At 34.9% G+C, this 72,089-nt stretch overlaps 5 protein-coding genes across 6 annotated transcripts in view; 2 read left to right on the top strand and 3 right to left on the bottom strand.

Annotated features, from left to right (window-relative positions):
* Positions 1 to 24,443: 24,443 nt before the first annotated feature.
* Positions 24,444 to 31,702, bottom strand: LOC145562495 (putative prolyl 4-hydroxylase 10). The gene is made up of 8 exons (XM_081622795.1): positions 31,254 to 31,702; positions 30,906 to 30,993; positions 30,233 to 30,330; positions 29,961 to 30,058; positions 25,773 to 25,902; positions 25,430 to 25,617; positions 25,243 to 25,339; positions 24,444 to 24,761 (listed from the first exon to the last, which is right to left on the bottom strand). The coding sequence occupies exons 1-7, from the start codon at positions 31,454 to 31,456 to the stop codon at positions 25,266 to 25,268; spliced, it is 879 nt and encodes a 292-aa protein (XP_081478921.1). The 5' UTR covers positions 31,457 to 31,702; the 3' UTR covers positions 24,444 to 24,761; positions 25,243 to 25,265.
* Positions 31,703 to 33,609: 1,907 nt separating this feature from the next.
* Positions 33,610 to 38,585, bottom strand: LOC145562496 (signal recognition particle 14 kDa protein-like). Its single transcript, XM_081622797.1, has 4 exons — positions 38,426 to 38,585; positions 38,171 to 38,264; positions 37,982 to 38,091; positions 33,610 to 33,958 (listed from the first exon to the last, which is right to left on the bottom strand). The coding sequence occupies exons 1-4, from the start codon at positions 38,495 to 38,497 to the stop codon at positions 33,800 to 33,802; spliced, it is 435 nt and encodes a 144-aa protein (XP_081478923.1). The 5' UTR covers positions 38,498 to 38,585; the 3' UTR covers positions 33,610 to 33,799.
* Positions 38,586 to 53,687: 15,102 nt separating this feature from the next.
* Positions 53,688 to 54,068, bottom strand: LOC145565308 (uncharacterized protein At4g08330, chloroplastic-like). Its single transcript, XM_081625355.1, has one exon. The coding sequence runs from the start codon at positions 54,066 to 54,068 to the stop codon at positions 53,688 to 53,690; it is 381 nt and encodes a 126-aa protein (XP_081481481.1).
* A 284-nt stretch (positions 54,069 to 54,352) lies between these two features.
* On the top strand, positions 54,353 to 60,027 carry LOC145565307 (uncharacterized). The gene is made up of 3 exons (XM_081625354.1): positions 54,353 to 55,633; positions 55,971 to 59,714; positions 59,839 to 60,027. The coding sequence occupies exons 1-3, from the start codon at positions 54,353 to 54,355 to the stop codon at positions 60,025 to 60,027; spliced, it is 5,214 nt and encodes a 1,737-aa protein (XP_081481480.1).
* Positions 60,028 to 69,199: 9,172 nt separating this feature from the next.
* The window catches only part of LOC145562494 (DNA-directed RNA polymerase II subunit RPB1-like), a 9,370-nt gene continuing 6,480 nt past the window's right edge, over positions 69,200 to 72,089 (top strand). For both annotated transcript variants that reach the window (XM_081622794.1, XM_081622793.1), the window contains exons 1-5: positions 69,200 to 69,510; positions 69,624 to 69,887; positions 71,343 to 71,642; positions 71,730 to 71,888; positions 72,017 to 72,089. The exon at positions 72,017 to 72,089 is cut by the window's right edge and continues 89 nt beyond it. In XM_081622794.1, the coding sequence (XP_081478920.1) occupies positions 69,427 to 69,510; positions 69,624 to 69,887; positions 71,343 to 71,642; positions 71,730 to 71,888; positions 72,017 to 72,089 (880 nt within the window). In that variant the 5' untranslated portion in view covers positions 69,200 to 69,426. The remainder of the gene's footprint in view (positions 69,511 to 69,623; positions 69,888 to 71,342; positions 71,643 to 71,729; positions 71,889 to 72,016) is intronic.

Below are 72,089 nucleotides of genomic sequence, written 5' to 3'. Positions count from 1 at the left end.
GACATTCAGGATTTAACATTACTCTGAAGAGCAAAATGATTTACTCCTAAGGCAGCAACTTGATTTCCTACCGGAACTCCGAGAAAAGGCTGCAATCAAATCGGCAGCCTACAAAGACAGGATTTCCAGAGCATATAACAAGAGAGTGAGCCATCGCCCGCTGAATACAAGAGATTTAGTCCTCCAAAGAACAGCAGCAACAGGAAAGGGGAATGTTGATGGAAAGTTATCGGCAAACTGGGAGGGTCCATACCGAATCAAAGAAATGGCTATGTAAGGGTCCTACTACTTAGAAACAATGGACGGAAAACCATTGAAAAATGTATGGAACTCAGTAGTCTTGAAAAAGTATTATGTTTAGTATGATGTAACATGTAACACTCTTGAATTATCTTGGTCGGATAGAACTGATAAAAAATACAAGGTACGACTTCTGGTATATAAGTTGATTGGGCATCCTCTATTTAACAATCCATCATTAAATGGGATGGACAGCTTAAAACCGTTTCCAAGAAGTTAATGCTCTTACAACCTGATTAGTTGTATTCATTAACTCATGAGATTGCTGGTTTTAAATATAATAACAGCAAAATCATGTACTGGTATATGCCGATTTGAGGCGTAGCCATGACAATGATCGCCGAGAAGGGTACTTGGCTTACCGTAAATATACGGCGGAGTGAGTGACCAATGTTATTCTCTGAAACAACAACAATAATGCATCACATTGTTTTAAAAATATGTAAATACAAACAAAGATTGATAGTGTACATACTAGCAAAGCAGATATATACACTGCGGGGGCAGGAAGTAGTATACCCACTACTCAAATTGGATAACATCAAATAAAAAATTGACAAAGATTAAGTTAATATCGTAGTTGTGCAAAGACAGAAAATGGACGATAAGTTATTTTCAAAAGGTCGCATATCTGCAAATTAAAGAGACCGCTACAGAATAATTTTGTTTATAATGTTTGTTTCGATGTGTGAAATTTTCGTAGCAGCTTATTAGTAAGAACAACGCTTTGTTAAAAAGATATGTGTGCATAAAGTAAGCTTGCAAATGGACACTCAAGGTAGCAAGGAAATAAGATAGTTTTTGTAGAAAAGAGAATGTTAAAACTGATAATCGACAGGCATCACCACAAAAAAGGGCATATGCCGATAAAACAGCATTGTCAAAAAATCATAAGTCTTGCAAAAACAGAAAGTCTAGGTTATAAATTAAAGCAGATAAGGCCCTATCACATAGGAGCCACATGAGGATGTCGGTGATGATTGCCCGCCCCTTCAAGCTACCGGAGTTCTCTCCTCTTCCGGCACTAGAGAATTCAGAATGCTGGGGTCCACAGCGATGTCAGTCTCGGCTGGCACAGTGTTGAGGATGTCTTCATCCGTAAATTGATGTTGCTCAAAGTCGGAAATTTTTGCATGAGCTTTATTGATAAAAGCGGCCTCGACCTTAGCCCAGTCAGATTTGGTCCAGCTGGCAGCATGAGCCAGGCATCTCTGAGCAGTAGTCCAGCCGCCATCAAATCGATCCTGCAACCTCTCAATGAACGCAGAAAAATTCAGGTACCGGTTGACAGCTCTCTGACGAACATCAGGCTTATCGGCCTCCATCTCCTAAACCTTAGTTTCCAAAGTGTCGATTGTGTTTTTGGCACCGGAGAGCTCTTTTTGCAGCACAGGAAGTCGGTCAGCAACCTTAATCTTTTCAGACAACTGAGTTTTGAGGAGCTTAACTTCTTATTCGTGGCTCTTAAATTTGTTGGCCTTGTCCTTCAAAGCCTTTAACTCCTCATCATCCTTAGCCTTTGTTACCTTGATGTCGTTAAGGGCCTGTTCGGCATTCTTCAGATCCGATTGAATAGATTCCCGGTTTGTAGAAGCCAGATGATGTTGTTCTTGGTAATACCGGTACATTTCAATAAGCTCAGTCCCAGAAGCAACGACCTTCTCACTAAAAGAAAATAAATAAGTTAAAAAAAAAACCCTTAAAACTGAAACTGATAAATCGTAGGTTGTAAAGCGAAGTTTAAGCAAGTACCTTCATAAGGTCGTGCATGTGCTATGCAGCAACAGGGCCGATAAGGCCAGTGGGTCTGTCAACAGGGGTGGCCAAATTTCGCAAAAGCCGATACCCCAGGTTTCCACCTCGAAGCACGTCCATCTCAGGCTACCACCGATCTTGAGAACGACCCTCTGGGGCAGCAACCCTCCTAACAACCTCATCTAGAATTTTCCCTTCTGGCCGCTCTATCCATTGGTTAGCCTGATAAGTAATACTAGGAATGCTAACATCAAAACTAACTGGACCAACATTCTGAGGCTCAGGAGGGATCTCGGCTGCGACCTGAGTTTGAGGTGGGGATTCGGTGATGTCCTCCACTTTAGCGCCAGCTGGGACAACTTTCTTTGTTGTCACGACATTAGAGTCGTCTTTTAAAGGCTCATTATATTGGGGGGGAGATGGAGGTTTTTGCTGCTCTGTACTCGGTTTGGGCCGTTTTGATGGCTGCTCATCTTCCCTTCTAGAGCTAAAGGCGGCTGTCCCACCACCCCGTTGATTAGCAAGAGATACCAGCCACCTGTTCCTTCTAACATTCTCATCCGCCATATCTTCAGCTCTTCTTTTTGGATTGCGAGTAGGGGCCAGCTACAAAATGTCACCAAGGTGTCGTAATTGGGTTTGGGTGACTGTGGACAACGTCTGATAACTCTCTTGCCGTCAGAGGGAAGTCCCAAGGCCCTGTTATCTAGTTTATCAACACATGTATTTGGCGATAACATGTCCATGAGTAAAAAATAATAATAATAAAAATAAATGATGATATACAGCAGTAATAATAGTAATAAAAAAAATGATAAGTAAATAAAGTATGTATATATGCATGTTAAGGAATGACGATAAGTCTGAGACATAGTTGTAATATATGAAGGCAAGTTAAAATAAAATATGAGGCAAGTACCATAGTTGTCAATCCAGCATTGACCGACATATAATAATGGAGCATTGCCGAGAATATACTTCACATTCGATAGCCAAACTTTAGGAACAACTTGCGTTTTGCCACCCCTTATATCAATTTTCTCAGTATTAAAATAATCAAAAGCTTTACGTTCTTTCTCACCAAGCTCCCTATCGGCAATATGTCCAAAGCAGGGGTGGGGTCAAAAGAATGTTCTCCTGATAGGGAAGTCATCAGGGACGCGCATAAAAAAGAACTTGTCTTGCCAACCCTTGCAGCTTGTGAGCTTTGGGTTGACGGTATATTTGTGTGATACCGTATACAGTGACCACCATCCCTTGGATTTCCTATCACGCTTAAGGGATAGCAGTATTCGAAATAAATTCAGGGTTAGTGGAAAATTTTTATATAGCATAACCCATACCAAAGCGACAACAGCTCGGATTGTAGGAGGAGTAAGTTGAGCAAGGCAGACATTCCAACCCCTTAGAATTTTGGCGATGAAGGGATGAAGAAGAATGCCGAAATCAAAATGCTTGGCATAGATAGCAACATGACCATCCAGACAGTCAAGGACGGTAGAAGATGAAGGAGGAAGCTCATACCCATCCGGCAATCTGTAAAACCTTTTGGCATGCCGGCAGTAATCTTTCTCCTCTACCAGTGACAGCCAACTATCACTAACTTTGGCTTCGGCAACCTTGCTGCTGGCAGGAATGTTGAGGGGATGGCGATAATCGGCATCATCCGTCTCAGAGTTATACTCTTCATCAAGGCTTTCCTCATGGGTAACCTATGCCATGAGGTTAATAATTTCGTCCCTCTCTTCAGGATCGGCGTTCTCCTCCTGATTAACCTCTTCATCCCCTTCGTCATCATCGTTCAGCACAGACCTGACGGCAGATTAACGCACGGGGGATTTAGAGCCTTTCTCAGACTTAGAGCTGTCAGAACTCACTACCTGCGCCTGCCCGAGTCTCCTTCTAGGCTCAGCTCTATCGGCAGCAGCCTGAGGCTGATAACTTTTTTGCTTAACCCTAGGCATTGTACAAGTGTTGACTCGAATATTACCAACGTTTGAACCGTACTGGTTAATAACAGGCCTGTCAGCAAAACTGCGTAAATGATATCGAACGCTAACTGGCTCAATATTGAGAACTTATGTAAAACCATAGGGCTATATGCTTAGACTCAATTAAGGACTAAATACGGTCTTTGTCATTAATAAACTGATTAATTTGACCCGGCGTGAAGACTCAGGCAGAAAACTGGACCGTCGCACAAATGATGGGACTGTCGCGATACGCTAGCCTTGCCGCAGCGCGACATTGCTGTCGCGTCGGACAATAGCGTGTCGCGCCACAGGACAAACTTCGGCATCATTGTTGAAACGACAGTCTGGGTCTGTTTCCAGTGTTCTATCTTAGAGAGAAAATCCTATAGACGTACTAAGTCCTTTAGTCATTAAAAACTCATACTAATCGGTTATTTAGACTTTAAAAACTCATACTAATCGGTTAATTAATTAAGCAAAGTCCTTTAGTCATTAATTAGTTTATTTAGACTTAAACACAAGTCAAACAAACGGTTAGAGTAAACATGCACAATCAATAGATGCACAAGTGGTCAAGTAAGCACAATATGATGCAATGATTTTGTAACCTAACCATGGCTCTAATTCTCTAAAGTTCAAGGATAAGGGTTAGTCAAAGAGGGTCCATGGTTATGAGCCCGGATGCACCACGCGGAAGCCTTACCTTTGGAAGGGTTGGCGCGTGTGGATGGGACCCCGCAAGTTAAACTTGCTTCCACGGTTTGGTGAATTCACAAACTCGAATGTACCCTTCGTTGCCATGAGCGTTCGATTGGGTAGATGGAACATGAATTCCCAGAGGGTTATGGCCATATGTAGAACACATATGGGTTCAGAAAATTGAGAAAAACTCAATAAGGAAGTAGAATCGAGCAAACAGTACTAGAACTGGTCGAAACAAGAAGGTAGATTTCTGGCTCGGTATTGGAAGAACTTAGCGCGAGACAACAGAGTCTGTCGCGAGACGATGACTCTGTCGCCACGCGACATTGCTGTCGCACAGCGATAGAGCCATCGCACTGCGACAGGCTCTGTTTTCTCAGCGCCAGTTCCTACATGCCTCAGCAGCTTTCTGTTCTTTGAATTTTCCAGTTTTTCACAGCGTTATTTCAATCCTAGTTGTGAAAGATATTTCCCGAATTTCCTATGTGTAAAAATCCTATGAAGGTACAAATCCAACCTAAAAGAGATTGAACTTGCCCTAAAAATAGGCCTCTACTTTATTCTTCTCATATTCATGTGCGCCTTCTGACTAACATACAATCAATATATTAATCATAAACCTGTTTAATCTATGTTGGTTGAATATTAATGCACAAACAAAACTATTATTGGCGATCACTTAAATTATAATCACATTAGCCTAAATAAGATTATTAATTGTCTTATTAAGCGTCATTACAAATACAAATTCCCTTTAACCTGCAAGAGAGGGCGTGATCAAGCAATGACAATAATATATCAAGCAACAATAACAAAAACAATTCATCATCATAATAATAATCCAATCTCCAATCTCATCAAAGCATAATAATAATAGCAAGATCCTAGGCATGATACTAACAAGATTAATAAAAAATCCTAGCATGTCACTAAGCAATAAAGATCAAGTCTTTATCCCTAACATGATACTAACATGGTAGAAGAAATAGGAAGCAACCTAAACATGATACTAGAAAGCAATAAATAACATCCTAACATGATACTAGGAATTAATATAATATAAACATGCTTTCTAAAGAAATATAGTAATAAAACAACTTACTTTGTTGCCTCGTATCTCTTTCTATCAAAACAATACACACGTTAGTAACTTCAATGAAATATTAAATCAAACAATTAATTTAAATAATTGAAATAGGGATTTAGGACCAAACCCTCAGAAATTATTAACCTTTCACGTCTAGGGCGAAGGCAACTTCGAGCTTGGCTAGGAGTGTCTAAGTCTCGTGAATGCGGTATTTTTATTTGTAAAGGGAAGGCTTAGAAAGAGGGAGAAAGAAAAGCTTCTAGCTTGAGAGAGAAGAGAAAGAAGATTGATGATGATTGTTGATGATTGAACTTGTTGATAATTTAAAACGGGGAAATACGACCCTATTTATAGAGAAAATAGCCCGAAAACGATCACAAAAAGACCGAATCCCATTAGGAGTAAAACCTCCTCTATCACAGAATGACAGAGTCCAGCACGATGAGACAGACCTGTCGCTGTGCGACAGGCTTGTCGTTCAGCGTCAGCTTTGTCGTTCCGCGCTGATTCACACGTTTTCTCAAAAACTTGTACGGAATCCTTAATCTAATTAAATTCGACTAACAATGTCCGTACTTATCTTTAAAAATCATATTTAATCTTTTGAAAAACACTTGTTTTAATCCAAATGGAATTCTTAATTTTCATAAAAGATATAATTATTATTCCTCATCTCATTAGAACTCTAAACAACCTTCTAGATTATTCTAGAAGATTAAAATCAATCCTAATAATTTTAGAAATATTAATTAATGGGCCTTCCACTAGACCATTGGGCCATAAAACCATTTCAGGCCTAATTAATATTTTGGCCATAACTTCTTCATTATTCATTGGAATTGGGCTTATAATATGTCGTTGGAAAGCTCTTTTCGAGTCCAATCCAACTACACCATTATTGGACCCTTATTATGGACCAAACTAAATTTTACTGGATATTTTCATAAATAAAGTACATTTTCGAAAATAGAAAGAAAAGTTATTTTTACTAAAACAACCATATCACAAGACTTTTCACACTTTCACTTCATTCGATAATCAAATAACGTGAAAGGTACTCATCACTGGGTTTGGTTTTGGGGAGACACAATTAGGTGTCTACAAAAAGCAAAGTAAAAATTAACCAGGATTTAAGGGGGTTATAAAGTGACGTTTGATATGACCACCCCGTCATTAATCCAACGGCAGGGGTAATTTTGCGATTTCAAAATTTGAGCGTTAGATTGATGACACGTGTTAAAGTGCTTTTTAGGTTTCCCGCTCACTTATTTAAACGATTGACATTCCAGTTTGCAACCGGCAAACAACATAAAATAAATATATGCATTCTTTTTACTTTAAATAGACCTTGTTTGCAATCGGCAAATAAGGTCACTTTGGGGGGAAAATGGAGTTTTTCACTCCCTCTTGTGTCATAAGTAGACCTTGTTTGCAATCGGCAAACAAGGTCACTTTGGGGGGAAAACGGAGTTTTTCGCTCCCACTTCTGTCATAAGTAGACCTTGTTTGCAATTGGCAAACAAGGTCACTTTGGGGGGAAAACGGAGTTTTTCGCTCCCACTTCTGTCATAAGTAGACCTAGTTTGCAATCGGCAAATAAGGTCACCTTGAAGGGAAAATGGAGTTTTTCACTCCCTCTTGTGTCATAAGTAGACCTTGTTTGCAATCGGCAAACAAGGTCACTTGGGGGGAAAACGGAATTTTTTGCTCCCACTTCTGTCATAAATAGACCTTGTTTATAATCGGCAAACAAGGTCACTTTGGGGGGAAAACGGAGTTTTTCGCTCATTTCATTAAATATACCTTAGAACAACAATTCTAAGATCTCATAATGACACTTCAACAAACCCAGGTGTGCACATCCTAAATCAAAAACAAAAGCGCTAGACAAAGTGCAAGAAACGTATAACTCAAACTTGCTCGTCCAATACATCAAACAATCGCAGACTTTTCACAAAAGTAGAGAACATTAGCTACTCTAACGTCCTCACTTGGGGGGCTAGTTGTATGGTGTAGACACCCATTTGTGTCTCCCCAAAACCAAACCCAGTGATGAATACCTTTTGCGTCGAATCATAATCAAATGAAGTGAAAGTGTGGAAAGTCTAATGTTGTATAAAAACCTTTCTTTCTGTTTTCGAAAACCTGCTTTATTTTATGAAAATAGTCAATCCAGTTTAGTTTGGTCCTAAAAAAGGGTCCAATAACTGTGTAGTTGGATGGGGCTCGAGAAGAGCTTTCCAACGATATATTATAGGCCCAATTCTGATGAATAATGAGGAAGTTATGGCCAAAATACTAAATTGGGCCCGGTTTGGTTCTTATATGCGGCCCAATGATCTAGAGGAGGGCCTATTATTAATTATCATTCCTAAAGCAATTAGGATTGCTTATAGTCTTCTAGAATCTTCTAGAAGGTTCTTTTAAATCCTAATAGGATTAGGATTGATAATTATGTTTTATGAGTTTTATTTGGAATAAAAGAAGTGTTTTATATGAAAATACGATTTTACCCCTAACACGGATTTTACGTCTCGAATTTATCAAGAAGTGGATTCCGCGTTGAAAACCTCCTGCAACGCCAAACGACAAGTTCGTCGCCTGGCACTGCAGTGCAGCGCCTAGCGACGATTTCGTCGCCTGGCGACAGAGAGGTGTTTTATTCCTTTTCGAACTCTGATTCGTTTCTATCGATTCCGGACTATTTTCTTAAAAATAGGGTCACTATACCTCCGTTTTTCAATAACCAGAATTCTCTAATTCTTCTCTGTCTCTAAGCTAAAGCTTATTCTCTCTCTCCCTCTTTCTAGCCTAGCCTTTTACAAACACAATTCCTCATACATTAGCACTAGACACACCTAGCCAAGTTCGAGGTTGCCTTCGCCCTAGACGTGAAAGGTTGATAAATTTTGAGGGTTTGGTCCCAAATCCAGTCTAAACTTTTTAACTCTTTCTTTTTATTTAATTTAACACTTTGATTTATTATTTTATTGATGTTTACTAACGCGTGTATTTTGTTATTAGAAAGAGGCATGAGACATCAAAGTATGTAGTCTTATTGCTCTATTCTTGTAGAAAGCATGTTTATTATTTATTAATTCCTAGCATCATGTTAGGATGTTATTATTGCTTTCTAGTATCATGTTAGAGCTAAAGCTTTGATCTTCATTGTTTAGTGACATGCTAGGATTTGTTATTAATCTTGTTAGTATCATGCCTAGGATTTTGCTATTATTATGCTTTAGTGTTGATATGATTATTATTATGATTATGATTATGATTATGATTATGGTGATTGTTATGATTATCGTTATTATTATTGTTGCTTGATATATATTGTCATTGTTATTGCTTGATCACGCCCTCTCTTGCAGGATTAAAGGGAATTTGTACTTGTAATCACGCTTAATAAGATAATTAATAATCTTGTTTAGGCTAATATGATTATAATTCAAGTGATCGCCAATAATAGTTCCTTGTGCATTAATATTCAACCAACATAGATTAAACAGGTTTAGGGTTAACCTATTGATTGCATGTTAGTCAGAAAGGGCGCACATGAATACGAGAAGAATAAAGTAGAGGCCTATTTTTAGGGCAAGTTCAATCTCTTTTAGGTTGGATTTGTACCTTCATCCCCGAACTTCCAGTCATGGTTCCAGACCTATTGGAGTTAACGATCTCCTGGATCGTTAAGGGGTGTAACCTTCACCCTATGAACGGTTTACAAGTTCCTAAAACTTGTTGGCGACTCTTTTGCTCTAGCTTCCTTCCCTTAGGACGCCACCATGCTTAAGTGTATGATCACAGTGGGGCTCAAGTGTGGGATGCTTGAAATATACCCTACATATGGGAAGATAACGATATCTAGTACAGTGCCAATAACTACTCTTTTACCGTCTAAACGGGTTTGGATTTATTATGATAAAAACCATATCGGCGATGTCACATAACGACATGAATATCGGCACCTCTTAAAACTGAGCACATGACGTTGATTAATCGACACTTGGCATATAGTGGTTTGCATGGCATGCAACCACCTAGCAGTTGAAGTCATTATAAATATGTAGGATTATCCAAATTAAAAGGTAGCATTTATTACTCTCTCTCTCTCTCTCTCTCTCTCTCTCTATTTCTCTCTCTTTATATCGTCTTCTCTTTTCTCTCAAACACTTTCTAATTTTATCATCGGAATGGTTATCCCCGGATTCACCCCGGGGTTAGCTAATCCTCTCTTCCTGTGTAAGTGCTTAGCCAGACGATAGGGTCTTCACGGATCTCGGATACGGGCAATCGGATCGGATCTGAACAGGAACAACTATTTTGAGATATCCATGTTACATCCGAATGTATTTATTTATTGTACTTGTATTTTCTTACATTCTTCTCATCGGTAAAACCCTTGGGTTAAGGTATAGCGCATAGCTCTTATATGCAAACATTGCATATAGGATGGCAAAGTAGTAATAAAGTTGAAGTTGTAGTGGGAATATAAAGTACCATTTAATAGGTAAATAGTATCATTAAATGTTGTAGTGGTATAAATATTATACTAATAGTACAAAGAAGTATGTAAATGGTACATCAAAATATTATACTATTGTGAGATATAATAGTACTACTAAGACATAAATGGTACAATATACATGTATAATAGTACAAAAAATGTACCACTAAAACCATAAAAAGTACCATTCTGAATACACTTTTCCACTTTTACCCTCCTATATACAACAAATGCATATAGCGACTATGCGACTAGATACACTCCAAATCCTTGAAAGATAATAAAATACGGAGTACAAGGGAGTGAAATATTACTCTGTGGATGTAAATTTGTAGTGATATAGTATATTCCTCTATTTCAATCTGTTATAATTATTTTATTTTAAAAAAAAAAAAATTCCTCTTCATATTTATTTGGATGATTGTGCTGGATGCACGCACTGACTCATGATCTGTGGTATGATGGACAAAGTGATGGCCAAGGATAATGAACAAACTAGCCTAGCAAATTAAACTTTTCACTAAATTGTGTTTTATTGATCTGACTGTCACTTATTTTAACTTATCTTATCTTATCTTATTTGAAATTATCTGAACTTATTAGACCATATCAAAACTTATTTTAGTTGTAATTTGTATTTTGTATTTTGATAACCCTTATTAAAAACTTATTTTTCCTAAAATGCACTTATCTGAATTTATTATTAAGAATGACAACAGATCAGATTTGGGTCGAATAGAGCTTCACCCGCTTACTCCACCCGATCCATCTGCCACCCGCAAAACCCATCACCTACATTCGATCCATCCGTCATCCGCGGGTAAAGTAGGTGGATCGGATGCTTAACGAGTGATGATATAATTTCATATTTTATGTATAGATCAAAATTATTGATACTAATATAGTATTTTATGGGTGATGATTACATATTTTTCAACTACTAATACATCAAAATTATCAATAATTATATACATATATATATATATATCGGGTGATAAATGGATGACGGATGGAATGGAGCCCCACCCGAATCCGACTCGATCCGTCACCCACTTCATTCGCCACTCGCCCTTCATCCATTTATTGTGGATTTTGGTCCATTTATTTATATCGTGTGGATCTGGTTTTCGGATATCCATTTATAATTGTCATCCCTACTTATTACACATGAAATAAGTGAAAATAAGATGAACCGAATAGGCCCTAAGACCTTATTAAGTTTCTTTCCAACTTAATTATATATATAAAAAAATTTGTATTTCCTACAAATGCAATTTGATTAATTTTAGATACATCTATAATATGAAAAAAAAAAAATAGCTAGTGTAATATAAAGTAAAATGAGGGACTAAGAGTCAATAATGTTACGTAAGTGAGAGTGAGGGATAGCTCAAGTGGTTAGAGCTCCCCTTCCGATTCCAATAGATCTTGGGATTGATTCTCATCACCCGCCCTTGTGGCTATCTAAAAACTTAAAAAAATGTTACGTAAAGAATAATTAATTAAGTTTAGATAAGAATCATATATATGTAGTTTAGTTTTAAGGTCTTTATATTTTGAATCATTTATAAGATATATTCAGTAAAATAAAAAGCTCAATTTCTAATACTCATTTGCATTGTCTAGAATCATAAAAAGCTCAATTTCTAATGCTCATTTGTCTAAACCATAAATAGCTCAATTTCTAATACTCATTTGTCTGGAATCTACGTAGTTGACAAACAATTTCATCAACAATTTTAAATTGTAGGCGCATATGGGGCATATCTCTCATCAAGATTATTATCCACATAGTTTTTAGGTTTTATTGGGCAAAGTTTACAAAATTAATTAATTTGACTTTTTTTGTTCAAGTTGGTCCATTGTGGAAGTAGGGAACATTATTGTGCTGGATAGGTTTTCATTTTAACTAAAAACTTAACAAATTGATAATACTAAAACTTCTTTGAAAAACGTACTCCCTCCGTGTATTAGTAAATATATTTTGATTGGCATAAATTTTTAGGCAATATAATTGACTTAAATAAAACAGATTTTTCACCAAATGTCCTTGAATTATTTTTTTTATTCACCATATACCTATAAACTTTTCCAAATTCACTATATACACTTGAGTTTTATAAAAATGTCATGACATGCCCCTAATGACTAATGACAGTTAATTTCGTTTGTCATTAGGGTTAATTATGCCATGTGGCAGCATGTTATTGGTTATTGTTTAAATTAATTAATTAACTATTAAAAAAAAATCCCTTTAAATAAATAAAACACCACCTGCCACCAGCGAGCCACCTTAGCCTAACCACCTCCCACAACCGTCACCCAGCCAGCTTTCCCACCGCCGGCACCTAGACCCCCTCCTCACTGCACCGGCGCCGCCCATCCCCTTAGACATGCGCCAGAGCCCGCCCAAAACCACCATACCCAGTCCCTCCTCTTCAACCATAAAACCCTTCTCCGATTTTCCACCTTAGGCAAACATTAGGAAACCACCCCAAAACCCATTCGCTGGCAGCCCAAGTCCCCTCCCCGACGTCACCGCCGCCTATTTTAGTAAAAAATCAGCAGCCCGAAACCCTTGAACCCCAAAATCAAAACCCTAAAAATCAAAATCTAGGGTTTCCATCTTGGGTTTTTTTTGGGGGGGGGGGGGGGGTTGAGGTGGTTCAAGGGATGGAGGTGGCAGGGAAAGTGGCGGCTTGGGTTCGCCGGTGTGGGGATGGGAGTTTGGGCGCCGACAGTGGGGAAGGGAGGGGTTTTCGAAGGAGAGAGGAGGGCGCGATTTTAGGTTTGGGGAATGGGTGGTTCAAGGGTTCTGGCTAATGGGGTGTCGGATTGGCGGTGGTGTCGGCACAGGTGTTCAAGCGGAATTCGCACCAGCAAGAATAGGGTGACGGCCGAGGCTGGGCTGGTGGTTGGTGGGGTTTTTATTTGTTTTATTTTTTGATAATTAATTAAATATTTATTTTAAAATTAAAATAATATAAATTGCAGCCAATCATAGGCTGTCACGTGGCAAATTAAGCCTAAATGTCTAATGGAGTTAACGCCCATTAATCATTTGGGTATTTTGCAACATTTTTTGTAAACTAGGGGGCATATGGTGAATTTAAAAAATTTCATGGGTATATGGCGAATAAAAAAAATAACTCAGGGCCATTTGGTGAAAAATCCGTAAATAAGATAAGAGGTAAGAGGGGTAGTTTGAGTAATTAAAAATTGTAAAAGAAAGATATTGGGGTTAATAGTTTATTGAAAAGTAATGGATGTGAGAGGAAAGAAATAATAAAAAAGTAGTAGTGGGTTTGGGTGGGGACTATGAGAGGAGAGAGATGTTATATTTAAGTGTAGTTTTTTGCCAAAAAAGAAATTGTAACACTTATTAAAACACGACTGCATTTAGTAAGTGTAACACTTATTAAAACATGGAGAGAGTATCCAAAAACTTTTGTGTATATCCGCTTTACAATAATATTAATATATATTAAACAACATACATCATGGTAACTTTTAATCAATTTAGGGTAACTTTTAGTATTAATTAGGGTAACTTTAAACCTCATACGATTATAATGTAAATAGACAACAAGATAAGATTTATAAGGGTAATGTAATTACTTTCAATCACTGAGATTTGATAATATTATTAATAAAGCATATCTAACTTTTATTTGTAGTGGGGTAACTTATGTATATATATCTATATTGAGATAACTTTTATTCATTTTATGTGTAACTTTTGATAATTTTAAGCCAATTTTACGACGAATGTACAATACTTATAGTACATCCGATTTTTTTTTTTTAGTATATGTAACCTATCTAATACTTCCTCCGTTTTTTAATAGTTCAACACTTCTCTAAAATGAAAATGTCACAATACTTGCAACACATTGTAATTGGAAAGTTATTTGGGGAAAACTTGTATTATTTCTCTTATTTAAAGCAAATGGCCCACTAAATTATACTCTTAATAACCTCACACCCCATTTCAAAGTGTATTATAACATGTGAACCCCACTTTTTTTAAATACCGTGAAAAAATGTGTTGTGCAACTACTCTCTCCATCCCTTATTGATAGTCCCTTATTGCTAATTTTAAGTCCCAAAATGATAGTCTTATTTGCTTTTTTCAAGTACCATTAATATTAATTTTTTATCAAAATTCCCTCCAATTTGCAACAATATTTGTGCAAATTTAACTTTTTCATATAAATTTTTCTTTTCAATGTACTTCTATTACTTTCTCTCTCTACTTTTTTGCATACCCAATATAAATTTACCTTTCTAATGTACTTTTACTATTTTTATATTATGTTTATTAATTCCCGTAAAAATTGCCTATAAGGGACTATCAATAAGGGACGGAGGGAGTATTAAAAAACAAAGGAATTACAAATTATTATTCACTTACAAAAATTATAAATACTTAAATTATAATCACAAACTATTGGGTCAGTCAACCCTGACCAAATAGTTCGTGCGGCGTAGGAGATGACAATGACGATAAAGACAACGGTGATAGCAATGGTGAATCTCCTTCTCTCCCTGTAGGTGACGATGATGATATCAATGGCGAAGGGGAGAAGCGAGATCATTCATGGCGAAAGAGAGAGAAAGTTTAATTCTCGAATTTTTCGAAAAATGCCCAAAAAATCGAATTGGGGCTTTCTTACGTGAAGTATAATTGTTGAAATTGTTTGTCCCATATGATTGTATGTTGAATTGTGAGCATTTTGATTACAAATGCATGTATTTTGGTTGAAAAATGAGCAAGTTTGTTATACCCATGACCTTTAGTACAAGCTCTTCAATGGAGGTTCCGTCATTATTATACATATCATCAAATAAATTATACATATCCTCAAACAAGTTATACATATCCTCCATCAAATAATTTATATCCTCCAATCATTTATACATACATATCATCTACTAGCTGGAAGATATTCTCTATTGGATGGATGATATCCTCTATGGCTATATGATATCATTTATGATTGTATCTTTGATATCTTTTATTGACTGGATGATATTCTCTATTGGTTGGATGATATCCTCTACTAGCTGGATGATATCCTCTATTGGCTATATGATATCATGGCTGGATGATATCCTCTTTTGGCTATATGATATCATTTATGATTATGTCTATGATATCTTTTATTGGCTGAATGATATCCTCTATTGGCTACATGATATCATGGCTGGATGATATTCTCTATTAGTTATATAATATTTATCCCGTCATGATATCATCCAGCCAATATAAGATATCAAAAATCCGCTGGACTGACGAAACATTTCGTCAATTCGGACCGACGTAATAGCTTCTCTATTATAATTATAAGAATTTGTAAATTACAAATCTAGTTGATAATACAACGTAATATATAAATTTTAATTTGTTTTGAGGAACTTGCTTAGACACAACTCTAACAATGCCATAAAGTATCAAAATGGGACTTATTTCAATAGGGGCTTTGAGGGGGTATGCATGCACTCTTCCTTTCTACTATTAAGGTCTTGATTGAAATGGACCTTGAAAGGATAATCTATTAATGTAGGAATTCAGACTACTACTTTGTGAGGTGTGTTAGCCTCGCCATTTTATTTATTTATTTATTTTATTTTTTTTCTCTATAGAAACATTTTACATATGGCACACATATAGTGTTAAAGTAGGCTTTTAAACAAAATATGAAAGTGTTTCACATTGAAAAAAGAAAATAAAGTTAAGCTCTTTATAAGGTTAAGGGACTACTCCTTCTATTGCCATATAATTTTGGGATGAAATCTTCCTAGACTTATGAATTAGACTCTCTCTCTTAGTTGTTTTTTTTTTTAAAAAAAAAAAAAATAGACATTACAGTGCTATTAGCATATAAATATACCCATTCGATTGCTTAATCCATTGAACAAAGATGGAATTGATCTTAAGATTCCCTAGTGGATCCGACAAGATCATAAAAATTCCTAGAGTCGAACAACAAAAGATCACGTTTGATAGTCTGCATGCATGAATGTTATACTTTTGGTTTTAAAGCTAGCCTCCATATTATCATTTTTTTATAATTAGCATGTTGAGATATTTCCAACTTAAAATAATTCAATCTTTCGAAGGTTGGTAAACTAACAAGTTGACCCTACTTACAACCAATTAAAGATAAGATATACAACCGTAAATTATGTGCTTAAACTAACTGTAATAGAATATATATACACTTTGCAAAGGAGCAAGAGAAGAGTCTAGAAGGTGGTATCGGACAATTATACCCCTAATTACTCTCCTCATCAATTCGCATAAGAAATTAAAGTTTAATTAAGATCATAATTAGCAATTAACTAACTCATAAAATTGTTTGGAATATGGCTTTGAATCAATCTTTCACTATAAGTGACCTAGCATGGGAATTTCATACGTTGCTCCTTAAACTAGCTTAATTTACGTGTCAAAGTGATCTAGCATGGAAATCTCATACGTTAATTTTCCGCTTGATCAACAAACATCCTCTCATACATTGATATAGTGGACGTGTTAATGAATCACGTTAATTTTGTGTGTTTTTTCAATTAGTTGATCTTTTTTCTTTTTTTTTAAAAAAAAAAAAATTTTGTTGCATGTATTACAGTACAAGCTTACATCATGGATAATAATCATGTAAACAAAAATAATTGAGTTCAAGCTAAGGGTCAAACATGCAAGGGTTATGATGGCTTGGTATACAATATACATGGATATACAAGTATACAACATTACAACCCATCTTGAATTGACCTGAGCGAACTTGAACCACACTGGCCTAAATCTAGATACGAGCTGAAGTTAATCTAATTTGACCCGAATCATTTGCAGCTAATAGCAATTTGTTTCTCACAACAAGTTTGGCAAAATACACATTTTTCTAAATTGTTAATATCTCTAAGCATTATAAATTTATGAAAATTAGCTAATATCTCTAAGTATTACGGAGCATATATCCAGAAGTACTCATTGAAGCAAATTTGACAGAGTATAAAATATATTTCTAGATTTCAGTCATTGAGATCTACCAACAGAATCAACCAAGAATAGCACATGAGTATGAAAAATCAATCTTCTATATAATGGGATTTAAAACTTGTTTACTTTGTGAGCTACGTGGTAATCCTATTCAAACTACCGTGTAATGATTAAATTACTTTTGTGATTGATGGTTGTCATTTCATAGAGATAAACTTGACTTTCATTTGTCCAATTTGCATGCATGCATGTGCTGATGATATGATCTACTTCATATTAATAGTTTATCACTATTCATGAAATTGACTTAATTTTAATGCACTTGGTTATAATTAGCTAATACGAGTACTACACCTTTTGGCTCTTTGATATTAATTTGCACATAGTTAAGATCACATAATCAAGTTTTCATATTAAAATGGTTTAACAACAGTTATACATGAAATCAACAGAAAGTACTTGGAATTGCTAGAACGCATGAGAATATTGAATTGGTTCATATACAAACGCGCACAAATACAAAATGTCAAACCTTATTAAATACTTGCTAGAATTTTGATTGTGTACTACAAATATTCCACCGATTCAAGTTTTTTTTGTTTTTTTTTTCAATAAGAAATATTCAACTGTTCGTTGGCAAAATTCTAATTAATTCATAGGTTTTGTCAAGCATAGTGAGTAGACAACGAATGTTTATTATGTAGTAGAACTAACCCCATTGGCCACATGGCATCTACAAACGTGTTAATAGCATATTTATATAAGTAAATACTTCCTCCGCTCTAAATTAGATGACATAATTTGACTTATTGGACTATTTACATAACTTACTTTGACTTTGTTTTGTGATTTTGGACTCCTTTGGTTGTGTAGACACCTAAAAATGTCTCCCCGAAACCAAACCCAATGATGAACAACTTTTCACCGCCATTATTGGTCGGGTTGAGTATTTAATCCCGGGAGTGCTTGAAATCTTTGTTCAATTAAACTCAGCTCACATAGTAGTCAACGGATCAGTCCTAATGTTTAGTCAAAGCATAGTCCAATTTGTATTTTGGCCCGAATCCTTTTAATTCATTTCGTATTATTTATTAATTGAGCCCGATTAATGAATAATAGACCTAAATAGCCTAAAATTATGAAAGGCACTTAAAAATACTGAGCTTAATTAGGTTAGAAATGAATTTGGACGCATTTCAAAAAAAAAAAAAAGTACACTGTGACACGGCGCCACGTGCCGCGCCACGGTGGAAGTTGTCGTGTCACGGCATCCTTTGCCGTGTCACGATACACATGCTGTGACACGAATTTTTCCGTGATTTCTCCGCGTAAACACTGCACGGGCTTTATCATTTTAGGGTAAAATAGTGCCCCGCAACACGGTAACCTATACCGTGTCACGGCAGCCACTGTCGTGTCGCGGCGCCTCAAAACTAGGGTTTTATCTTTTTAGGGTTCCGTGTGTTCCCTCTACTCATTTCCTCTATAAATACGAGCTTCATTTCTGCAGTTCGGGGCATCAAATAATTTTCTATTCTCTCTTCTATGCTCTAGCCTAAACACTAGTCTACCTTATTCTTCCACAATACTTCCCCCAAGCACTCCAAGGAGTCCGTATTTTACCCGAGGTTCTGTTCTTAAACCAAGGCGTGAAAGGTAGAACTGTTTGAGGGTTTGGCCCCAAATCAACTCAATTTAATTTAATTTTAATTATTATTTTATTAATTTCCTTGAAATTACTAACGCGTTTATTATTTTGTAGTTGCAAGCAAACAAAATCAAAGTAAGGAATCATGTTCCTTTTATTTCTATTATTTTTCTAACAATTGTTATTATGTTTGTCGTATATTAATTGTTGGATTATTATTGAATTGCTTCCAATATTAATGTTTATTGCATGTTAAAGGGAATATGTAATTGAAAATCACGCCTAATAAGATAATTTGGACAACCGATTTATGTTCCTTTAATCTTGTTATTAAATAAAGTGATCACCAATAATTAGAATTATGTGTTGCATTAATATTCAACCAATTTAGCCTAATCATAGTTTGGAGCGAATTGAATCTTTGTTTGTATGCCTTTGAGATCGCAGGAATCACTTTTCACTATAAGAATCGAGTAGAGGCCAATACGGGCGAATGTAACTCCATGACTCACTTTGTACCACCATCTCCGATCCTCCTTTCGTGGTTCCGAACCATATAGAGTTAGTAATCTCATGGATTATGAATGGGGTGTAACCTTCATGGGTTAATCGTTATTACCTTTCGTTGTCCCTTTTATCATGGTTGCCTTTTATGATCCGTGAAGGGTTTACAAGTTCCTTAAAAACTTGTTGACACTCCCTACTTTATTTGTCCCTAATCGTATACATCAATTCCCACTTCCTATGAGTGCCAAGCATATTCACACATGCTTAACGTAGGCGCACTTCAAACGACGCCTACAGGTTGCAACGGGAATTAACTTCCCAAGTTAAGTTATAATTCATGGGAATTATCTAATTCCTAGGAAATCGCTCTACTTTGTTTGGTTGGCATTAAGGAAATTACAATTCCTAGAAAGTTTGAATTACCTAAGGGGAGGTTGGTAAATTAATTCCCACACTGTGTGGGAAATAGAAATTCTTAGGAATTTCAATTTCCCCCATTGTGCAAAATTTTGGTTAACCAAACAACCCACATTTAGTGTAATTCCTAGGAAATTTGAGTGACTACATGAAATTGGTGCAACCAAACAAGGTCTTTGTATTAAGAAAAAGTAATTATGTGATCGAGGTTTTGTTAGATTCGTCCCAATATCTATTTTTTAAATATTAAATTTTTATAATTTGCTAATATTTAATCAAAGATATTTGCATTAAAAAGTTTACATTGATAAACGTGTTTAAATAAAATGTGTCATCTAATATGAAGCAGCTAAAGTAATTGTTAATGATCGAATTGGGTTGTATAATGAATGCAAGTGCGCCAATAGCACATATGCATTTATTCTTTTTTGACAAACACATATGCATTTATTCGTTTTATCTTATCTATAATATTTTTTTTTGAAATAATTTTAGCTTTTATTTTACAATTTGTTAATTATATTTATTAGCACATCAATTACATGGGTAATTTATATAGTGGCCTTAGTGGGTAGATAAGTTTATTCCAAAGTGAACCTTTTTTATAGGTGGTTCTTAAGGTCAATCTCTTTGTCAATTCGATTTGATTTATTTCCATAATGCAAAATATAATGTCAACTACTTAACGTTTTACGTAATTATTACCAAAGTAAGGGAGGCATGGGATAGTTGGTTGGTCAATTTTGCATCACCAAACCAAACTTGCCATCAAAGGAATGACTTCGGATTGAATTTTATAATTTGTTACGACTTTCTAAATATTGCAAACTATTTTTTTTCTTCCTTTTGAAAGGCGCAAAAGAAATACTACATTTCAGTTTTTTTTTGTTTTCTCCCACTTGTCCTCCATAGTTAAATGAATGGAACTATGTTAGCAAAATGGGTGTAATTGGATGAGATATTTACATACCCTAATAAATAAATAAATAAATAAAACACACACACAAACACATACATTACTCCCTCCGTGTTTTAATAAATGTTACACTTTAAAAGACACATAGTTTTAAGCAATTAAATTGACTTAAATAAAATAAGAGATAAGTGGGATGAACGATTAGCTAAATTGGTGCTTAAAAAATAAAGAAATTACTAAAATAGTGTTCACTTTAAAATATTTCTCAAATTAGTGTTCACGTAGGATTGGAAAACTCTAAACCTAGTTTTTATCGCTTCGTATTTAAAGTCTAAATAAAAAAATCATTGGAGTCTCAATACTATTCTCTCAGGGTTTTAATTCACCATTGTTCCAAACATTGATGTTTCGTGTTACATATTTCTTTGACAATTTATATCCATAACAAATATGCTACAAACGGAGTGCAACAATCAATTCACTTATTTGAAGCAGGAGAAGCATGAATTGTCTAGCTTTGGTCATATCATTGTTAAGGACATCCTTAAGCTAGTTGCTTTGTACTCCTTTATTATTACTCGCAAGCCAGCAGATGTGGAAATGTGGCTGCCCACAAACTTGCTCAAAATAGTAGAAACTATGAGGATTTGAGAGTTTGGGTGGAAGACTATCCTTCTTGTATTAACTCTGCTATTTTGCTAGATATTTCTAGTTTAGCTTAATAAAATTCTTGGTTACTAGCTCTGCTATTTTGCTAGATATTTCTATCTTAGCTTAATAAGATTCTTGGTTACTTGCTATCAAAGAAAAAAAATGCTAGGAAATTTTTAAAAATTTATATTACTACATCATATTCATACTCCATAGTGCTTATTGATGGGCGTACAGTCGTACATTCCACACTCAATCAAACACATTTATAAACAAACATCCCACAAACCAAGCAAAATAATAAGAAGAGTTCGGTCCACAAAGAACGGGATATGATTGCTAAGGATCTTAACACTTAAGCTAATGCTAAGTCTTTTGTGATTTGAGGTTCATCAAGTAGACAAATAAACTATAGTTCTAATTCAAGTGATTAAAGACACTGGAATGAGACCCACTCAACCATAGCAATTAGGCAAATTGGGAGTAAAATAGACAAGAGATAGCAAAGACTATATATAAGATCAACCTCATGCAATTAGGAAACAACTCACACTACTAAACTTAGATCCCTCATTAGTTTAGCAATAGAAGATACATAATCAAATTGCAATAAGTAATGACATACTCAATTCACATTTCCAAGTCAAACTAAGCATATCATGCTATCAAGCTCCTAAATCAAGGGTAGTTAATCCTATCATGAAAAATTAACAAGCAATCTCATACAATCAATTTAATCACAAATCAAACATCAATGCTTCTCCCAAGTTTACTTAACTAACCCTTAGGTTGAGCTTCACCCAACCCCTAGCAAAGAGGACTACTCACAACTCATTTCAAGTGACATGCAAACAAAAGTTAGGGTTCTAACTATTCCAATAATTGGGGAAAAGTGATTAAATAGTGATAAAACTAACATCCAACAACAAGTTATCAAGAACTAAAGGGATTTTACAAACATGCAGTGACAAAATAAAATCAGAAATTCAGTAGAGAAAAGTAGAAGAAAGTTACTAATTGAAGCTTCAAATGTTAAGTACAAAGTGTTGAATCTTGAGAATAATCCTTGAAACTAACTATTACAATGATTAATTTGAGGAAAACTAAGCTAAATTATCAAATTGGATTGTTTCAAACTAAGAGGCAATGCTAAAAACTATACTACTATTGTCTATCTCTCAAATGAACTAAAGGAGTCGTATTTATACTCCCCGAATTACATAGATTAATCCGTCAAAAGAAGACAGATTTCCAGCGAGGAGCGCTCGCTCCTCAGCTAGGAGCGCCAGCTCCTCCAAGATTTAGAAGGGAAGTCAGATTTCAAAACTTCGGGGAGGAGCGCCCGCTCCCCTGTTCTTCAGATAAGGTCAGATTCAATCTTCAAGGGGACGAGCGCCCACTCCATGTAGGGTGCACTACGCCTGCTCCTCCCTGCTTCACCTTGAGGTAGAATGTATCGGAGCAGCTAGGAGCGCCCGCTCCCGCTAGGGTACACGCCCGCTCCTCACAGGTTTGGATTTGGGGCAGAATGTTGTGATTTCGATGGAGCACCCGCTCCTGGAGAGGTGCACGCCCGCTCCACCAGGAGTGGGCTCTCCTTTCTCTATTTTCTTGCCTTAGAACTCAATTCCGAGCTTTGATTGCTTGTCAAAGTGAGTCATAACACTTGCAAATCATGGACAAACACATACAAAGAGGGGGCAAGGCCGAGACACAATATTTATATACAAAACGGGTTAGAAAGAGGGGAAAAGATTGCAAAACCGGGCTTAAATCAACACAATAAGTGATCAAATAAACCACTTAGCACTTATATCCATTTTTACTATTAATAAAATACAAAAATATTAACGATGAGGCTCAATGCTAAATAAAATTAAGATATCGTAAGCATTATTTATGATAAAAAATTTGATGTTTGATTTGATAAAGATATATCTTATATGCATAAATGAAAGTTTGGCTTGAAGAAATCCTACCTAGTGTAATCTCTGATCTCTTTGATTAAGGTTTGAGTAACTAATAGAAAAAACCCTCTTCACGTCAAAAAAAATAAAAAAATAAAAAATATTTGACGGTATACATATTTTTTAGGATTTTATTAGAAAAAAGTTCTCTTCAATGATTTTTTAACTATAACCTAGGTTCGTAATTTCCGAACCTACATGGACACTAAATTGAGAAATATTTTTAGGTGAACATTATTCTAGTAATTTCTTTATTTTTCAACACCATATTGACAAATCATTCAAATGGGATAGACATTTTAATTGACATAAATCATCTGAAAACTCCCACAAAATGAGAAAAATCCTAGGCATGGAGAAAATTCTCTCATGAAAAGGAAGAAACAGAGAGGGTTTATTGGAAAAAAAATTGAAAACATATAAAGCAAACAAACCCTTTGTAATTATACATATATCTCCAAGAAAAAGGAAAAACTGTTAAAAAGTACTCGCTTAATCGGTCAATTTGTGAACAACTACTCGCTAAAAAGTTTTATTTAGCACTACCTTTTTCATTTTCCTGCAACTAAATCAGACAAATGGGGCCCATTTGTTATTTTTCCTCCAAAAAAAATATTATCATCCTTGTGTATATTAATCAACCTTCCTCTTCTTTGCAAAAATTCAATCAAAAAAACCAAATTTTTGAGAAAATCGCCAATTAAAGAAGGAAAAACGATTTGATTTTCACAAAGATTGGTTTTGTGGGTTAAATTTTTGCAACGAAAAGGAAGCTGGTTAATATATACGAGGGTGAAAAAGATTTTTTGGAAGAAAAATAACAAATGAGCCTCATTCGCCAGATTTAGTTGCCGAAAAATGAAAAAGGTAGTGCTACCCAAACTTTATAAATTTAAGGGATAGTTTTTTTTATAAAACTTTTTAGCGAGTAGTTGTTCGCAAATTAACCTGTAAAGCGAGTAGTTCTTAACAATTTTTCCTCCAAAAAATGACTTTGAACTTGTGAAGTCGGGAGTTTCGTTTCTATTTCGATATTTGCAGCTCAAAAGTAAGTGACCGTAATAAGTTAATAACAGCATGTTTATGAATTTTTACATGCGTATCAGATCCTCTACATTACATAGTTATACAATATTTTTTAAGACTTATTCTGTGAATAAAAATTAATAACAGAAAAATACAGTGTAAAATCAATTCAAACATCAAAATTGTAAGCTTCCTTTGATATGGCCAGGTTGGCGCCTCGTGATTCAGCAATAGTTAACAATCTATTGGGTAATTGATACACATAATACAGCAACTAGTTAATCGACATCGAATGTGACCTGCGACAGGCATGAATAGTGAACCTTTAAGTACATGGTTGTTAGGGACAAAACAGGCTTAGATTAACTGATAAATGGAAAAGGCAAAGAAGGCAATGTATTCATTTATTTAGATTTAAACGAGGGAAGTAACCTGTGGGCTGTGGCTGTTATTGAATGTTAAAAAAAATAATAAATAAATAAATAAATAAATAAAAAAAAAAAAAAAAAAAAAAAACAGCAGGAATTGCATGAAGGAAAGTATTCACTTGGACACCAGAAATATGAAACAAAGCATTGCCTTTCATTTCAGGGCAACTATAAAAGGAAAACCCAGCAGACTAATTCACAACTTGTGTCCATGTTCATATTATTTACTTTGCATCAAAAGTGTCATTGAAAACGACCTAAAAATAATCACATAGCTGAACATGGGTGCATGCATGCGAGAGAGAGAGAGATCAGGATAGAATTAAAGTGGTGGTAAAACAAAGGGTATTACCTTTTAACAGATCAGTTGAAGATTCAAGAGTGGTATGCATTGACACGAATCCATTTTGTAGCTGACCACTTATTCCCTTTAATTACAGGGCAACCACCTGAAACAAAGATGGACAAAGCAGATAATATGGTAGAGCTGCAAGAGGAGTATGCAGAGAGGGGTTTTGTGTAGCAAAAAAATAACCAACCATGCAAACTTAAGGGATCCAGAGAGGCATCAGGCTTCATGCTCCAAAACAGCAAAGCATCACCCCTATTTGGTTTGACCGAAAGACCTTCTTTACCACATTTAGATAACTCGTTCCAATAAGGTACAGCACTGATGTTTCCTTTTGCAGAGGGAAATACTGTCTCACCCCCTTCTTCAACATCAGAGCTATAAAGAGTAGCAGAATTTAATTCACAAGTTAAACATTAATATCAAAGAGACTGATAACGACATTATTTTACATAAATTGTGAGAGATGTCGAGATGAGACATGAACACAAAAAGGAGAATGAAAACAAAAAAAATCGAGAGGAAGAACTTACAGATACATGAGAACAGTGGCTATTCGTTGACCTCCATTGGCAGTGCTGTAGTCTTCCAAAAAGTAGTCAAAGTGAGGCTCGTACCTTTGTCCCACTTCGTAGTGAAGAACTTGAAGACCTTCACCGTGATCTGTGGATAACACCATCAGACATTAAAGGTTACTAGTCAAGATTGCAAGTGACAGTCAGAAGCTAAATGTATAAAGTTGAACAAAATGTGTGGATCATCTAGGCATTGCCAGAATATTCTCAAGTACAAAGTATTTCTTTCAGAGTGTCATAGGCTCATAGTTTGACCCCTATATATCATACCAAATTTATCACTAAGGGAACATGACTTTGACCAATGACAATATCAATATCACATCTCTATATGTTACATTCAAGATAAGTAAGAAACAACGGAAAACTAATATGTATCAAAGCACAAAAGCCCTGACATAGAAATTGTGGCTCCATAAATCAAAAAAGTTTTTAGCTATGTGCTAAGCAGCCATCCACTCCCTTTTCCGAACTCTTGATTTGGTACTCATTGGGCTAGTATGGCCTTTTCAAGAGAAAATCCCATTAGAATTTTGACTAACAGTGGTCCTCTTGAATGCTTATGAGCCATTGAGCCTCAAATATAGTCCAGCTGTGATGGACAAGGTTCTTGACTACAACACAACATTTTTTTTTATAGAATCATTCAGGATCACTTATGGAGACAATACAGGCTACTGCTACAATAACCAATACATGGCTATCAACTAGCCCAGCTTCTTTTTCTTTAAAAAGGCAGGTCTCCAAAAGATGTTATAGGAAGAAATTCTATATAGAATGTCATATGAAAGAAGTTTAATTTGTATGCATTTGAATTACTTGCTTAGAATTTATTCTTCATAAAATTGGAATGTATTAACTTAGGCTAGTTAGCTCCTGTTCCAGTTAGCATAAGATGTCAAGGAGAAAGAACTGTACAAGTTTCTGAGTTTGTGAGCGAGCAAGTTTGCACAAAACTAACCCCTCCCTTCTGGTCGTAAAAGCAAAGAGTTGCCAAATACGAGGTAAAAAATAGTTTCTTAGTCACTCACTTTGCAACTTGTGAGTAAGTAAGTTCGCGACCAGCTAATGACTCCCCCCACTCTTCATTTTCCCCTACTCACATATTGGATTCTCTTCCTAGTCGCTACTAGAAGATGATTGCAATGTTTTTATATTAACAATCAAACAAGCAATGCTCAAAGGATTCATTCCCAAAACAAAGCACACGCCAAAAACTATATAGATAATTTGGTATGCACCCATAATTATCGGGTGAAAAACCATATAAAGATAAGATAGAAAACTAATAATCATAATCCTAAGAAAAGATGGAATATGAATCCTAATTTATCTCCTAGTCATTTTTGTAACCAACTAATAATTCTATCCTAACATAACTAAATTAAACAAATAAATACCTTAATAACTAAAACCCTTAAAGCCTAAAAATAGGAAAACCCAAGTGAAAGGTAATACCCATAGGCAAAAATCCTAGTAATTAATAATAACTAAAGAATAGTGTAGGTTTTAAAAAAAAAAAAAAAAACTCCATGAATCTTCAAGATTTGCAAGAAAATCGCAAAAATTCTTTACAAATAACTCACAATTGAATATTCCAAGAATCTTCAAGAAAACCCATATTGAACGATTGCTCCCGCATCAGTACTGACTAGTCCAACATCCTATTTTTCTCAAGGTGCGGTCTCCAAAAGACATTGTGTGGAGAGTATGTGAATGGAGTTATATAACTTTAACCTTTGAATCGCTTGCTAAGAATCCATTTCTCATTGTATTAGGACTATATTACGCTGTCTACTTTCTTTGGCTTTGGCTCTAGACAGCATAAGATTTGTTAAACTGAAAGTAGAGTTCTTAATCATTGATTGGTGATCAGAGAAGTTTGCACAAATTTGTCACATCTAAGTATCTAACACATCCCTTCCTCCACTGCTCCACCCACTCAAAAAATGACATGGTTCATAAAATTAAAGTATTGGCCAGTGTACAAGCCAGGGGCAGACCTTTGTTTGGGCTCGCAAGGGCCCGGCCCCCCTAATTATTTTGGAGTTGTTCATTATAAGTAATTTGATGTCTATTATTGCATGTAAAATGTTGTGGCAAAGTGGTTAAGTATTGTTATTTTTGAACAAAAGGTTAAGGGATCAAACCTTGACCCCCCCAACCTTTTGGCCCAAGATCCACCACTGGGACAAGCCATAAGGAAATACTTTAGGTCTCTAGGAAGTTTGCTATCCTGAAAAATATCATTGTTTTATGTTCATTGAGTATAAACTAGCTTAACATCCATCATCCTAAATCATTTGATGCCTCGCAAAATGATGAAAAAGAAGCTATATAACTTACTAAAAAAGCAAATACAATAAGAAAATTCATATTCAAAAATCTAACTACAATGTAATTCATCATAGTTTGCAGCTAGCAAAGTCAAATAAAGAGCTTATGGGGTATTGTAAAAAAAAATTAAAAAAAATATCATAACAGTAGATTTAGAAAGCTTTTGCTATTATGTATTCCCTAGATCAGCAGATATATTCTCAAAAAGCAACCCATTCTTTTACAGGCCAAAACCATGCATGCTTCATTTGCGCATGTTCAGTTGAAAAATTGGCATTCATTTAACATATATCATTGACTAGGATAACTAATCAAGACACATAATACTGTAATAGTTGGCTCTCGATTGACACAAATAGTAGATTTTCAATACCATTTAGAAAAAATAATGGTAGATAGGGAAGGATATGGTAGACAAAAGTGGGAAATGTCTTCCTCACATATGCAAAAGGAACAAAAGTGGAGGATTGGTAAACTTATGTACAGAACGAACACAGAACAATCAAGCACAATTCTGTGATATGGTATGGACTATTACATGGATTACACCAAACCTAGAAGCCACGAAGGATATTAGGGCATAGCCTTCATGAATCAAAAAGTAAAAGATCTAAAGTTGAAGCTGTTGCACTTGGACTAGTCTAGACTCATTTAATACATCAACAGTAATGACATGAGTCTCAAAAAAAGTACATGCAATTGCAATATACAGTAGGGTCAACAGGTTCTTGGCAAGCTTACTAAAGTTCCCTCAATCCATAAATAAGGGAACCAAGGTGGCTAAGAAGATTTAGAGTAATCAGTAAAATCAAAGGCCAAAGGTTGCTCATCACTAGAAGATATCTATCCTGTCCAGGATGCTTCAAAAAGAAAGCAACTAAGCTTAATATCTTCAACTGTTAGTCAACCTATGAGAACTGTTACTTTCATGCCATAGGTCCCAGCTTACTTTCAAGTTTCAACAAGTAGATTCTTACAAAAATAAGGATTTTGAATTCTGATGATGAGGGATACATTATCCCTTATTCTAATAAAATATAGGGCACGGGAAGGGAAAGGAATGGAGTGATCCATTTTCTTTTCCCTTTTAATAAACTACATCCCTCCCTTGTTGGAGAGCTTTGGAAGGAAACAGAAGGTCGCTCTTTCCCTTCTCTCGCCTTCCTTTCTTTTCCTTCTTATTCCTTCCCCTCCCATTTTAAACAAGATAGAAACTTAACAATTCAAATTCCAATCCCCCGGTCCCGAAACGGATAAGGAAATTAAACTAAAATACTTTCTCTGTTTCAATAAAATTGCAACACTCACATTTCACGCTTTCAAATGCAAAAATTGAGGCAATTCTAAAAAGAACCCACATGAGTATGTGTTCTTTAACCATAAATTGTAAATGTTAGGTAAAGTAAAGTATGTGAATAGGCATAAGTCAAAGTAGTGTCACAAATTCATAAATCGAGGTGAATCTAAAACGATCCCCCATTACTATTTCCTTAATTCTAAATCATAAAAGTAAGTCAAAGAAAAGTATTTGAATAGTGCATGAGCCAAAGCAGTGTTGAAATTTTAGTGAAACACAGGAAGTGTAATATAAGCTTCAAAAGGGAGCCTTAGAAGAGTTACTTAATTAGCCAATACGAGGTTGGGTACGGGTAGACAATTCACACTACCTAATTTATTTATTTAGACCAAAAATGAAAAATGTACCACTTTCCTTATAATTTATTGTTTTTTGGTTCATGGTCGCAGGGGATTAGCATATTAACTATGGTTCTTATCAAACAATTACACCAAAATTTCTAAGTTTCATACCTACTGGAAGAAAAGTGAAATCTGCAATTCTCTGCTCTATGGTCCTGATGATCTTATCCCGACCTCTAGCAAGGAATGTTCCTGAACTAGTACGCACCCTATAAGAGAAGAAAATCAAAAATCTGATAAGATAAGTAGACAGCAACATAAAAAAGGAAAACACTCTGAGATAGGCATCATAAATTGGCGGCAAGTTTTTAAATGAGAGAGGAAAGAAGAGAACTAGGGATAACAGAGACTGGAGAATGGAGAGAGAATATAGAAATTTGTGCCTGCTGTCTTTACTCTTGCCGGTTTGCTCATCAACAACTTGTGACTTTTCCATGCGAGGTGAGGCAAGTTTGATAAGGTACTCACATTCTTCCTTAGACTGCCAAGGACCAAAGTTTTGATTAAGCTTTCAATTTCTTTTTAATAATCAAAGAATTCGATCTATTAAACTGTGAAAATCAGAAAGTTCAGTATGCATTCAATTCCTTCCATTAATGCAACTTGACAAAGCACCAAATGTTCCTTCCAATGATGCAATATAATTAATGTAGTGAAACAAGGTGCATTATGTCTCAACCAGTAGTTAATCCATAATTTTAAATTAAGCTCCGACGAAAACCAACACAAGGAACAACCTTGGATGCAAAACTTATACAATTCTCCACATCAATTCTCCATGATAGAAACTCCATCGATCCAGCTTACAAAACAAATTTTCCACACATTCAAAACCCCTAAGTAACCAGCAAACGGACATTGATATAATTCAATCATAGCTCATGTAAGAAATGCAAATCGCAGGATATATTTATATTACAATAACAAAAACATTACAAATCAATAACATATACTTGTATGTATTAACCATCATAACTTTTGCTCAATTCTAAAGAAAACGAAAAAAAAAAAAGTCAACTTTAACTGGAAATGAAGTAAATAATTTTGAACACATACCAAGAAATTATGATAAACAAAAGCTCTAGGCTCCCAAGATAGTAATTCAACCCATTGCTGATCTCTTTCTTTGCTCACATGATCAGCCCTGCCAACAACATAAATCAATTAAACAAAAATCAAAGTAAAATCCAAAATCCAAAAATTTCCAAATTTATCTCCTCGATCATCAACTTCAAAACAACAAGTCTACAATTAGTTGTTGGATAATCAGTCGCAAAATCTAAATACATTTCGAGTGTTTTTCAAAGAGTATAATTCAGCTGCCCTTGAAAAATTCGATCACATTGAATTAGCAATAACAATTGGAATTTCAATTCAAAATTCAAACATTGATGAAATCAAAACCTGTGAACAGCATTATGAACGATGGAATTGAGATCATTAACTTGATGAGAAGCGGAAGGATTAATGCTGGGAATGGAGACAATTCCAAGGGCAAGAAGGATAAGAACGAGGACGGAGAACAAAAGAAGCAATGCGAATATGAGCGTTGACGATGGCGTTGACGATTTCCGAAGTAGAGGACGACCGTATTTCGGTTTCGCCATTGTTGAAAGCTTGGAGGTTTATGGATTTGCAGAAACCCTAAGTTGATTGCATGAAGAAGAAGATGGAAGATCTGAGGTGACTTAAGAGTTTGCAGGGAGAAGAAGAGTGAAGTTTGGGGAAGAGAGATAGAGCTTTAAATTTTATTCAACGAAGGAACTGAATTTTTTGCATTCAATTAATCAAATTCTATATTTCGAGAAATTGACGTTAAATGGTACAGTACTCTCTGTCTGTTTCCCATTATCCTTTACTGCAGTACTGTACAAGTATTATTTTGTATTGTTTGCCCGACTTGAAGAAATTATCCAATGCAATTACAGAGTCTTTACAAAACTGATAGAGAGAATAAAACATATTACTAGGCTTCAACTATCAGATTAATTTTTTGGTTGAGTTGGTCTTGTTACACAAACACTCAACTCTATATCAGCTAAGGTTTTCGTTAATTTTACTTGCAACTAAAGAATATTTTATGTCTCGTAAATAATACTCTTTGACCGTTATTGCAAGAAAAAATTACCAGAAGTATAGAGTAATATATAATTTCATCACCTAGAATCTTTTATAAACATGTGTGGCAATTGGTGATTAAATTGCTTTGATATTTGTGCAAAAACAATTAAGATCAGTTGATATATTGTTAGTACACTTGGCATGAATTATGTAGCTTCACGCTTAATCGTTAAAGGAGATCGAAAGCTCACAAGTAGGGGAAATCTCGTATTCTATTGAGAAATCAACAAGGGAAGGAAAGATCATTTATCCTTTAGGGTTAACCATGCCTTGAATTTTCTCCATTTTTGTAAGATTTATGTTTAATTCAACAGCAAAGCCGGAGGAATGAAGGTGGGTAGGATTGTAGGAAGAAAATGGAGATGGTGGTTGATTTCCAATTGTGGATCAAAGGAGGAAGAAAATGAAGGAAGAAGAAGGTGGTCAGATCCGGTGGTGGTTTTCAAGAATATGAAGGAGATAGTGGTCGATTTTGATGGGGATCGCAAGAAGAAGGATGGGGATTTACAAAAATGCTCGTCGCTTTTTTTTATTGAAATTATAATTTAAACCCTATAAGTTTATCAAGGTGATTAACCTAGTCTTACTAGAGGTATTTTGGGGTAGCTTGTGGGATATATGGGATTGATGAAAATAAAAAGGAAATGGCAATTGAAAGAAGCTCGAATTGGCTTTAACTGATATTGGATACAAATATTTCATAGGCAAGGTTTAACTTGGATGCTTAGAAGTTACAACTATGTGTGAACTCACGGTCTCTCACTGATTAATGATATCCATCTTAGGATTAGGAAATGGAAGCCTAGCTAATATCATCTCAAAGGAAGCTTTAACTAAAAATAATCTAAGAGTTCTCAAGCTGTCAATTGAGTATTTTGATAAAGATTTTTTAAAGAAAATTGGGGTGAAAAGCCAAATATTAGGAAAGTTCACCCTTAGGGAAGAAAAGTCAAATGCTCATGCAGAGAGAGGGCAATTTACTAGGCTGAGTGTGGAGATTGACTTATCTAATTCTCTATTGTCAAGGTTTTGGTTGAATGGCAAAATATGGAGAATTCAATATGATGTAATTAAAATGATATGATATAACTGTGGTAAGTTAAAGCATGTAAAGGATCAATGTGCATCAAATCATGTCAGTGAGAAAAATGAATATAGATCAAACTAATGATCGCCTGAATAAGGTTGAAAATCCTTTGCCACCTAAAGTCTTAGACTTGAAGAACACAATAATTTTGGCTCATGGATACCCGTTAAAAAAACCTATTAGGATGAGAACTTCAAAATCTGGAAATATGCAACAAGTGGTATGACACATGAAATGTCCAAGCAACATTATGATGCTAGTGCAACAGTCAATCATGGTACTTAGGAAGGTGGAGATGATATTAGCTCAAGATTTGCGACACTTGCTAAGGAAGATGGTCAACATGATATTTTTCAAGAAGAGACTACATAGTAGTGAGGGATGTGGAAGGGCCTGCTACAGCTTCAAATTTCGAGCAGGATCTTTGAAGCAATGAATTGTAAGAAACATAAAGATACAGCAACATAGTGATTTATCACATGAAATTTGGCCGACCTACTTTGCTATCACCATTTAAACCATAATTTAAACCTAGATTGCAACCCTGTAATATGAATCAAAAAGATTTTGGACTTTTACCCCATGTCATTTAAATCAATCTCACGTAGGCTCACCAAATTAAGGTATACATAAATTCAAGGGGTGGAGCAAATTTCTGAAAACAGACCCTCTCATTCTCAAAAAATTCCGAGCTGTATATTAGGGGAAGAAAAACCCAGTCATGTCCAAAAGAGCGAAAAAATCACTTAGAAGAAGCCACCTTCTTTGAGCTTCCTGCTTTCTTATCTGAATCAGCAGCCTTTCGTTTGTCCTTCCTTTCCCGTTTCTTTAGAGAAGTCATATGAGCTTTCAAGATGGTAGCATATGAAGCTTGAAAGCGCTGGTGTTCCTTGGGACCCACCTGAAAGAAAAATCAAAGTGATAATCACCAACAATGTTCAAAAATTAGGAAAAGTACCCTTTCAATCTTTCATATTCAATTGTACAATTGCAGATCTCATATAAGAACAACTTGTGCTCAATATAAAAATAACGAAATTATAGGCAGTAACAAAAAATTGAACTTCTATAAATTCACTATGTTTTCAATTCTGATGAGCAGATCTCTGCTAACACCCCATTGATCGCAGCTGAGAAAACTAAAAAACATACTGTCGAGACACCCAATATTAACTAAAAGCGATCCAGTAAGGTTTGATGATAGACAATACCCCCTTCTTTCATTTTCTATCTATTCCTTTTTCTTTTCAACTGTTTGTAGTCTTTCTTTCATTTGTCTGGTTATACTTTTCCTTGATTGGGGTGGGGTGGGAAGAAGAGGGCAGGGTCTGGTATTACAAAATAAAAAATAAAAAATAAAAAAACCAGGCAAGGACTTGCCTATAATATGGAGAGTTGTTGATAATTAACTAGTCTTGATGCAAAAGCAACACCAACGAGGCCAGCACAAGAGTACAATGCCGTAAGTCATGCTTTATAAAGCCACAGATGAATTCAGAAGAATTGCACAACACACATAGTCACATAGGTTACCATCATGTTACAGCAATATAGCAGAACAAGGGCCATTTGAATGAATTCCTAGTTTTTGGCATTCCCCTGTACCCATCTTCATCTAATTTAAGTTCTGCTTAACAAACAATGCTAATTGTTTACTTCAATTCCTTAAGATGAAAGAGGTATATAACAGATGCTCAGAATGAAAAAACAGTGCATGCCGGCAGGGAATATTCCATAATATATCCAAATATCCAATCACCACAACAAAGGCACACGTGTTTCATTTACATTTCATGTAGTGCAGGCATCTAGCAACTAAGTCTGATGCATAAATACAGCACAAATGACTGCAAACCCACATACCAAAGTGTAAACACTACAAGGACTACAAGATTTTGATTGTTAAAAGAAACCAATAAGACCAAAAAGGGCAATAATCCAATAGAACTAAGCAAGAGATACAGGATCCATAACAAAATTAGCGAAATATCAAAGTACAGAAATGTAGCAAATATAATCAATTGAAGGGGACTAGGGATCATGAAGCAGTAATATTAGTGCACCTTGAAACCAGCAATATTTCAGTGTTACACCATACGCCTTATCCTTTAAATCTACAAAGAAAATATATCATTTACTCCTGGATATTCAGAATCATAAATCCTCATGCAACAGTTGAGGAAAAAGTAGCACAAATATCCAGGAGACGTACATCATCGGTGATCAACAACAATCAACAAGAAATTGAACCAAATAAGCTCCATGAAGACAGGCTCAATCACAACAGTCATGTCTGATACCTCACCAAACACTGATTTCTCACTACAACATGCAGTATGCTCTACAAGTATCATCAGTGAGCTTGTGGGGGTTGTGAATAGCACATAAAGGCCAAAACCTCTTTAGTATTAGCGAATTGGTGAGTCTGAAGGTTTATGAGAACAAAGGGCACAAAATCCTATAGCCACACATATTTGCAGACAAAATTGAATCACAATGAAAGATTCCCGCACTTGACACTACTAAACAGAAACTCTTGGCAATGTAACCAACCTAAATTGTGAATGAAATAGCTCTTACATTTTTATACCTACATGTCTTATGCGATAAAGCCACAAATATATGTCTAGCCATCATAAATTGATAATTGTCTCCATAATAACCAGGCAACTTCTTTAGGGAACTGCTTCCCTAGGAGGCTAAGGAGTACACCTTCTGCCATACAACTCTAGCTTAACCCATCCAGGTTTTCAGAGAGACGTTGAAGCACAGGCAAGACTTCCTCGCCTCATAAAGGAATCTTCTAAGCCTCTCCAACTGGCCCATCATAAAAATAAGCTCAGTTGAAATCAAATACTTCATTTCAAAAAGCTGCTTAATCAGGTTTATGTCAATTTAGACCCCAGTATAAAGATGAAAAAACTTTTGATAAGATAGAATACTGAATGGGATATCTATTGGAGAACTTCTTAAATGTACAAAGAATGTAAACCTCCATAACAGAAGCACTATCTTCTAAAGCACTGAAAAGGTTTCAAAATGTGATTTAAATAGGTGAAAATATTCTCACTAATTCAAATGTCCTAGAAGGCAACATCCTCTACGATCTAATAAAAGTATACAACACACAAAATAGTAGACAGGATATTTACATGTGTCTTAACTAGTTGGCTTTGTGTCAGGGTCTAGGTCAGACTGCCCATATTGCCCCTTAGGTTATTCTATTACAAGTTTTACAACAACCCATCGGCTTTGTTCCTGCTGTGTCATACAGCACACGCGTGACATATTCAGGAAGTCATGCATCCGTGCTAAACATGCCTTTATGATTTTGTTGAAAGTATTGTTTGACCTTACTATTAATTATTGGCACCAAAAGTATGTAGTATACAAATAAAGAAAAAAAACATAATGAGGAATGACGAGGAGAATGTTTTTGTATTACATTATATATTAGTAAAATTGTAATATAAGTTTTAAAAAGAGTAATGTTAAACTGATCATGTAAAGTTACCGATAACACATTGTTAATCTAACACTTCAGCACAAAATGACATGTTAAAGCTTTACTCCAAGTATAACTTACAGATATTTAGTCAAGGAAAAAGGTCAAGCTAAGTGAATAGCTCAATGCTACCTTGCACAAAACATTCAATAAGGAATCAAGAAAAACGAAAAAAGTGGTTTCTTTAGCAGGATATGGGGTATAGGGTATTGTAAAAGGCAGCTAAACTGATATAGGCAAATAGCAACCATGAACATCAGCCAGAGTGAAAAGAAAAGGCATCACTGGTTACTAGTAATTTGTCTTTAAAAATGGTACAGGGGTATTGATACTTTACATATAAAAACTTTTTGGAAAACAGAACACATTATCAAAATTAAATCCTTCAAAAACATCAAATCAACCAAAGGTATCAACCATCAGATCATTAATTAAAGACAATAAGCAAATAAAACATGGATGAAGCCATTCATCAAGACTCAATTGTGGAATGATCTACACTCTTCCTCTCAACAAAGCAAACATAACAAAATTTAAAATTTGATGGGCCATGTTGGACCATGATTTTCTCGTTCTATCCTCCTTAGAAAGCTATCAATTTATCAAACAAAATATTATTTCTTCACCATCCGAAAAATGAAGGAGAACTTTGAAAACTCTCAAACTGCAAATTGCACTTCTCTATAAAAAACAAAAGGCACTTATTTCCTTTCCAAACAACATCCGTGAATAAACAGTGACTGTTATTGATGATTGGTTAAGTAACCTGAGGGCAACAATAGGAAGTAGATAGCTAAATTATCAAATTTCTGAGAGTTACAAATAACATTAGCAACTTTGACAACTTATTGTCATCAGAGCATATATGGCACCAGATTAAAATGAGGTCAAAGCAATAAGTAAAGAATCACTAGAGCTACATGTTATTTGGAGAATATTACCAGCAAAAGAATTCCTTTGGAAGCCATCAGTTTTCTAAGGTGTTGTTGTCTAGGCAAAAGCACATTATATTAGCTTGAAGAAACGGGTGATCACAGTGATCACGAACTGCTGACAGCTAGTATCACTTGAATGCAATAAAAAAATCAACCTGCAAAAAGTTTTCCTAATTCTTATACTAAAATTGGAAACACTTTTGTAGACCACAATCAAATCCATGTCGCTTAGCCATTTAACTCCAGCATATTTTTGAAATTCCACCACCAACACACAGCTTAGCCTAACGGCCTAACCTAAGTGTCGTCCCCACGAAAATCCTTACATGTTCCAAAATACCTAGCTCCCTAATTCTACAATGGTTCTGAAATTACCATCAACACACTAATTTCATCAACACCAAATGTCCCATTAGTCCAACAACAAACAGTTCATTCAAAATTCAAGTTCAAATTCAATAACACAATAACAACAGGAACTTACTGTGGTGGATATTGTTTTCTTGCCATCGGTAGCGCGAATTAGGCATCGGTAATCAATGGCTTCTCCGGCAGTATTCATCTTATTCCTCTGCACCTTCGACTTCATAGATGCTATAATCAAACAATGCACCATTAAAATCAACACAAATTACACCGAATTTTATAACTTAGGAAGAAAAATGGTACATACAGCGCTTAAGAGTAACCCAAACAGAACCCTTCTCAGTATTTCTTTCATACATTGCCGTCAATTCATTCAAAAACGAGTCCGAATTTAATGGCGCCTGGAAATATACAACATAATCCAATAATTCAAACAAAGAAATTTTCACCAAATTAACCTAAAATCGGAAATTGAGAATTTTGTATAACAATAATTCGATGATTTCTAGATCATGATGAAATTGAAGCGAGAGAAAATTGTTCGGAGGAGAGAGAAATTTACCTTGACGGAGGATGAAGAAGAGGAGGGAGCTGTGGCGGAGGAGGCGCGATTGCGAGGTTGCGCCGGCGGCATCGCGGCGGCGCTGCGGCGGAGATGTGAATAGTACGATTGACTGAGACTGATGGGAGACCGGAGGAGAGAGAAAAAATGCAAAAAGGAATGATAGTTTCCTTCGATTGGCTTAGGTTGGAATACTTATATGGTTACTAGTTGTTGGTCCGCGCAGGTCCCCAATTTGGTGATCTGTAATCGGTGATTAAAGTTTAATTAGTCGTTGATGTATGTATAGCTTATAGCTTATTTCTAATGTTGTCTTGGTAACAGGGTCAGGTATATATGCTACCGTTAAATTGAACAAAGATGAAATTTGATGGAATAGATTGTTATTCTAATTAATTATGTAATATATGTGTGTTGATTAGCAGAATAATTTCAAAAAATTACACACGATCTCAAAAGCGGTAGAAGTCATTGTGAAATTGTTTATTCGAAATTTAATAAGTTGTTAAACGTTTTGGTGTCAAGAACTTTGCTTTAAACGAATAAAAATAGTTATTATGAATTAGAATCGAATTTAAGAAATTTGCTTTAAACGGATGAAAATAAATCATTTGGGGCATCAAATGTTGAAATGATACTTTTAACTCAAATAGAAAAGTTATATGCATACAAAATGTGTTTGTTAACAAATTTGCATCATTATAAATAATAGCGCGCGGTCCCCCAATTTGGCGATCTTTGAGAGGTTATTATCATTTAATTAGATTATGTTTTATGTTAATCATTATTTTATCAGTTTACTTATAATAAAGTTTTTTTTTAACACAAACTTATAATAAAGTTATGTATATTTATAAGTGTAAAACAATTTTGAAAAATCATCAAACATGTAATTCTTGATAATGTGAGTGGTATTCAATGTGTATATATATCCAATTTCTCTAAACAATTTGATTTAGTAACTTGTATGATTATAGATTATAGTTATGTAGACAGAGATTTTATTGTCTATATATTTTGAACAAATAGTCCGGTTTGAAAACATGTTATATTGAGGTGTGTTGACTGAGTTGAATGAATTCAATTTCTTATTATGCAACAAATTTATTGGAGTTTCAATTTCCGTGTAGCAGTTACACTTTAAGTCAACATTCACTTAATACAATACCTACCTTACTTAGTAAATTGTCAATGAAATAGTAAATAAGAATACTATTAATGGTGACTATGACTAAAACTGATTGATTAATGTTGAATGTTATAGACTGATTAATGTTGAATGTTATAGACTGTTTATTTATATAGCAGGTTAAGCTATGTTGAGGCTTACAAATTTAATTGGGTGAAAAGATTTTATGACTTATTCATCTAAGCGTTAATGGTTGATAATAATTCTGAATTGCCATATGAAATATATATATTGAGGATTCAAGTATATGAAACCTTTCAGCTGTAGAAGTCAAATATCAAAAGAGTTATATTCTTTTGTAACAATATAAATACATTCACCTCGTAAATTTAAATTGGGTGTTGCGATTAGGGTGATTGGAAGATTGACAAACTGGGTGTTACGATCAGAGCGTTTAGAGGATTGGAAAACTGGGTGTTACGATCAGAGCGTTTAGAGGATTGGAAAACTGGGTGGTGCGATAAAGGGGATGTGAGGATTGGCAAACTATGTGGTACGCTTAAGGTGATTGGAGGATTAGTAAACTGGTTGTTGAGATCATTGGCAAAATGGATGGTGCAATTAGGGTGATTGGAGGATTGACAAACTGGGTGGTGCGATCAAAGCGATTGAAGGATTGTCAAACTGGGTGGTGCAATCGGGGCGATTTAAGGATTGGCAAACTGGGTGTTACGGTCATGGCGGTAGAGGATTGGCAAACTAAGTGGTGCAATCAAGACGATTAGAGGATAGACAACTGGTGCGATCAAGGCAATTAGAGGATTGACAACTGGTGTGATCAAAACCAAAACTCACTTATCAAACCTGTTTCAATCGTACGTGAGGAAACTACTAATATCATAATTAATATTAGTAGGAAAATTAATAAACAATATAATATCATAATTAATTGCAATAATAAATAAATTGAATATGACTTAAGTATCAAAATATAAATTAAAATCAATGAAAAGTAGGAAATTATACTAATGTGAGGGGGGCAATTGGAGGATTGGTAAATTGAGTGTTGTGATTAGGGCGATTGAAGGATTGCAAACTGGTGTTGCGATCAGGCCGATTGGAGGGCTCACAAACTGGGTGGTACGATCAAGGTGATTGGAGGATTGACAAACACTACTTTAATGGAAATCTCGGATCTTATAAGAAGAGGAAAAAAATCCTTCAAAACCAAAACTTATTTCTCAAACCTACTTCACTCGTACATGAGGAAAAGTGTACGGAGTATTAAACAAACATTTAATAAATAATTCATCATCATAATTAATTACAACAATAAATAAATTGAATAAGGTCTAAGTATCAAAATTAATAAATTAAAATCAATGAAAAGATAAAAAATCATACTGGTTTGAAGGGGCGATTGGGTGATTGACAAACTGGGTGGTGCGATGATGGCGGTTAGAGGATTGGCAAATTGGGTAGTGTGATCAGGGCGATTGGAGGATTGGCAAATTAGGTAGGGCAAACAAGATAATTGGTAAAATGAAAGCTGCTTAGACCAGTTTAACGTAAATACCTACCCTCACTCAAATCATAATGAATATAGTATGAGGTGGTCTAAGTTGTAGGTAATTTTTTTTTAAATGTAATTCTTGGTAATTTGCGTATAAAAGAGAGTCTATACTATTGGACTATCAATATTGTCTTAAAGTGTTGCCATGTTGTAATATAAATTTTAGAAATAACCTGTAGGGTAGGTAGTTAGAATTATATATCTTTGCATATTGAATTGCATATATAATAAAAGTATTAATTCTACAATCCTTTCATAATAATAAATGCTACTTCAATTTCAATTACTAAGTATGTTAATGAATTTCCCATAACAATACAGAAGGGAAAGGGGGGAAATCATGAAAAATTGCACAAGTCCAATCAAATGTAATTGCTACTTAAGCTATAAACTACAAGATTTAACACAAATCATAAATGAGGTTGATGTTCTGCAGCACACCCCCACAAAAAAGAGTGAAGAGCCTGAACTTTTTCGACTTTTCAGAATTATTTAAGCTTGAACTCGGTAAAGAGCCTCCTTCTCGATCTCCTCCTAATTTGCCCTGAATTTAATCAAAACAGACCAACAATAAGAAGTATGAACATTCTCATACTCGGCTATAAACCTATCAAAATCAGTTGTCCTTACCCCGGGATCAAATCTCATGCCTAAATTATTTACTTTATTTTGCTTCAAAATGTCAGTTAACATGAAGCCAAACTCATCCTTCCAATCCCCCACCTAATTATAAAAAGGAAAAACCCATATTCAAAACAGGTTATTTATTTGTAATGCCCCGTGAACTTTAACTATCCTTAATCAAATTACAAAGCTCAAAATCCTCGGATATTGTTTGAAGCCACATGTACCCACATTGGAATTAACAAAATTAGTGCTGAGAGTAATAAATCATTCTTAAAATACTTCTTATTACTACCATTTCCCTTAAAGAATCTAAAGACTAATCACACAAAGTATTGATTTAGTGACATCTTTCACAGTGATAAGCTTGTGGGTGATCACTTACTATTGCAGAAGAAAGACAAAGCTAAGAAAGTTTTCCTAATCAACATAATTTTAGCCTCAAAATAGACCTCCAAGTGCTTTAAAATGAACATCAAAACACAGCAAATAAAAATGAATTTGGCAGCACAAATCCGAATTATAAGGATTATAGATGCAAGCATAATGTCATAATTCCATCATTTTCTGAGATATATGTTATTTTTATGTACATAGTATAATCTAAAAATATTTTAATTCGTATAGGACCTAAAAATACATACACAATACTTAGACTGCCTTACTTAGTGTAAATATTCAAATGAAGAAATTTTGTTTTGAATTACTATTTACTAAATCCACCTACTCCTATGTAGTATTAACATTTTGTATTTTGTTATTCCAAAAATGAGACACTAATTCAATATTAACATATATAAAATTAATTTGAATAAATTGAAGAGGCAGCCCAAATACTAAAAATGATTGATTAGAATAGTCCCTACTTGAATCTTGTTAATAACTAAAAAATCAGCCAAACACTAAAGCTTAAAGCCATCAAGCACTCCACTAAAAGTCCCTCCAAGTTGGTTGTGTTTCAAGGCTGAATTCCCTCTTGATGTATATAATAGCTCCTACATTAACTCCCATAATTTGAAAAATACATTGTTCCAATTGCGAACTAACACTATGACAAATCAGACAAACATTCAACAAATTATTCTTCTCAATTATCATTTAAATCAGCAAAAGAACTACTCTATAACCTAAATTATTTCATCACATCAAAATCATAATTAAACATTGCTAAATCTTACTTTCAAAATTTAAAAATAACATCTTTCAGCATTAAATCACATAATTTAAATCCTTAATTCAACATCAATCCATCAATAACAATAGCTAAATATTCTTCTCCTTACAAAATTTCATACGTAGTATAATTTTACCTTAAATTCCACATAAAATTTTATACATTACAATAAACTAACACCAGCCTCTTCTCTTCCTTGTACCCTCGATCTTTCTATATCGTCTTAGCCTTCACCAAGTCACCTGTCATTGCTCTGTGTTCCTTATTCTCCTTTTATTCCTTTAGTCTCTCCATTTTCCCTTTCTCTTGCTCCTTATCCCTCTCTCACTCGCTCCCCTCTCTTTTATGATTTTATATTTCCCCTACCTTAGTAAACCTAGCCCTACTTGCCCCAACCCACCTCTCTCTCTCTCTCTCTCTCTCTCTCTCTCTCTCTCTCTCTCATTTATCTTCACTTTTAAATTTTGTCTCTCTCTCTCTCTCTCCACTTCTTCATCCTCTTCCTCTCCTTTAGATTTTCTAGCTCCTTACTCGTCTCTCCTAACTTTCTTTTACGATTTTGGAAATATTAATAAGCCCAGTCCTACTCACTCCACCTTCCCTATCTCTCTCAATTTCCCTCTTCTATTTACATTCTAAAATATTATTCCAGCATAGACGTCTTCACTTTTTCAAATGTATAATTGTCACATGAAAGTATGAAACTTTACAACCTAACACATGAAAGGATTTAGGTCTATCATATCCGCTTAAGTTGGATATAATTCTATCTCAAATTGGCAATAAATTAAAAACATACATTACCGATTGGTTAGGCGATACTCTGTCAACAAATTAACCATAAACATTTTCTTTAGAGACAATAGAAAATCAGTAGCTAGCTTCAAGTTCAGATTTCTACTATGTGAAGTTGCGAATTACCTTTTAAGGTGTTTTTTATCTAAGTTCTTTTTAAAAAAAAAAAATGTAATTACTATGGGAGCATAAGGGTGATATATCTTCTCATTTTTTGAGGGATACTTATGTTGTTTATTTGAATATTAAGACTTTGTTTGTAATGAAACAGTTGCAATAGAAGGTTTAAATCATACTAATGCACTTTAGTTATATTAAAGAAGTATAAATCAACAAATTTAGTTATATAATGAAATGAGAAAGGAAATGAAATAAAGACACAAACTTAGGAAAAAAAAACAGAAGGGGAAAAAGCAAAGGAAAGAACAAACTTTAAAAAATTATCAAGCAGAGTACACATTCTCAAATATCATCCCACCAACCCGATGCTCAAATTAAAAGACAAAGTTTTTATTAGTATTTATAACAGAGCAATAATACTACACAAAGGCAATTGCACAGAACCTAAAAAAAAGACTTGTCATAGACTACACAAAGGCAATTTGAGATTAAACACATTTCTTCTCAAAACTCACGTCTACAAAAATCCAATTAAAAGCTGCAAATCACATTAAAAATTAATCAAACCTTAACATTCCACTTGAAAACCCAATTAAAAGTCGCAATCTCAACCAAAAAATTGAAGTATAAACTAAGGAAAGTGTTGGAAAACCTTTTTCCTTTTTAACACCTGACATATATTCCCACCATCAAAACCAAACATAACAATTCAATTGTCACACCTCATTACAATAACAACGAGCAACTCACATATTATACTCCTAAATGAAAATATATTAAGGCATAGAAATTAGACTGTAGAATGTTAGCGTGAAAGCGTATAATTCAATATAAATCACTATATATAACTTCTATATGGTCTCAAGCCACTAAAAAACTCTCCCTTCAATTTTTTCCTCTACTTCTTTTGCTATCTTTTCTTAATTCTTCCTAATAGCTCCTTAACAACATTGTCTCATTCCAAATTATGCTCAAACTACCCAAACTTTCATCATTGAACATTAAATTGGATGGTATATTTATTGTCTACAATCTATAAAATAGATAGATGGTTCATTTTATGCTCCTCCTAAAGCCATTAATATTGGAGAGACCAAGGCCCCTAACCCACCCTTTACTCCTTTCATCCTCTAGTATAGTTTGTTCACCCCATCGGTTCTATGCTGGGTCAAGCAAAACAAAAAAAAATTACCCTGACTGTTTTTTTCGTAAAAACAGGACAAAACAAAAAAAATTACCCTGACTTTTTTTTCTCGTAAAAACAGGACAAAACAAAATAAACCAAAAATCATATTATAACATTGAAGAAGCAAAAAAAAAAAAAAAAAAAAAAAAAAAAAAAAAAAAAAAGAGAGCAAAAGTAAGCCAAAATCTAGCTACGTGAGTTTTTAAGCTATTGTATCTTCTAAAAGAGTAAGTATTATTTGTTCAACTTCCCTTCGGGATACTATGACTCAGTGTGTTTATCTTTTTCTACCTTTTCAGGTCTCACAACCTACAACATAGGTTTCAAAATAACAAATTGCAAGCACCCTTGCTTACTCTTCTGTATGAGATGTCTTTACAAAATTATGTCATCCACCAAACAAAATGAGCTTATTTTCAATTAAACACACTAATGGTATGGATCATATTAATAAATGTCAGTGTAAACCATATTAGTGCATTATTGACTTAAACCACCAAAATTCTAAATATTTTTTTTAAAAAATCCCTCTAATAAATCAAATTCAAAACATAAGCATCTTCACAGTACTCTCCAAAGTTCTGGAACTGACCCATTCTCTTTGTTAATCTACTCACTAAACCTCTTTAATTTCCCTGGGTTCTTCATGATCAATCGAAAAACAAAACAAATCAAAAATAGAAATGAACATCAATTATCAATCATGAAATAACTTTAAAAAGTTGATGCAAACTATAGAGCGAGAAAGTGTGTGCCGAAAGTTAAGATCAAACACCAAAAAGTTAAATTTTAAAATTCCATCAGATTCACGATTAAACAAAAAAAGAGGCAACAAAAATAATTAAAAAAGAGGCCTAACTTGCTAACGTGCCTCCATCTTCTTCTCGATCTCCTCCTTTTTCGCCCTGAAATTCAACAGAGTAGAGCAATTATAATTCACATAGATGGTACAAAAATTGGAGGAAAAAAAATCAAAGAAAACAAATAGCAAAAATCTGCACAAGTAGAAAATTGGTTCATCTAACCACTGATAGAAATAAAATCCTAAACAAAAAAAGAGGAAGACAAACTATAGGATTCATCGGAAGAACCGTCATCGCTGACATTAGAGGGAAGGCAAAAACAGAGATAAGGAAGGAAGTTGCGAGGAAAACAACAAAGAAGACTAAAACCCTAATCAGTATCAGAACACGCTTCAATGGAGAAAAACTCAACGCGACGTAAAATGGAAGAGAAAATGACTAGACAGTGTTAAAGGGAAAGAGAAAGCGAGTACAAAGAGAGAAAAAAAAGCGATTTCCTTATGAATATAGAGTAAATCACTTGCTCTCACTCATTTCTTTCTATTTTTATTTTCTCTCTTCGTACTCGCTTTCTCTTTCCCTTCCTATTAATGTCCTGTCATTCTCTTCAATTTTAAAGAGTGTAGATGTAGATGACTTACTCTATATTCGTTATTCTTATAATATTATAATTGTATTAATTACCAATCAGACATAAAAGATGGAACTTGAAAGTAAATAAACCACCTTATGAGCAATAAGCTTTAGAGGTTGCATCAATAGCTTTCGGAGTCCTTTACCTTGTATGTGTGGCTCAAGTTGCAACTCATATACATAGAGAACTGGAAGCTCCTCCTCCATTATAAAACAATAGTGCACAAATCCAACAACATCACCCTTGTGCTCATTTGTAGGCATCAATATCTTCTTAGTATTGCTAATTACGGTTGGAGTTTCATACACACAAATGTAGCGTGCCTCTAGAGCAACCATTTCTCATTTTCTCTACATTTCACCTTTTCTTCTTTGGGACATTCAGCTCCATAATATTGCTCCATGTTCTGCTGCATAAAAAATAAAAATAAACAATAAAAACATCAGTGTAGCTTAGCCTACTTCCTTGTCTTTATTCACATCATCAGTCTTTAATATGGCATGAATAGGTAATGTTATAAAGGCAGACTTGGGTGTTAATATAAGGTCATGGCTTAAATCTAGCAGGATTATTTATTTTCCTAACAAGCAAAATGAGTGGAAAACATAACAAAGCAAAAGGAGTCTCCACCTTACATCATGTGAATATGTAATACTGAAATAAATTACAAGACGCTGCAATACAGTAAGCAGAAAAGAAGTACCATAGATATATTACGGTGATTACCATAACCAGTTTCTGAACGTACTACTTCAAGGAACGTGATAGCTTGGTCCCACGTCCTCCCTCCAAGCATAAATGGAGACCTTATAGACATAGATATGAAGACACCAGTGGGAATCATAAGTAAAGTTGATAATTTGTACCATAATAATCTAAAGGACTAATCCCAAAATCTAATTCCAAGAAATATCTAATTCTTCAGTACATATAGATTTCACATGAGTTATTCAACAATATTAATAAACAGATAATGATCTCATTTTAACAAGACTACACTCTAGAACCACAAATTAATTATTCTACCAAAAATAGACATCAAGACCATCAAAAGTAGCAATTAACCTCATTGTCTAAGATTTCCAGAATTGTTTGTGCTAAAATGTTTGGTAATTTTCCAATTTCTAACAGTTTGTCGCATTTCTCATGAAAATATGTATCTAGCTGGTTGAACTTTAGGGTTTCTGAAAACACTCAATTATGAATTATCCAAAAGCAAATTGATAAATATGAGAAAACAATCAAGAAGAAGAGCAGAACCTGGACAGTGGCATCATCGTCAGCGATGGACATGTTGACGGTGGCGTGAGACGAATTGATGAACCCCATACCCCGAATCTCCCTCTCTTGCAGCACCGAATGGAGTTTTTGATTTTCTTCGGGAGTCCCTAGATTGTGAAATTGATATTCGATGATCACAAAAGAAAACATCTTCAGCACATAAGCTGTTTAAAAGGAAGATAAATATATCAAAAGCCGCTTCAATCGAGGACTCAGGGCTACACTTCAATGGACGAGGCTCAGATCCATCTTTTCATCAAACAATTTGTGGGAGAATTTCAAGAAAGAGAAAAGAGAAAAGCAATTACCAATTGTGGCAAAACTAAACCCTAAAGTTGCTACCAAGTCTATTGAAAAATCAATTACCCCAATTCTCAAAAATCCCACAAAATCAAGTCGAATTTGAATACTTTAAACGATTCAAATTCATCATAAAAGCTGCTTCAAAGGAGGACAGAGAGCTAAGAAGGCGCTTCAATGGAGGGCTCAGAGTGCGCACTTCAGTCAAGGGAAAAGATGAAAAACAGGTGAAAAAAATGAATGGAAGTGAGTAAAATCAGGGAAAGGAAGGAAAAAGAAAGGGAATGGGAAAGAGGCGCAGAAGAGTATTCATACAAAAAGACCAAAATAACCCTGGCAATTTGGGCAATTCAGCAAAAGGGGCTGAGAGTAAATGCGTCATTTCCCTATTCCTAAGGAACAGTAATTTGGCAGCTCATTTTGTGCTACAGTAAATGAACCATGGACTTTTATAAGAGTTATAGATTAACTTCTTATTCACGTATTAATCACGTGACTTTTTTTTTTTTTTTTACTTTTTAATTTTGGAATTTAAAGTAATCAAGGACTCAAGGTAGTATTATCATTTTATCTACCATTAATTCAACTCCAAGGTTTGAATGGTAGATAAGATGATAATATTACCTTGATTTCTATCTTTGTATTTTTTTTTCTACTTTATTTATACTAGTATAAAAATTTCTACTTGTATAAGGAGTACTTCGTACTATATATGTAATACCCCGTATTTTCATTCGTATTTTCTAATTAATTAATTAGGAATTATTTTATAAAAAGGGTATTTTAGTAAATTTATTATTTGGAGCCAAAATGATATTTGAATTTTGGTGCCAAAAGTATTTTGAAAACTAATCATTATTTTGGATAAGATTTACTATCCATTTATCTTATTTTAAAAACCGGATTATTTACATATGTCGGATATTTTAATTAAAGCAAAATAATATTTTATTAATTATTTTATTATGGCCGAAATTTTCCAATAATTAGCTAGGATTTTCGGATTTTCCATGTATGGAAAATCTGATTTTTCTTGATTATTTATTGGTAAATAATTGGTATTTAATTAATTAAATATTTAATTATTTTTTTATATTATTTATACAATTATTTTATTCCTTAAAAATAATCTTCCTAAATATATATATATAGGAGTCCAAAAATTTGAGCTATGGTAAGCTCGATATTTTCAGCCCTTTTGAATTATTTTAGGGGAATTTATTTTGGTAAAATTGTATTTTAAATTATCTCCCAAAATCTCTTATTTTCCTTAATTCTATTTCTCCATCTTTTTAATATCTAATCATCATATTTTCTTGCCATTCATTCTTCTTAATTATTCCCCAAGTAATTCCAATTTCCTTATTATTTTTCATGACACACATACATTCCATATTCAATTATACACAATCACCTTAATATCCAAACTTTCCTTACTTCTTTTACTCACTTCTCCAAGTAATCCCTTAAACCCTACTTGCCATAATTCTTCTTACATTCTCTTGCTATAATTCTTGCATGAGCTAACCTATAAATACCCCTCTATACCTCTCACATTCTTCACACCAATTCTCTTCTTTCTTCTCTTCTTTTTACACAAATCATCCCGTTTATCTTTGAAGCCAATTTTCGGGCACTTCTGGTCAGTTTTTGGGGTATTGACGTTTCACAGAAGATTGTTCATCCCAAAAAATCCTTGAGGTTAGGCTCAAGAATCACCCAATTCGGAGTTATATCGAAGGAGTTACAGCCTTTGCAAGTTCTGCCTATTCTTTCCAACGCGAATCCAATTCTTCTCTTTTCCTTGGTTTCTTATCTTTTCTTTTTCTCTTCTCTTATTTAATTATTATTTTTATTATTATGGGGGATTTATAAAAATTATTATGAGTAGTTTTAATTATATAAAATCTGATTTTTAATGATGTTTATGAAAATTAATTTAAAAGGTTCATGTACATATAGTTGGGGGTTTTTAATTTAATTGTTGTGATTATTTGTTAACCTTATATTTATTAAGGTTATATTTATTTGTAGGGTGTGTTCGATCAAGATTCTTGAGGTTCCGTTTGTGTGTTTTGATAAGCGAGGATCAAGGTACGTTAAGTGGCTAGATACATTGAAAGTGATTGGTTTGAATAAGCATGTTTGAATGATTTTATGATGGTTGAGTTAGATTGAATTGAATTATGATTTATGAAATAAAAGTATGTTTAAATAAATTGGTTTTGATAAATAAATTGGAGTATTGATTTTATATCATGCTTTAAATGATTAAAATTATTATTCATGTTTAAAGGGTTTGATTTTGAAAGCATGTGGATTTAAATAAAAAGGGAGTTTGAATTATTATTATTAAAGGTTGGAATTATTGGATTTAAAGAGGATTTATTGAATTATTATTATTAATGCTTTATAAGCATGTTAGTAATCCCATTATGCGGATTTGATTTATTGATAAGGCCTTGGACTTTATATGATCGGGTCTTTCCTCAAGAATAGCCTTGTAATATAAGGAGACTAGCTTGGGGGGTGTGCACACTTGGGTGAAGAATTTGTTTTAAAGGAATTGGATTAAAAGGAATTGCTTTTAAAAAGGAATTGGTTTATTAAATTGACCATTGATATTGATTATTGAAATTGGTTTTGGAATTTTGAATTGGAATTATTGGTTAAATTATTGGAAAGGATGGAATTGATTTCAAAAGCATGTTTGCTAATAAATTGAGTTTAATTATCTTGCACTTATCGTACTTAGCATATTTTGCTAATCCGTATTTCTTATTTTGTTTTGGTTCGCCCTATTTACCTTAATGGTAAGCAGTGTTGACTAATTTCAGGTGGAGTCAATAATTGAGCATATGGAGTCCCGGGAATGGTTTCACCTAGATTAGGAAATGTTGGTCTTGTGTTTATTTTGAGTACTCATGACAATGGTTACTATTTTTGGTCTATTATTAAATAAAGAAGAGTTTTGAAGTTTCCGCTGCAAAGTATTGGTTTATTTAGTGAGTTTGAGTAGCCTTGCGTAATCACGCGGCGGTAATACGCCTAAGTCTATCTCTACGGTATAATTATATGTATTATACTAGTATTTCCGTAGAGGGAGATTTGGGGGTGTTACAATATATATTTGGGTGTATCTAGATTTAGACTCGGGTGTATCTAAATTTAAATAAATGCATTGAAATTGGTTTGTGATAATTAGAATGAACTATTATGCATTGTGCCATTGAAGTAGGTTTTTGATAAGTAGAATGAACTATTAAGTTCATACACTTCCTCTGTCCCTATTTTTTCCCCATTTGATTGTGCATGGTCTTCAAGACGCGTTTTAAAACATTTATAACTTTATTTTCATACATCTAAAAATTATATAAAAAAAAATGATATTAATAAAAAAAATACAATGAGACGAATCTAACAAGATCACTTATGACTATATTATCTTTAATAGATTAACAGTACTTTATGGTCAAAGTTTTCAAAATTTGACCCAAAAAAAAGCAATGGGCAAAAATAAAAGGACGGAGGGAGTACATGTGAATGAGTGAAATTTTGTTGAAGATATATTTCGTACAACCGTAACTACAAATACTACTCATTTGCAGTATAAAATACAAAGTACATATTATAATTTAATTAAAACGTTTGCAAAAACCTTAGTATACACACGATTTATAAACTTTTACAAAACTTGGTTATTGTAAACCCGTAGTAAAGTTGTTTTTTAAGCCTGCAAATATTTGCTCAAAGTATTAAATGAATAACCACTCTTTTGCTTTCAGATAATAAAACTTCTAGACTATCTTTATTCAAACACACAGATAACATACTTGTTTTATTTCTATGACTTCAGAAATTTGAATCAGTTTTAACTCATATTCTGCAGTCCTTCAACTCCGTAAGAGATAAGTAATCTAACACACTCATCCAAACTTTTCATTAACATTGGCAGCAGTAGCAGCAAAATCATTGATGAATATAGAAGGCATTACGACAAAGAACAAGAACTCGCAAAATGATTTCAAGTTCTACTCGATTGAGAAGAGGTAAAAGCAGGACCAAAGAGGTTATTCAATGAAGTACTGTCTGAAAAATTGCTCAGATTTAAGGGGAAATGTATGTTATTATGTTAATCTACCTGGCTAGGCAAAGCTATTTTACAAGTTAACATGTCGGTTTATTCTTCTGTAAACAGTTAGCTCGCCTTTCTGGAAAGAATGAATGGACAATGTAGGACTATGTACAGAACACTGTGTTGAAAAATAGAACCAATTACACAGCATTCAATTGTTAAAGATATCGAGTTATGATTGATTCTGTCATCAACTCAACGTGTGTTTTCCTTTGCTCTTCGTCCTCTAATCCTCTCTTACAGTGTGTTTGGATAAATGATTGAAAAGGAAAAGAAGGGGAGGGAGGGGACGGGGAGGGGAGGGAAGAAGGATGAATTTTCTTTTCAAATCTCTCAATTGTTGGAGAGATCAATTTCTTACATTTTAATCTCTCCATTTCTCTCCCTCCTCATTTATCATCCAAATGAAAGATTATCTACCCCTCCAATTCCCTTCCTTTCTTTTCCCTCGATTTCCTTCCATCCAAAAAAGGTTTATGACCTTTATGTCCTGTCAAATTGCTTTGGCGATTGTTGGCAATGTGTTTCCTAATAATTCTGTGATTTTGCATCATATTAAAAAAATAAAAAATAAAAAATAAAAAATAAAAATGCTGACAAGCTATCATACAAACAACTCAGACTTCAAGCTAGCTATCTTTCGAAAACAAACTCTGCAAGTGTCTCAATTCCTACAATATCCAATATAGATTAATAGAACCCATTCTAAAAAATCAATTAACTCTACGTCTCTACTAAAGTCTAAAATTAAATTCCTAATTACGTTTCTCCATTCGCCACAATTCATTTCTTCCATAAGTGGAAGATAGCAGGAAAGATCTTGATATACTTTTAATTTGTCACAGAGCTCAACCCCCCAACAAGGAATCATTTCTGTAGTTGTATTCGATTAGTATTAGCTACTACTCGTAATTACTCAACTTTGCAGAACGTTTGCTCAGATTGCAACGCATACAAATCTCCTTGCAACATCTTCAGATATGAAGATATGATTTTACCTATCGAAGCTTATTTCAAAGTCAATCCAATCCGTGCTCAAGTACTGTGGTTTAAACCCAACAAAAGCTCATCTTTTTCTTATGACTAATTTTTTAAAATGAATAACTACATTTTTTCTCAAGTGATCAAACCATCTGTTTGCTTCTCAAAATTTTCATTCAATAAAAAAAGCTGATATAGTATAATGGTTTATGAATTCAATTCCAAAAGAAACAAAAACTTATTCCCAAACTAAAACACCAAACACTGAACGGAAATAATTCCCATATCAATATCGTAATTTGAATTAGTAACGTGACAATGACAACAAATTCTGAACGGAAATACAACTGTTACAAAAAAAAAAAAAAAAAAAAAAAAAAAAAAAAAAAAAAAAACATCAACAACTGAATCTCAAACATCAATAATGATTAACAACACAATCTCTTTAGTCTTTACCCATATATATTTACAACCATAAATCACACGAGTATAAAAAAATAAAAAATAAAAAAACAGATTACTTGGTATTAAGAATCAGAAGCAAGAAGGAGAGCCTTGGACTTGAATCGAAACCTGGGATTTCTGGGAATAGCTTGACTTGGCCCAAAATGAAATTGACCAGGAGTATCAATCACAGGAGGTCCATCATCATAAACATAACCCAAAAGTTTAGCACAATTTTTGCACTTAATTTTGGTTCTATTTCTATGAATTCCCCAGTAATTTAGGGTTTCAAAGAAAGGCTTGATTTTGTCCTCTTTTTCAAAAGTGAATTTTTCAGAATCGATCCATGAGAAAGAGAGGGAGTTTTTGTTTCCGGATTCGAAGTAGAAATCGGGAGGAAAGAGATGGTTTGTGAAAAGGTTTAGATTAGTCGAGCACTCTTTGCAGCTGTATATCGTCGCCATTGACGGAGGAAGATGGTGGAAGGCATGGAAATTGGGTGTTGTTTATTTATAAATCGTTGCTTCATTTTGAAAAGTCGTCTGTTGAAGGCTGTGAACATTTGATAATTCAGCAGCGGATTACGTACTTCTAGAATTTGTGTGTAGTTTGGGTTTTGCTTTTTTTGCACCAATTTTTTTTTTTTTTTTTTTTTTTTTAATTTTAATATATAGGAAAATTTGCAAATTGCATCTATTTAAAGTTAATAATTTGCAATATACACTAACCTTGGGTATATAATAGCTCTATGGAAAAAGCTCTCAACCAAGGTTCCTCCCAAGAGGAAAACGATCAATTTGCTCGCTCCATTAAAAAATACAAACGCAAAATCACCCATCTCATTTTCAATAAAGAGTCACCACAACCACAGCAGCATGTTCACCCAACCAATCAATTTCAGCAGCCTAATTCAATGTCTTTTAGGGATATGGTGAGACAAGACCTGATGCAGGGAAACTCTCTACATCAATCTGATGCTCTTAATGATGATGAGGATGATTATTCTGATGATGATGAAGCACCTGAGGGGGTTGTAGACGACCCTCGGTGCCCTGTCATTCTGCTCACTAAGGAGGAGAAAATGAGAATTAGAAAGCCCTGGAAACACACCCTCATCATCAAAATGTTTAATAGCAAGATTGGCTATATGGCTTTGATGAAGAGGTTGAAGAAAAAATGGGAACTCAAAGGTGGATTGATCCTAACTGATATTGGGCATGATTATTTTATAGCCAGATTTTCTAGTGTAGATGATTATAATCATGTTTTAACACAAGGGCCTTGGATGCTTGATGATAACTATCTCACTATTAGAAAATGGGTTCCAAACTTCATTCCTGATGATGCGCCTTTGAGGTTTTTAACTGCGTGGGTGCGTATTCCCAACCTCTCTGTGGAATACTTTGACAAAGAATTCCTTCTCAAGGTTGGTAATAAGATTGGAAAGGTTGTTAGGATTGACAACAACACTGCTATGGCTCAAAGAGGTCAATTCACAAGACTAAGTACAGAGTTGGATCTCTCTAAACCACTTCTTTCTAAATTCTGGCTCAAAGGAAAGGTATGGAGAGTGCAGTATGAAGGGCTGAGAATGATAAGTTTCAAGTGTGGCAAAATTGGACACCAATCTGATAAGTGCCCTGCTGACTGTGACAAAGAATTAATTGGGGAAGCTGAGATGGATGTCAATCCTGCTAATGTCCCACTTGCTCCAAGAATTGAAGAAGAAGATTTTGGTTCCTGGATGATGGTGAAAAAACCACCACCAAGGAAGCGGAATTCGAGGCTGGAGAAGCAGCAGGACGGGTTCAAGCAACCCCAGCAGCCCGTCAAGTTAAACCCAGGCCCAGCTAAGCCCATGGAGAGTCATAAGGCAAGTCAACAGGGCTCAAGATTTGTAGCATTAGGGGAGATTAATCAGGAACAGAATAAGGAAATAGTTGATCTTGATGGAATTTTGGATGCTAATAATTCAAGTCCGAGTATTTTTGAAACAGTTGATTTGGCAAAATCTTCGCAAGAAAAGATTGTTAAGGGAAATTTGGAGAATAATATCCCTTTCAATTTGGGATCTAATTCCGATAATCATGGCCAAAAGATTGCTCCAACAAAAAAAAAAGATACAAAAAAACAGAATATTCAAAATAAATCTATCCTAAAAGATATAACTAATCTTTCCTCAAAAGATTCTACCCTACCTCATATTGAAGCAATTAAAACTCCCACCCCTATGATTCCTATCCAAGCAAACACAGTAGCCACCCCTAAGCCAACCCAAGCTAGCCCCGAAGAACCTCTGACTGATTCACAAAACACTCTCTCTGTAAGCCATGTCTCTGCTACACCCCTCTCCAATAATCCTACAGATTCCACCAGACAAGATCATTCCTGCGACAGACTCGATGGAGGACCCATATTTGGTAATTGCAGATCCCCTGACTCACCAACTGGAGGTGGAGATTCATTCATGGTCTGTGACGACTCAGATGATGCCAGAGTTGTTGGTGACACTCAAGTTGCCAATTGACATTAAGCTAATGTTGCAGCAGCTTTTTGATGCACATAATGCCAGTTTCCCCAACTCAATTATGTCTATGAATAATCACAACCTTAACACTACCTCTTTCCCTATCACTTGTATGATATGGAACACACAAGGTACTGGAAGTCGTGAATTCATCATTGTATTGAAAGAAGTTGTTAGAGTGAATAAACCATGTGTCCTTGCCCTTGTTGAGACACATATGGGAGGCGATCATGCTCAAAGACTAGCTACTATTCTCAATTACAATGGCCACACGAGAGTTGATGCTCAAGGCTATAGCGGAGGCATTTGGATTTATTGGAAGCCGGAGTTGGTGAAGGTGGATCCAATTACCAAACATAACCAGTATATCACAATGATGATCACTAGAGTAGGTGAAATTCCGTGGTATTTCACTGCTATTTACGCTAGTCCTGACCCTTCAAAGAGGAGTGAATTATGGTCTGAGTTAAGGCAATTTGCTGATAGTAACAACCAGCCATGGCTACTTGCTGGTGATTTTAACGAGACCAGATACTCTTGGGAAAGAAATTCAAGCTGCCCTGAAACTACCAGAAGGAGTGAAAGATTTAATGCGTGGATTGATGACACCCAACTCCTTGAACTAGAATTCTCGGGTCCTTCTCACACTTGGGCTCGGGGAAATTCATATGATACATATCGAAGTGCAAGGCTTGACAGGGCCTTGTGTAACTCAGAATGGGGTTTACGGTTTGATCTGGCAAAAGTAAAACATTTGCCAGCGCTGCAATCAGACCACACCCCTCTGTTCATATCTCCCAATGGTTTCGCCCCTCTCTCGGATATTAGCAAGCCTTTTCGCTTTCAAGCAGCATGGCTGACTCATGAGAAGTTCGAAGAATTTATCAAAGAAAAGTGGAGCCCCAATGATCCTTTAGTGCCTCAGCTCAAATCTTTCGCTGAAGACCTCCAAGAGTGGAATAAAAATGTTTTTCATAACATTTTTAGAGAAAAACGATCTCTCATGGCACGTATCAAAGGCATCCAGACTTCTCTGTCTCGACAAAATAACTCCAGCTTGATTAAAATGGAAGCGAAACTAAGACGTGACCTTGATCAAGTGCTTCAGCAGGAGGAGTTGCTGTGGTATCAAAAAGCTCGCGTAGATTGGTTAGCTGACGGGGACCGCAACACCACCTTCTTTCATTTAAGCACTGTGGTGAGAAGATGGAGAAACAAGATTGTCGCAATTAAGGATGAAAACAATCAATGGATACATGATAAGGAAAAGGTGAAGAACCTAATTGTGAATTATTTCCAGAATCTATTCACTGATGATGGAATACAGGGGGATTACAACATCCCTACAGGAATGTGCTCACCGTTTTCAAGCTCGGATTTAGACAAATTGAGCAGACCTTATTCTAAATGTGACATTGATTATGTGATACAGAACATGGGTTCCCTTAAAGCGCCGGGTCCGGATGGATTCCAAGCTTTATTCTATCAGAAAAATTGGGATTTAGTAGCCCCGAATGTCTACTCAATGGTGTTCTCTGTCCTTGAAGGTAAAGGTCTTCCTGAGTCTGCAAATGACACTTTCTTAGTCTTAATTCCTAAGTCAGACAACCCCGAGCTTCCCTCTCAATTTCGGCCTATAGGCCTTTGTAATGTCACATACAAGATCATTACAAAGGCTATAGTTAATCGAATCAAAAGTCTGCTCCCTAAGGTTATCTCTTGTTCCCAAACAAGTTTTGTCCCTGGAAGGCAAATTACAGACAACATCGTGATAGTGCAGGAAGTAATTCATACCATGAAGAGAAAGCAAGGTGGGAAAGGTTACATGGCTTTGAAAATAGACTTTGAAAAAGCCTATGATAGGCTCAAGTGGAGTTTCATTCAAGATACTCTGATTGAAATGAATTTTCCTCGGCTCATGATTGAAGTTATTATGGAGTGTGTGACCTCTCCATCTATGAGAGTGCTTTGGAATGGAGAAAAAACCGAGGCCTTTAACCCTACAAGGGGCATACGTCAAGGAGATCCGCTCTCACCCTATCTATTCGTGCTTTGTATGGAGAGATTAAATCAAACCATTGAAGAGGCAGTTCTTTGTGATAGGTGGAAACCAATTTTTGCAAGCAGAGGAGGTCCCAACCTATCCAATTTATTCTTTGCGGATGACATAATGTTATTTGCGGAGGCTTCAATTGAGCAGGCAGTGGTTATTCGTGACTGCCTTGATCGATTTTGTGCAGCCTCGGGTGAGAAGGTCAGTCTTCAAAAATCTCGTGTGTATTATTCCAAGAATGTAACACACGAGAATATTGAAGCAATTAGTGAAGCTCTGGGAATGGAGGCTACTGAAGATCTTGGCACGTACCTTGGCATGCCAACCTTTACTTCTAGAGTGTCCAAGGAGACATTTGCTCATTTATGCGAGAAAATAGATAGAAGGCTCTCAGGATGGAAGGCAAAATATCTGTCTATGGCTGGAAGAATTACACTGACAAATTCTACAGTCACAACTCTTGCAAATTATTCGATGCAAACTGCAAAAATCCCGAGATCAATTTGTGACACGATTGATAAAAAAGCTCGTAGATTTTTATGGGGAGGCAACGAAGACAAAGAAAAAATTCACCTTATATCCTGGGATACTGTTCAATTGCCAAGATGTAAGGGTGGCTTGGGAATCAGGTCTGCAAGGCAATCTAATTCAGCCTTTCTCACAAAGCTTGGTTGGAGAGTACTTGCGGAGCCAACTGCTCTATGGTCCCGAGTAATTCGTGCAAAATACTGTAAAGGTCGGTGTGACATTGATATGTTCACACCAACCTCTAGTATGTCCAATGTGTGGCGTGGGATAGTTGACAATGCCAATTTGATCAAGAAAGGGTCTATGGTGGCTATTGGGAATGGTTGTCGCACATTATTTTGGGATCATTGCTGGGTTACTGACTCCCCTTTAAGGGAATTGGCAATCTTACCTATCCCAAGCTTAATTGAAGGAGCTACTGTCAGTGAGCTATGGGATAAAAACACAGGGTGGGTGTGGGATGAATTCGCTCATCTATTACCTTCTGAGGTCCTGAAATTAATAGCTTCGCACAAAATTGCTGATAATCTAGATGTTGAAGATGTTCTCTTCTGGAAAGGCTCAAGTTCGGGGAAGTTCTCAATCAAGCAAGCCATGGTTTTGTTGAAAGACGAGGATATGATTCCAAAGCACCATAAATGGGAGCTAGCATGGACTGCGAAAGCTCAGCAAAGAGTAAGGGTATTTCTTTGGTTAACTCTTCACAATCGTGTTCTTTGCAACGCTAATAGACTTAGGTGTGGTCTCACTGATGATCCAAGATGTACCAGATGTGATGGGAACTTAGATGAAACTTTGTTGCATACTCTGAGAGACTGCCCTGCTGCTGCTGCTATATGGAGAAGTGTGGGAAGTTCAGCAAATCACCCTTCCTTCTGGGCTGGAAATCTTGAACAATGGCTGATTCGTAATCTGGATGCTAGTGATATAATTTTTGATGATAAATGGTCTTCGTGCTTTGCAATTACTCTATGGTGGCAATGGAGGTGGAGAAACTCCTTGGTATTTGGCAGAGGAACGGATATACCACATCATACAGGGGGAGTTCATTCTAGGCCAAGTAGAGGATGTTTGGAATGCTTTTCATGATCCCAAACGCATTATCTCTGTGAGTTCTGGTGTGCAGCAAACTAGGAAGGAGATATTGGTCAGATGGAAAGCTCCTAATGCTGGCTGGACAGTGTTGAACACTGATTGTGCTTCAAAGGGCACTCCTGGGCTAGCAGGGGGTGGTGGCATTTTGAGAGATGACAGTGGTGCAGTCTTAGGGGGTTTCACAGCTAGCTTTGGTGTTTGCTCTGCATACAAAGCATAGTTACTTGCTGCTGAACTAGGACTGGAATTAGCTATGAGGAAAAGGATCAGCAAACTTGAACTTCAGATGGACAATCAAGCCTGTATAGAAGCATTGAAGAATCCAGCCATCCAAGGTGGAGAGTGTGTCCATATTCTAAATAAATGTCGTGTCCTGTTAAATTGTTCTAGTTGGTCAGTTAATGTAGTTCATTGTTATAGGGAGGGGAATAAAGTTGCGGATAAGCTAGCTAATATAGGGGTTATCCAAAGTGAGAAAGTGGCCTTCTTTGATGTTGCACCATCAGAGATTTGTGCTCTTCTCAATGAGGATATCATAGGAGTGGCTTTGCCACGTTTAATTTCTTAGTTTTCGTTGTTTGTTTGTACGGGTTTTTACCCTCCTTTGCACCAAAAAAAAAGTTAATAATTTGCAAATTGCAGTCGTTTACAAATCTTATTAGTTATATTCATTTCACAAAATTTTAAGATAAAACGATTTAATGAGTAATAATGAATTTAGTTACATAGATGTCTTAATCATGCATTTTTAACCTCTTAAAATAATGATATCTCCTTTAAAGACAACTTTTTTATTCTTAAATTGAATGTAAAGTTTTTAAATATAATTCAACTCAATCAATAAACTACTGATAAACAATCCCTACATTAAGTCATTTTTTTTCTCATTTCTATTTGAGTCACTGGCCATCTCATTTTAAAAATTATTAAACTATGTCCACTAACTCAATATATACAACGTTTTTTTTGTGTGACTGGCACGGCTAACACATGCCAAAACACGAGTAACCCTTTACTGAGTAACCCCAAACTGGGCCGAGTGACCCTTGACCGATCGAATAACTCTTGACCAAGTAACCCCTGATCGATCGAGTAACCCCTGACTAAGTAATCTCGGCCACATAGTGTAGCCAATGCAACCAGATATGAAACTTTGTGAACTCAAAATATGCTTGGAATTTCTATTATAAAAGAACATGATCATTGTATTAATATTATATTTCGTATATCACAAATAATGTCATATCTTTTTTCTCTATGACCTCTAAAACACTTGAAATTAAACATGTAACTTCTAAAAAAAGGAATTTTTATATTTACATATAGCATGAATATAGTCACATCTTTGTATAGACATTTGATATGTTTATCACAATTTTTTGTATGCAGCAAGGTTACTCGAGTTACTCGGTCAAGGGTGAGTAACTCGAGTTGTCGGGGTTACTCGAGTTGTCGGTTAGGGGTTACTCGAGTTACTCCTGACCGAGTAACTCCTCGATCAAGTAACCCTTGACCGAGTAACTCCCCAAGTAACCCCTGAGCGAGTAACTCCTCAAGTAACCCCTGAGCGAGTAACCCCTCGAGTAATCCATGACCGAACCCCTCAAGTAATCCTTAACTGAGTAACCCCTCAAGTTACCCCTAACTCCTTAAATAACCCTTAACCAAATTACTCGAGTATGTAACCCCTAACCGAACTCCTTAAATAATCTTGACCTAGTAACTTAAGTAACCCCTGACCGAGTAACTCGAGTAACTCATGACCAAGTAACCCCTGACCGAGTAACCCCTTAAGTAAGTGAACCCCTCGAGTAACCCCTGTTCGAACCCCTCAAGTTACCCCTGACCGAGTAACTCGAGTAACCCCTGACTGAATAACTCGAGTAACCTCTAACAAAATAACTCGGGTAACCTCTGCCACATGGTGTGGCCTATTGCACCAAAAAGTTATTGTAGTTTTATTATGTATGTAAATATTAGTTCTCATATTTTTCTTTCCCTCGTGGAGAATAAAAAAAATATAAAATTATCTTGTCCCATCACCTACTAAATTTTATCACATGATGAATCAACCTCATCACCACACACATATTGCATCTTCCACATCCAAAAATTTGCACGTCTAAAAATCTGAAAAGCCACTGTTTAGTATAATTTTTTTTTTCAAAAATTGTAACCTTTAGCTATATATGACCTTAGAAGGATGCGTAGGCTTGCCCTTAATTGTTTGATTAATTGTCTTTTTTTTTAATTATTATTATTATTATTATTATTGTTGTTGTTGTTGTTGTTGTTATTATTATTATTATTATTATTATATTATTATTATATGTAATCATTTGATATTTTTATTGCACATACAATTATATAATAGAGAAAAAAAAATTATATGTACACAGATATAAGAGAAGTAAAAAAAAATGCATATTACTCTTACATATCACTCGTGACGACATATACAAAATATACAACGCATTTTCTATGCGATTGGCACATCGTGTGGCCGCTTGTAAAAAGAAATAGTAACGTCTATAACACCGACAAGTAAACCCCTATTTTACTAACATATTAGAGTAGCGCTTATTATACTTATTGAGTAACTCTTAAATAATTAACAAATAAAGTATCCTCTAAAACACTTACAGTGTAACCATTATAACACTTACTAATAAGTAAGCCCTATATTTTCCTCAAAAAAAAAAGTAAGCCCTATATCACTAATTGAGTGACCCCTATAACACTAACTGAGCAGTGGCGGAGCTATTAAGGAGCTTAGGTGGCACTGGCCCCGCCATTTTTTTTTTAATTTTATTAAGTTAAAGGTGTAAATTAATAGGTTATATACACTTCTAACGCAATAAATAACATCAAAGTAGCTTTGTCATAGTGGTAATGCATTGAATTTGTGTTAAAAGTCTTGGGTTCAAGTCTTTATACATTTATTTTTTTATTTAGTGCCCCTCCACCTTAAATATTCTACATCCGCCATTGTAACTGAGTAACCCTATGGTGGCTGCCCACATTGATGAATAACTAACACAATCAAATACATGTCGATGCAATAGTTTGGCTTAGTTTTTATGTAATTAAATATCAATAAAAATTATATTCTTGCTTAATTATAAAACCTTACATCAATATCTATTTAACAACTTAAAATGATAAAATATGAATTTATTACATTTATTAAAAAAAAAAGTTAAATAGATAAACTACAATCAATGTTAATATTAGAGATAGTGAAAAAAAGTCTAACGTGTTAGTTATAATAGAAAGAATGGAGTAAAAATTAGTGTCGAACTCTGTATTTAAAAATGAGAATTATAGTTTATAGAAAATTATATATCAATCAAATTTTTTACAATTTGTAGACGTTATGCATGAGTGTGTTGTGACTTTAGTTGTCGAATAAATGGTTTGTTTATAAATTTAGCAAAAGTTTAAAAACTTATTATAATAATTCAGAGATTTTGCGTTTAGGAGTTCTGTAGCAAAATATTATAGCAAATGAATTATATATAGCATGTATAATTTTTCTTTAAAATTAAGTATGATATACCTAAAATCATATGGTAGAAAATTAGTAAATTCATTATAATTGTATCACCATTTACATTTATTTTTGTAAAGAAAACACGATCTACATATTTATAAGCTATTTACGATTCACAACATGTCTAATTGTTTAAATATAAGCTAGAAAGCACATTATTATCAAGTTTGATCTTATTAGATTAAAATTGTTATAACTTTTCAATATATCAACTTTGTATAATTTAAATTAATGCACAATTATATAAAAAAAAAATTAATGGTCAAAATTGTGAATTGGAGATCATTTAAATGTAATACTTAACAAAGTGGAGGTAGTACTCCGTAATATATTTTTTAAAATAAGATATATAATTTATACACATTAGTATATTTGAGTGATAATCTACATTTATAATATAATCAAATATATCTTTTACTAATCCGTATATAAACTTGACTTAAATATAAAATATATGGATGGAGGAGGCTAGGGTGAGATCCATGAAGAAACTTGAAAAGGTCATATCCCACAAGTATAGTCTCAAGTTGAATTTTTCAAGATAAATATGGTTGAATTGAGTTTGATAATATTAGTGAGGTTGACAACAGAGCACGATTAGCTTCAACATCATTAGGAATGGTGTTAGTAGCCATAGGAATAATGTGAGGAGGAAAAAAAATTAGGTTGAAGGAATAACCTGCTCTAATATAGCGGTACGTGTGTTAATAAAGAAACCTAAAATATAATATACGGAGTACAAAATAACAAAATATACTCTCCTTTAATTAAGCAATCTAAAGTCAAATGATATGGACTAAATATATGCTGAAAATCCATGAATAATATTAATTGAGAAATAATATTAAGAAAGTCAAGATATTATTTCGGAGTATCTTTAATAATAGGATCTTTGACAATTATACATTTTACCAAAAAAATAAAATAAATAAAAAATAAATAAATAAAAAACCTAAAACTGGGATACGTGGCAGACATGGAGCTAGTGTACCCTGTTTTAGTATAGTATGTAGATTGCAGCCCGATTAAACTTTTTCATCGATTTACGTGTTGAAAAATATTCGGTTAAGGTTTTAGGGGTCATTTTAGTTGTTAAGGGTCCGAATTGAGCTCAGAATTAGAAAAAAATAGCATAAGTGCCTCATTTTTACAGCAAAAAATAGTTGCCCACAAATCGATACATTTTTGTCACGCAAAACGAGGCACTTACGTTTTTTTTTACTAATTCTGAGCTCAATTTGGATCCTTAAGGAATAGATTGGCCCCTAAACCTTAATCGAATATTTTTCTACACGTATACCGATGAAAAAGTTTAATCAGGCTGCAATTAACAATTTATAAGAACTTTTGGGCTGCAATTTGTATTTTTTTTAGATCGTTGCAATTTGCAAAATACTAATTTTAAATTGCTGCAATTTACAAATTTTCCTAATATATAATATTGATTAATAAAATATCGAATAAGGACCCGTTCTTTTCAGCTTAATTTCAGTTCAGTTCAGTTTATTTCAGCTCAGCTCAGTTCAATTCAGTTCCTAATTTCTTTCTCTCATAAACAATTCAGTTCAGCTCAATTCAGTTTATTTCAGCTCAGTTCAATAAATGAGAACAGACCCTTAATTCATTTTTTATTTATACTCCATACTAAACTGAATTGAAATTATTCTTGTTGAAATAAAATTATTTTTACTAATCTTAAATTATTTTTATTGAAGTGTAATTATTTTTACCGAGTCTCTATTGTATTTCTTCTTCAAGTTACTGATTTTTACTAAACTATTTTTTTTAAAAAAAAACTTTTTACAAAGAATTGTATTGAAAACTATGGCTAATAAGCTGAGCCATTTTCATGCGATATTTTATTAGTTATTAAAGTGTTTTTGTTTTGAATCAACTTAATATAGACAACATTGCTTTTAAAAAATTTCATGCCATGAAGAGAAAATAGAGAGGGGAAAGATAGCACTTGGATACGATTAAAGCTTATAAAAAGTGTTAAATGATTTTTTCTACAAAAGGCTAAGTGATGCGGAAACTCGATTTTGCGGGGTGGTGGATGAGTCATATCATGGATTGTCTTGCTAGTGTCTCTTCTCTATTATCACGTGCTACTTTGGAGAAAAAAAAAAGTGAGTGGGACCAAAACAAATATGTAATGGTGCCCCTAGCTTAGAGTATCACATTTATTCTTTGTTGATGATAGCATATTATTTGTTGAAACTACTTTGCAGGAATGTTCAACGGTTGTTGATATCATCAGGACTTATGAATGGGGCATTCGACTAGAAATTAATCTTGATAAGACAAAGGTAAATTTTAGCAAATGTGTACCCGTTAGTCAAAGACAGAGATACTTGAAACTTTAGGGTGCGTGAGGTAAATAGACATGAGAAATCTTTGGGTTTGCTGACGATAATCGAAAAGTCAAAGAAAGTTGTGTTTGCTTACCTAAAGCAGAGATTTTGGAAGAAGTTGAATGGGTGGAATGAAAAATTGCTCTCAAGACTGGGAAAGGATACCGTATCAATCGGTGGCACAAGTAATTCCCACCTATATGAGGAGTTTTTAAAATCTTAGAAGGATTAGTTGATGAAATTCATATTCTACACTATAGAGATTTTGGTGGGGTTCCAAGAAGGATGTACGAAAAGCTCAATTGACAATGTTGTGAAAAATTATGCCTTTCGAAGGCAAAGAGTGCAGTGGTCTGGGTTTCCGAGATTTGAAGTGCTTTTATAATGCTCTCTTAGCAAAACAGTCATGGCGACTTCTCAAGAATAATGGTACTCTAATCCCTATTATTTTGAAGGCTCGTTACTTTAAAAGGTCGGGGTATTTTGGAGGCAAATAGGGGGCATGCCCCAAGTTTCCATTGGAGAAGTTTGTGGGGGTGCAAAATCTCTATTAAGGAACACTACTAGAAAACAACTCATTTTCGACAGAAAAATTCCGTCGGAAACACTCCGAAATCCGTCGAAAAACCCGTTTCCGACGGAAATTCCGTCAGAACTGGTTGTCGGAAAAGCTTTTGTAGGAAAATCGTCATCTTCCGACGGAATTCTTTCGTCGGAAGAGGTTTTCCTGCACCGGAATAATCCGTCGGAAAGTTCCGACGGATGCAATTCCGTTGGAAAATGCTTTAATGAAATTAAAAAAAAATATGTCACGCCACCACCGACACGGCGTATCACCACCAACAACCACTAACTAAGCCTAACCCCAACATCAGACCACTGCCACTACCACCTACCTCAGACCACCACCACGCCACCAGCCCCTAACTAATCCTAACCCCAAGCCCAAACCATCAGACCGCCATTCTCCCCACCCAAACCCTAAACCCACCTAAGCAACCACCACAAACCCAGTGCCACCAACTGTCGCCATCATCGATCCCTAAACCAGTCTTACCTAACCCAAACGGCTAAACCCTGACCGAACACTAACCAAAACCCCACCAAACCCATACCCAGATCCACCCACCTAAAACACCCAAACCCAAACCCAGACCTAGATCTACACCACAATTATTCGAACACGAACCACCCACCACCACCGCAGTTTCCCGACACAAACCATCCACCATCGCCACCGCAATTCAACCACATCACCATAAAATAAAATAAAAAAATCTTAAAAACCAAAAATAAGTAAGGAAAAACGAACATACCTTGAATTTCACCAACAAAACTCCGAAATTGGCTTGAATTTGGGTTTTTAAAGGTCAAATTCGACCATGAAAACTCTAGTTCTAGAGTTTTTATGGTCAAATTTGACATGAAAAACCATACTTTGTTCAAAAAATTAAAACCCCGAATTTGACATGAATTCGATTTTAATGTTCTGTGAGAAGAAGAAACGAAAAAGAAAGGGGAAAGGGAGAAGAAGAAGGGGCGAAGAAGAAGAAGGGGCAGAAGAAGAAGGGAGAAGTGAGAGGAGGAGAAGGAAAAACCGAAAGAAAGGATGAAGGAGAATGGGCGGAGAAGAAGAGAGGAGGAGGGAGAAGGAGAACAGGAAGAATGAGGGGAGGAGAGAGAAAGAGAGGAGAGAAAAATTAAGGGGTAAGGAAGGGGCGGCTGATATTTAATTAGGGTTTGAATTTTTTTTTTTAATTTTTTTAATCTAAATTCCGTCGAAAACCCACTATTCCATTGGAAATTTTTCGACGGAATTAAATTCCGTCGGAAACTAATTACTTTCCGACGAAAATTTCCTACGGAATAAAAATCCGTCGGAAATTAAGTATTTTCTGACGGAATTTAAATTTCGTCGAAAATTTCCGACGGAAATTCCAAATTTGTCGGAAATTTTCTACGGAAATTAAATCCGTCGGAAATTTCGTATTTTCCGACGGATTTTAGTGTCCGTCGGAACCGTTTCGTCGGAACCGTTCCGTCGGAATTTAACCTTTTTCTTGTAGTGGAATGGCTTGGCATGGAGGGTGGGTGATGGGAGGGACATAAAGGTTTTGACTTTTGAGGGATCCCTAGATTGTGTCGATTGATAAGATTATATACCCTAGCACTGTAGTGGAGCGTGAATGACATGAAGATATATCTGAGTTGATGGATGAGCATACAAGGGCGTGAGACTATGACATGGAGATGTGTGTAACACATTGTTTGGATTGAGAGAATTGGAGGGAAAGGAAGAGAAGAGAAAAGAAGGGATTCATTTTCCCATCTTTGGATAACTTTTGATAGAAGGGGGTGGAAGAGAAATGGAAGAATTTATTTTCCCTCCCTCTTTCATAAACCAAATCCTTCAAATGTTGGAAAGATTTGGAGGAAAATTGTAACCTTACCTTTTTAGAGGAAAATTGTAACCTTACCTTCTCCTTCTCCTTCCCCCTTCCTTCTTCATCCCTCCCTTCCCTTTCTCTTCCACTTTGCTATCCAAACAAATCATAAGTGAGTTGATGGATGGGCATACAAGGGTCTAGGACTATGTTTGGAGTATGGAATGTTACAAGGTGAGTGTTATGTAGTTAATGTGATCATGGGGTCAAGTGCACTAGCAACAAGGCTTCTTTAACTTATCTCATTTTAGGAGACATTATAAGAAATACTTAGGGCCCGTTCTCATACGATTATTTTCAGTTCAGCTCTAATAAGTTCAGTTCAGTTCAGTTCAGCTCTAATAAGTTCAGTTCAGTTCAGCTCCTAATTTTCTTCTCTTATAAAATATTCATTTCAGTTCAGCTCTAATAAGTTCAGTTCAGCTCCTAATTTCCTTCTCTTATAAAATATTCATTTCAGTTCAGTTCAACTCAGCTCTAATAAGTTCAGTTTAGCTCTAATAAGTTCAGTTCAGTTCAATTTATCTCAGTTCAGTCAATGAGAACAGAGCCTTAGACTTTTGATTTTTGTACATTTTCTCATATTAGTTGGATTTTTTAATTCTGTACTTCATTTAGTGGCTAGAAGAGATACAAGCAATTGTAATGAATATCCTTATACTAGCCTTTTCCCCACATTGGCATAACTTGACTTGATTTAATAAAATGTCTGAGCTATATTGAGTTACAAAAAAAAAAAAAAAAAAAAAAAAAAAATAAATGGTGGAAGTAAATATTAGAGCTTAATTAATCTGGACTCAAACCTTAAATATTGGACTAACCAACTCAAACTCGTAACAATAACGGGCCTAAAAACTTATGGCAAAAAACCAAGAAAGTCGGTCTAACACAAGGACAATCTTGTCATAAAACCAAACAACCCTTTTCTCAACCTATCTTCACCAGGGCACTTTCGTCAATTCATAACCCGAAAATTCCGGCTCTTCGTCTATAAATAAACCCCTTGGGGTCTCCAAATCTCCCTATTTTCTCACTCTTCTCTTCCGCCGCAGAGAGAGAATTGGTTACGGAGAGATCCACAAATTCTCCATTTCTCCCTCCTTAATCCAAAAAAAAAAAAAGGACAAAAGTCTTCGAACTAACTCACAACACTGCAGAACATCTTCAATTTCAATTTGGAAAAAAAAATTTGATTATAAGTTCATCAATTTCGAAACCCTAATTTTGTTTTGAGGGAAATTTTATTGATTAATTGACTACCTGCAAAGATGGATACTAGATTTCCGTATTCACCAGCAGAGGTTACGAAAGTTCATTTGATTCAGTTCGGAATTCTGAGTCCCGATGAAATTGTAATCTTCCTGCTTTAGTTTCCATTTTGGAAACCCTAGTTTTTGTTTTGATTGATCGGATTTGTGAAATTGTGTGTTTGTTTGTTTGATTGATTGGGTTTTGTTATGTGCAGCGGCAAATGTCGGTTGTGCAAGTGGAGTTTAGTGAGACGACGGAGAGAGGGAAGCCGAAACCGGGGGGTTTGAGTGATATGAGGCTCGGGACGATTGATCGGAAGTTGAAGTGTGATACATGTACAGCTAACATGGCGGAATGTCCTGGTCATTTTGGACATCTTGAGCTTGCTAAGCCGATGTTTCATATCGGGTTTTTGAAGACTGTACTTAGTATTATGCGTTGTGTTTGCTACAATTGCTCCAAGATTCTTGCCGATGAGGTGAACTATTTATTTGATTTGCTCTCCCGTTGGCAATTTCCCCGGCAATGTAAAATTTTAGATGTCAATTGAGCTGATGTAGTAATGTACTTTATGTCATAATATGTGAAACAATTCTTGCTTCGAAATTAGTAGCTTATCTGATGTAATTCAAACATTTTGATTACTTTTGCCGTAGTTATAAGGTGGATAATTTGCTTCTTAGTGACCGTGTTTGAAGCATTGACTAATTGTTAGTGGTGAACTTCGTCGAGATTGAAATAATAGATCAAATATCACTATAGGAGGAAAGAGAATGAATGCATATAGGTTATTTAGTGTCAGTTTAACTTCAATTATACCTTGTGTTCTAAGATTTTACAAGGCTGCATTAATTACATATGATTTAATCATGGTTGTTGTATTTTATATATAGCTTTATGATTCTATGATGCTTTAACTTAGACAAAAATCAAATTTCTTATATTAATTTAGGCTAATCTAAAAGACTAAGCAGTTTTTTTAAGATTGCCAGACATTACATGCTTGCATTGGTTATTTCCCTGGCAATGTATGATTGTAGATGTCAATTGAGCTGATGTAGTTATGTGCTTTATGTCATTATATGTGAAACAATCCTTGATTTGAAATTAGTAGCTTATCTGAAGTAATTCGAACATTTTGATTGCTTTTGTTGTAAATGTAAACGGAAAATTTGCTTCTTAGTGATTGTGATTGTTAGTGCTGAATTTTGTCTTAAGGCTTGGAATAACAGATCAAATTTCACTGTAGGAGGATAGAGAACGGATGCATATAGGTTATTTAGAGTCAATATAACTTCAATTATACCTTGTGTTATTATGATTTTACAAAGATATGCCCGATATAGCTCTATGAAGCATTAACTTAGACTAAAATCAAATTTGTTATTTTAGTTTAGGGTAATTCAAAGGAATAAGCCTTTTTTAAGACTGCGAGACATTATAAGTTGCCCTTAAAGAAGGAAATTAGTTTTCCCTTGAGTAGAGTTGGCATTTCATACCTGTCTCATAGGTTCTTACCTTTAAGTCATACGAGTAAAAGGATTCAATTGCCACCTCTATGTTTTAGGCTGAGACTTTTAGGAGGTGTCTAAGCACCTCACTGCTTTCTGCCAATCAGTAGGACAGGATTTATGACTATTAAGAATTGAATCTTTGAGCCTCTGAACAAAGAGGCACTGACAAAAAACAGGATCCTCCTCACGGCTTGATAGGCAGTGTTTGCCTCATAAAGAAGCAACAGTGACTTGAAATTAAGTATCTCAATAAACCTTATATGAGTTAGTGTTGTGCATTCTTTTTTAAAGAAGTTATTTGCCTCTAGGAGGTTAGTATACACATGTTTCATCAACCATCGTGTTGCTATCAATTTTCCTACAAGTTCAAGTTTGAATTGCCACTGATGGGTTTGTTGCTGCTTTCTTCATTATTGCAGGAAGACCACAAATTTAAGCAAGCATTGAAAATTAGAAATCCCAAAAACCGGTTGAAGAAAATATTGGAGGCCTGTAAAAACAAAAGGAAATGTGAAGGAGGTGATTCAATGGATGTACAAGATCAGGATGATGAAGAGCCTGCCAAGAAGAGTCGTGGTGGCTGCGGTGCGCAACAGCCAACCTTCACTATTGAAGGTATGAAAATTATTGCTGAGTACAAGAATACTAAGAAGAAAAGTGATGAGCAGGAACAGCTTCCTGAGCCTGCTGAGAGAAAGCAGCAGCTTACTGCTGAAAAGGTTGGTGTCATTTTTGCAATTATCTTTCTAGCTTTGTCTTTTTTGTAATATTATTAAAAGCAGTTCTTATCATTTTAAAATGTTCAGGTGCTTAGTGTTCTTAAGAGAATAAGTGATGAAGACTGTCAATTGATGGGTTTCAGTCCCAGATATGCTCGCCCTGACTGGATGATTCTTCAAGTTCTTCCTATTCCTCCACCTCCTGTGAGACCATCTGTGATGATGGATACCTCTTCTAGGAGTGAGGCAAGTGTCTGCTTTTGTTTTCATTTTCTGCATGGTAAAATAATAAGATTTGGCAAGACGTGTACGGGTATTCTCCCTGTGTTGGCTATATAGTTCCATAATGGATTTTAATTTGCAATTACTTGTAGGATGATTTGACCCATCAATTAGCTATGATCATTCGTCATAACGATAATCTGAGAAGACAAGAGAGGAATGGTG

This window comes from Chenopodium album, chromosome 10, assembly GCF_948465745.1.
Source record: "Chenopodium album chromosome 10, dcCheAlbu1.1, whole genome shotgun sequence".
Taxonomy (NCBI): domain Eukaryota; kingdom Viridiplantae; phylum Streptophyta; class Magnoliopsida; order Caryophyllales; family Amaranthaceae; genus Chenopodium; species Chenopodium album.
This window is presented reverse-complemented; position numbering and strand designations above follow the sequence as displayed.

What these genes read in the sequence shown, in the direction of transcription:
- LOC145562495 (XM_081622795.1), bottom strand. Translation starts at nt 31,456, where the DNA reads ATGGCGAAACCGAAATACGGTCGTCCTCTACTTCGGAAATCGTCAACG. An exon ending in GGCAAGAGTAAAGACAGCAG is followed by an intron (nt 30,059 to 30,232) that starts GCACAAATTTCT and finishes CTTCTCTTATAG; the next exon opens with GGTGCGTACTAGTTCAGGAA. An exon ending in GCCACTGTTCTCATGTATCT is followed by an intron (nt 25,618 to 25,772) that starts GTAAGTTCTTCC and finishes TACTCTTTATAG; the next exon opens with CTCTGATGTTGAAGAAGGGG.
- LOC145562496 (XM_081622797.1), bottom strand. Translation starts at nt 38,497, where the DNA reads ATGCCGCCGGCGCAACCTCGCAATCGCGCCTCCTCCGCCACAGCTCCC. An exon ending in CTTCTTCATCCTCCGTCAAG is followed by an intron (nt 38,265 to 38,425) that starts GTAAATTTCTCT and finishes GTATATTTCCAG; the next exon opens with GCGCCATTAAATTCGGACTC. An exon ending in AGAAAACAATATCCACCACA is followed by an intron (nt 33,959 to 37,981) that starts GTAAGTTCCTGT and finishes TTTTTCTTTCAG; the next exon opens with GTGGGTCCCAAGGAACACCA.
- LOC145565308 (XM_081625355.1), bottom strand. Translation starts at nt 54,068, where the DNA reads ATGGCGACGATATACAGCTGCAAAGAGTGCTCGACTAATCTAAACCTT.
- LOC145565307 (XM_081625354.1), top strand. Translation starts at nt 54,353, where the DNA reads ATGGAAAAAGCTCTCAACCAAGGTTCCTCCCAAGAGGAAAACGATCAA. An exon ending in AATCTTCGCAAGAAAAGATT is followed by an intron (nt 55,634 to 55,970) that starts GTTAAGGGAAAT and finishes ATAATCCTACAG; the next exon opens with ATTCCACCAGACAAGATCAT. An exon ending in GGAGGTGGAGAAACTCCTTG is followed by an intron (nt 59,715 to 59,838) that starts GTATTTGGCAGA and finishes TCTGGTGTGCAG; the next exon opens with CAAACTAGGAAGGAGATATT.